General features: G+C 49.2%; 1 protein-coding gene across 5 annotated transcripts; it reads left to right on the forward strand.

The window, feature by feature from the left end:
- The first annotated feature begins 4970 nt into the window (after nt 1-4970).
- LOC144934667 (tektin-like protein 1) lies at nt 4971-60735 on the forward strand. Of its 5 annotated transcripts, XM_078860717.1 has the most exons (10): nt 14214-14255; nt 22646-22748; nt 26402-26521; nt 29239-29460; nt 32373-32477; nt 42069-42219; nt 45548-45714; nt 46598-46693; nt 54360-54473; nt 60261-60735. In XM_078860717.1, the coding sequence occupies exons 3-10, from the start codon at nt 26420-26422 to the stop codon at nt 60426-60428; spliced, it is 1125 nt and encodes a 374-aa protein (XP_078716843.1). In that variant the 5' UTR covers nt 14214-14255; nt 22646-22748; nt 26402-26419; the 3' UTR covers nt 60429-60735. The 5 variants fall into 5 exon arrangements, with proteins under 5 accessions (XP_078716845.1, XP_078716841.1, XP_078716843.1 ...); XM_078860719.1 differs by lacking the exons at nt 14214-14255; nt 22646-22748 and adding an exon at nt 4971-4999; XM_078860715.1 differs by lacking the exon at nt 22646-22748 and having other exon boundaries at nt 14200-14255.
- The last annotated feature ends 213 nt before the right edge of the window (nt 60736-60948 follow it).

Genomic DNA, 60948 nt, shown 5'->3' on the forward strand with positions numbered 1-60948 from the left:
TGAGGTGATGAGTGAGGAGGGGGACGAGGTGAGGCGATGAGTGAGGAGGGGGACGAGGTGAGGCGATGGGTGAGGAGGGGGACGAGGTGAGGCGATGAGTGAGGAAGGAGACGAGGTGAGGCGATGAGTGAGGAGGGGGACGAGGTGAGGCGATGGGTGAGGAGGGGGACGAGGTGAGGCGATGGGTGAGGATGGGGACGAGGTGAGGCGATGAGTGAGGAGGGGGACGAGGTGAGGCGATGGGTGAGGAGAGGGACGAGGTGAGGCGATGGGTGAGGAGGGGGACGAGGTGAGGTGATGGGTGAGGAGGAAGACGAGGTGAGGTGATGGGTGAGGAGGGGGACGAGGTGAGGCGATGGGTGAGGAGGGGGACGAGGTGAGGCGATGGGTGAGGAGGGGGACGAGGTGAGGCGATGGGTGAGGAGGGGGACGAGGTGAGGCGATGGGTGAGGAGGGGGACGAGGTGAGGCGATGAGTGAGGAGGGGGACGAGGTGAGGCAATGGGTGAGGAGGGGGACGAGGTGAGGTGATGAGTGAGGAGGGGGACGAGGTGAGGCGATGGGTGAGGAGGGGGACAAGGTGAGGTGATGAGTGAGGAGGGGGACGAGGTGAGGCGATGGGTGAGGAGGGGGACGAGGTGAGGTGATGAGTGAGGAGGGGGACGAGGTGAGGGGATGGGTGAGGAGGGGGACGAGGTGAGGCGATGGGTGAGGAGGGGGACGAGGTGAGGTGATGGGTGAGGAGGGGGACGAGGTGAGGTGATGGGTGAGGAGGGAGACGAGGTGAGGTGATGGGTGAGGAGGGGGACGAGGTGAGGCGATGGGTGAGGAGGGGGACGAGGTGAGGCGATGGGTGAGGAGGGGGACGAGGTGAGGTGATGGGTGAGGAGGGGGACGAGGTGAGGTGATGAGTGAGGAAGGAAACGAGGTGAGGTGATGGGTGAGGAGGGGACGAGGTGAGGCAATAGGTGAGGAGGGGGATGAGGTGAGGTGATGGGTGAGGAAGGGGACGAGGTGAGGTGATGGGTGAGGAGGGGGACGAGGTGAGGTGATGAGTGAGGAGGGAGACGAGGTGAGGTGATGGGTGAGGAGGGGGACGAGGTGAGGTGATGGGTGAGGAGGGGGACGAGGTGAGGTGATGGGTGAGGAGGGGGACGAGGTGAGGCGATGGGTGAGGAGGGGGACGAGGTGAGGCGATGAGTGAGGAGGGGGACGAGGTGAGGCGATGGGTGAGGAGGGGGACGAGGTGAGGTGATGAGTGAGGAGGGGGACGAGGTGAGGTGATGGGTGAGGAGGGGGACGAGGTGAGGTGATGGGTGAGGAGAGGGACGAGGTGAGGTGATGAGTGAGGAGGGGGACGAGGTGAGGCGATGGGTGAGGAGGGAGACGAGGTGAGGTGATGGGTGAGGAGGGGGACGAGGTGAGGTGATGAGTGAGGAGGGAGACGAGGTGAGGCGATGAGTGAGGAGGGGGACGAGGTGAGGTGATGGGTGAGGAGGGAGACGAGGTGAGGCAATAGGTGAGGAGGGGGACGAGGTGAGGTGATGGGTGAGGAGGGGGACGAGGTGAGGTGATGGGTGAGGAAGAGGACGAGGTGAGGTGATGAGTGAGGAGGGAGACGAGGTGAGGTGATGGGTGAGGAGGGGGACGAGGTGAGGTGATGGGTGAGGAGGGGGACGAGGTGAGGCGATGGGTGAGGAGGGGGACGAGGTGAGGCGATGGGTGAGGAGGGGGACGAGGTGAGGCGATGGGTGAGGAGGGGGACGAGGTGAGGCGATGGGTGAGGAGGGGGACGAGGTGAGGTGATGGGTGAGGAGGGGGACGAGGTGAGGTGATGGGTGAGGAGGGGGACGAGGTGAGGTGATGGGTGAGGAGGGGGACGAGGTGAGGTGATGGGTGAGGAGGGGGACGAGGTGAGGCGATGGGTGAGGAGGGGGACGAGGTGAGGCGATGGGTGAGGAGAGGGACGAGGTGAGGTGATGGGTGAGGAGGGGGACGAGGTGAGGCGATGAGTGAGGAGGGAGACGAGGTGAGGCAATGGGTGAGGAGGGGGACGAGGTGAGGCGATGGGTGAGGAGGGGGACGAGGTGAGGTGATGGGTGAGGAGGGGGACGAGGTGAGGTGATGGGTGAGGAGGGGGACGAGGTGAGGTGATGGGTGAGGAGGGAGACGAGGTGAGGCAATAGGTGAGGAGGGGGACGAGGTGAGGTGATGGGTGAGGAGGGGGACGAGGTGAGGTGATGGGTGAGGAAGAGGACGAGGTGAGGTGATGAGTGAGGAGGGAGACGAGGTGAGGTGATGGGTGAGGAGGGGGACGAGGTGAGGTGATGGGTGAGGAGGGGGACGAGGTGAGGTGATGAGTGAGGAGGGAGACGAGGTGAGGCGATGAGTGAGGAGGGGGACGAGGTGAGGTGATGGGTGAGGAGGGAGACGAGGTGAGGCAATAGGTGAGGAGGGGGACGAGGTGAGGTGATGGGTGAGGAGGGGGACGAGGTGAGGTGATGGGTGAGGAAGAGGACGAGGTGAGGTGATGAGTGAGGAGGGAGACGAGGTGAGGTGATGGGTGAGGAGGGGGACGAGGTGAGGTGATGGGTGAGGAGGGGGACGAGGTGAGGCGATGGGTGAGGAGGGGGACGAGGTGAGGCGATGGGTGAGGAGGGGGACGAGGTGAGGCGATGGGTGAGGAGGGGGACGAGGTGAGGCGATGGGTGAGGAGGGGGACGAGGTGAGGTGATGGGTGAGGAGGGGGACGAGGTGAGGTGATGGGTGAGGAGGGGGACGAGGTGAGGTGATGGGTGAGGAGGGGGACGAGGTGAGGTGATGGGTGAGGAGGGGGACGAGGTGAGGCGATGGGTGAGGAGGGGGACGAGGTGAGGCGATGGGTGAGGAGAGGGACGAGGTGAGGTGATGGGTGAGGAGGGGGACGAGGTGAGGCGATGAGTGAGGAGGGAGACGAGGTGAGGCAATGGGTGAGGAGGGGGACGAGGTGAGGCGATGGGTGAGGAGGGGGACGAGGTGAGGTGATGGGTGAGGAGGGGGACGAGGTGAGGTGATGGGTGAGGAGGGAGACGAGGTGAGGTGATGGGTGAGGAGGGGGACGAGGTGAGGTGATGGGTGAGGAGGGGGACGAGGTGAGGTGATGGGTGAGGAGGGGGACGAGGTGAGGCGATGGGTGAGGAGGGGGACGAGGTGAGGCGATGAGTGAGGAGGGGGACGAGGTGAGGCGATGGGTGAGGAGGGGGACGAGGTGAGGTGATGAGTGAGGAGGGGGACGAGGTGAGGTGATGGGTGAGGAGGGGGACGAGGTGAGGTGATGGGTGAGGAGAGGGACGAGGTGAGGTGATGAGTGAGGAGGGGGACGAGGTGAGGCGATGGGTGAGGAGGGAGACGAGGTGAGGTGATGGGTGAGGAGGGGGACGAGGTGAGGTGATGAGTGAGGAGGGAGACGAGGTGAGGCGATGAGTGAGGAGGGGGACGAGGTGAGGTGATGGGTGAGGAGGGAGACGAGGTGAGGCAATAGGTGAGGAGGGGGACGAGGTGAGGTGATGGGTGAGGAGGGGGACGAGGTGAGGTGATGGGTGAGGAAGAGGACGAGGTGAGGTGATGAGTGAGGAGGGAGACGAGGTGAGGTGATGGGTGAGGAGGGGGACGAGGTGAGGTGATGGGTGAGGAGGGGGACGAGGTGAGGCGATGGGTGAGGAGGGGGACGAGGTGAGGCGATGGGTGAGGAGGGGGACGAGGTGAGGCGATGGGTGAGGAGGGGGACGAGGTGAGGCGATGGGTGAGGAGGGGGACGAGGTGAGGTGATGGGTGAGGAGGGGGACGAGGTGAGGTGATGGGTGAGGAGGGGGACGAGGTGAGGTGATGGGTGAGGAGGGGGACGAGGTGAGGTGATGGGTGAGGAGGGGGACGAGGTGAGGCGATGGGTGAGGAGGGGGACGAGGTGAGGCGATGGGTGAGGAGAGGGACGAGGTGAGGCGATGGGTGAGGAGGGGGACGAGGTGAGGCGATGAGTGAGGAGGGAGACGAGGTGAGGCAATGGGTGAGGAGGGGGACGAGGTGAGGCGATGGGTGAGGAGGGGGACGAGGTGAGGTGATGGGTGAGGAGGGGGACGAGGTGAGGTGATGGGTGAGGAGGGGGACGAGGTGAGGCGATGGGTGAGGAGGGGGACGAGGTGAGGTGATGGGTGAGGAGGGGGACGAGGTGAGGCGATGGGTGAGGAGGGGGACGAGGTGAGGTGATGGGTGGAGAGACGAGTTGGTGATAGGTGAGGGAGACGAGGTGAGGTGATGAGTGAGGAGGGAGACGAGGTGAGGTGATGGTTTAGGTGAGGTGATGGGTGGCGAGGTGATGGGTGAGAAGGTGAGGTGATGGTTGAGGAGAGACGAGGTGATAAGGAGGTTAACGAGACGAGGTGATGGGTGAGGACAGACGAGGTGAGGGGATGGGTGAGGACGGGGTCGAAGTGAGGTGATGATTGAGAAGAGACGAGTTGGTTAGGTGATGGGTGACGAGGTGAGGTGATGGGTGAGGAGAGACGAGATGAGGTGATGGGTGAGGAGGCAGGTGAGGTGATGGGTGAGGAGGGGGACGAGGTGAGGTGATGGGGAGAGGTTGATGAGGTTGTGAGGATGGTGAGGAACGAGATGCACAGATTCCAACCTTACTGATGTCGATGGCGGTCCGCGGGGCCCCCGTGGTGCCCGAGGGCGGCATCGCCGAGGCGGCGCTTGGGCCTCCACGCGAGCGGTGGAGACCACGAGGACGACTCGGAGATAGCCGCCATCGCTGGGGTGGGGGGGTTTCCCGCGCTTTTAGAGACGTGTGACGTCACCCCCTTGCCCCCGTTCACCCCCTCCCCTCCCTTCGTCGCTAAGCGATGGTGACGTCACCCCCTTGCCCCCGTTCACCCCCTCCCCTCCCTTCGTCGCGAAGCGATGGTGACGTCACCACGGTGCCTGCTGTGCCAGGCGAGTTGCAGGATGAGGTCACGGGACAGGTGAGGCGATGCGTGAGGAGATGGGTGAGGCGATGGGTGAGGAGATGGGTGAGGCGATGGGTGAGGCGATGGGTGAGGAGATGGGTGAGGCGATGGGTGAGGAGATGGGTGAGGCGATGGGTGAGGAGATGGGTGAGGCGATGGGTGAGGAGATGGGTGAGGCGATGGGTGAGGAGATGGGTGAGGCGATGGGTGAGGAGATGGGTGAGGAGATGGGTGAGGCGATGGGTGAGGAGATGGGTGAGGAGATGGGTGAGGCGATGGTGAGGAGATGGGTGAGGCGATGGGTGAGGAGATGGGTGAGGCGATGGTGAGGAGATGGGTGAGGCGATGGGTGAGGAGATGGGTGAGGCGATGGGTGAGGAGATGGGTGAGGCGATGGGTGAGGAGATGGGTGAGGCGATGGGTGAGGAGATGGGTGAGGAGATGGGTGAGGCGATGGGTGAGGCGATGGGTGAGGAGATGGGTGAGGCGATGGGTGAGGAGATGGGTGAGGCGATGGGTGAGGAGATGGGTGAGGCGATGGGTGAGGTGAGGAGATGGGTGAGGCGATGGGTGAGGAGATGGGTGAGGCGATGGGTGAGGAGATGGGTGAGGCGATGGGTGAGGAGATGGGTGAGGAGATGGGTGAGGCGATGGGTGAGGAGATGGGTGAGGAGATGGGTGAGGCGATGGTGAGGAGATGGGTGAGGCGATGGGTGAGGAGATGGGTGAGGAGATGGGTGAGGCGATGGTGAGGAGATGGGTGAGGCGATGGGTGAGGAGATGGGTGAGGCGATGGGTGAGGAGATGGGTGAGGCGATGGGTGAGGAGATGGGTGAGGCGATGGGTGAGGAGATGGGTGAGGAGATGGGTGAGGCGATGGGTGAGGAGATGGGTGAGGCGATGGGTGAGGAGATGGGTGAGGCGATGGGTGAGGAGATGGGTGAGGCGATGGGTGAGGAGATGGGTGAGGCGATGGGTGAGGAGATGGGTGAGGCGATGGGTGAGGAGATGGGTGAGGCGATGGGTGAGGAGATGGGTGAGGCGATGGGTGAGGCGATGGGTGAGGAGATGGGTGAGGCGATGGGTGAGGAGATGGGTGAGGCGATGGGTGAGGCGATGGGTGAGGCGATGGGTGAGGAGATGGGTGAGGCGATGGGTGAGGAGATGGGTGAGGCGATGGGTGAGGAGATGGGTGAGGCGATGGGTGAGGAGAGACGAGTGGACGGCGGGGGACAAAGCCTGGCTTGATTGCCCCCAGGTGCCAGTGTCCACGTCAACCACACTTCTTAAACCATGGCGGGGTCCCGTCGAAATTGTTGAGGTTCGGCCCCACTGCATTAAAATCCGATGGGGAAAGCGTCGTTGGTTTGTCCACCCCTCCCGGTTGAAACCTTTCGTTGCGCCGCGCGTTCCCACGTCACACACATCATGGGGGCCGAGCGTGCGACGCATCCGACGAGCCGAGTGATGCCTCGTTGGTGCCTAACCCTCAGCGCAGACGTGTCATCCTTCCTGCAGGAGACGTGGGAGTAATGGGGCTGTGCAGGGCACAGTTGCCCGCTGTGGACCCTGAGTCCTCACGGCCCCCCCAGGCATGCCTGCTGACTCACCCGGCCCGCTTGTCAGACTCACCCGGCCCGCCTGTACCGCCAAGGAAACCGCCCGTCCCCTACGACGGGCCAGCAACACGCACTCGCGCTAAATCTCGGGTGTTTTCATGAGGGCCTCGTTCGTTCCCTCACACATACGCGGTCTGGTTGATTGATGCCTTGTGCCGCGTTTTGCTGCGTGTCTGTGGGGGGTACTTACCTTCCATAGCACGGAGATCCTGTTACAATTCGGTTTTCTTTCATTGCCCGTTGGCTTGTTGTTACCGCGTTATGCGTGTTTGCTCGGTGTTCTCGTGTTAATATGTATATATGGTGTGTCCTTGTTGGGGGGGTATTTATGTCGGCATCTTCTTGTTGTGTTTTTGCGAGGCACATGCGTTCTTGCAGTCATGTTTTTTTTAGAATGTTCATTCAATTATTACAGCCAGGGACGGCTGTGGTCTCTGAAGGGGGGGGGGGGGGTGATGTAGAGGTGATTGTCACTCACCATTTGGCAAGCCAGTACACTGTAAAAAATGTGACACATTGTTACTTAAAAAAATTATGGCAACAAAGTGACATGTAATATAATTGAGTAGATTTTAAGCACTACAACTTTGAATAAAAAGTGTTGAATAAATTAACTAAAAAATAATAATAAAAAATAAGTACATGGTAATAAATGCAACAGTTAAAATGTGTTGGATTTAGTAATATGATTCCAAATGATGAGTTATATAGCCTAAAAAAAATTGTGTAAATCCAAATAGATTTTACAAGGAAAAGTGATTTATATTTACTTAATATCTGAGCAATGGTAATTTAGATTTACTAAATATCTGGTGGAATCTGATTAATATTTATTAATAATCTGGGTGAAATTGATTTACATTTACTAATTGTCTGGGTGAAATTGATATAAGCTTACTAAATATCTGGATCAAAATGATTTGGATTTACTAAATAAAATACTTATATTGAATGTCTGTTGCCATAACTTTTCTATTTCTAATCCACCCAATATCATGCCTTCGTGGTGCCACAATTCACTTACGTTAAGTCAACCGATCACCATGAAAAAGATAAGAACCATGAAAAGGAACAGCAGGTTAACATTTATTCGTGCAATTTTGTCTCAACATGTTTATCCAACATATTACAAGTACAAAACAAAGACAGAAATCATGTATGTGTACAATCGGGATACAATACTGGAGGTATTTATAATTTGTGGGCATTACAGGCACACATTACTTTTTTGGATGTGATTCAAGGTTTTGTCTTTTTAGCACATTTAAATTACGACAATGTTTTAAAAAAAATCTGTAAAAAAACTTTCATATTATTTCTTTTTTATATGCGCAAATTGAAATCCTAAGGGCCAATATGTTTTTCAAACAGCTAAAAGAGATTAAAACATCACGTGAATTGACTTGCATTCCCTGTACTTATACTAGTAGCCATAATCCACAATCCGGGTGGACCTATCTTTTTTAACATGCATAATTACAGTACAAGCATGGCTTCCTAACAAGTAAACTAGCACAGCCTACAGATGTTCTATGCATCTTACATCTATTCCTTTAGAACAAACACTTGCAATGGCCTAGGTCAGCGTCACATCAGAAGAAAGCACAATGTTAGAACACCCAAGAAACATTAAACAAAAATAAAGATAGCTTTCAATAACAAATCAGTGCATTCTCTGATAGCCTATCAGATGTATAGGCCTATAACGCAGAACTTTGACAGTCAGACTCAGTTATTAACTCGTTAAGCTCAGTCAAACTGAAGTACTTCTTTTTGGTGAAAATCTGAAAACACAATGCTAGTTCCCTTGGGACTATGCCTTCCAAAAGGTCATGTAGTACATCTGGTGGGTACCCAGACTCAAAATGAAAGTGATTTAATTTATCAGTCAATGGACACGACCGCTTTACGCCAAAGCAATGAGTAACATTTGGATTTTCTCTCAGTTTGCACATGCAAACTATGTTCCTTCTTTGTCCGAGGTGGAAACACTCCGGTCCGCACTTCGTGTGTCTGGTACTCTGAAGAATGTCCAAGACAAAATCTACAGATGTACGGCCCCGTGAAACATTCAACTAGTCCACTGATAGAATGTGCATCGAGATTGTCAGCTACAACACAATGTACTGTCCCTTTAATGTTTTTTCCAACACTGGAAATGAAAATCCCTTCCTGTTCAAGAATGACAAGATCCTTCAAGAGTGGTTCCAAAACTGATCTTTATTCAAACTGTTTGACATCAACAGCTTTGCAAAGTAAAGCTAGGTGTATTGACGTTAATGCAGATTGCAACTTTGTTGGAACATTTGCCAAAACCCAATAAACAGCTGTTATTTTGTGTTTTTTTTCTCGAAGTTCCTAGTGGGTTACACACTTCAAAGTCGTCAACGTAAAGGATTATAGACAGTCTTGTTTCTTCCCCAGCATAAAATACATTTTGCTTGAAGGATTTTCCATCAAAAATTGACTTAATATATCCAGTACTATTTGATTTTCTGGATAAAATTATTTCTGCAACGTCTTTATTCTTCAAGACTTCCTGCAAAGTCTGGAGAATAGGCACATATTGAAAGGTCTTGTTCTTTTCAGTATCAATAATATATTCAATGCTATCAACACACTGGAAATGCACCTTAAATACTTTCTTCTCTTAAAAGCCGTACCAAGTGGACCACCTGCTCCAAGTGCTGTACTAATGGGATGGAAGTTGCACAACTGCTGACAATTCAGTTACGATGGCCTGGTCAACAATGCATTTATTCACCTTCAATGTTGAATCTAGTATGTTCCTAACAACTGCAACTGATACTGAAGATGAAATGAACTGAAGGTCTTCAACCAAGGCATCAATGCACTTCACTGAGGCATTATAGATGGTTTCTAGCTTCAGCAGAAGTAAGCCAATTCTTTGAAGAACTAAGTATGATGCACTTTCCTGATCACAATCTAAACTAGTGCCCTCACCATCATTGGCCTCTGGTAAATCAGAATGGTCAACAGTCTGATTATGGCGACTCTCATACACATCTTTCTTAAAATCACTCAAAGAATAGGATTTGTGTCTTTTGCTTTTGTGTTTTAGAAATGTATTGTATATATTTGTCTGAAAGCTGCATCCTTCAAATACACAAAAGACAGTTTTGTGGCTGTTCAGATGATTTCCAATATGCTGAAAGTAGTCCTCTATAGAACAACAAGCATTGCAAACTAAACACTTAAAAGCAGAGATGTTTCCTGACCGTAGACTTTTTTCATCTGAATGGTATCTGGACAAATGTGTGCGAAGGGCACTCTGCGTTTTAAATGTGCAAGGGCAACTGTCATATAGGCATGGCTGGGATTGGCCACGACCAAATATTGCTTGTTGTCTGTAATGCTTTAGTAGATTTCCCTTTGTGGCAGACAAAGACTTGCAGATCTTACACTTCCATTCCATAAGCAAAAACCTGAGGCAGAAAAAGGTCCATGTATCAGATGCAAGGCCACCAGGTCTCTAATCACATGAGGACAATAGAATCGCATTTACAAGATAATTCTTTATTATTTTTAATATTCAAATTTTCATGCTCAAATTTAGCACATCAACTTATTGTCACTCACATCATCTAGCTAGCTAGCAACTACATAACAAGCTAGCCACAACGTAAAGGTGACGCTAACTGACTGGTGGCAAGCTAGCTAACGTTAGCATACTGTACGTACATCAACACCAAGATATAATATACTGGAGGTGTAACGGCAGGTACAGGACTTTTGGTTCGGTACACGCTGTGATCCGAATGAATATAGTCTAGTTTTAATCACGCACGTTACTTTTTCGTGTGCGGAACAAAAATTATAGTCTCGTGCTTTTAGTCGAATCAGACTGACTTCCAAAGGCCTAACGTTGTGCTAGTTAATTCTGATATACGTTACAGCCAGTTAAATTGGCATGCTGGTAACATGCAGTAACATAAAACAATGTTCAACTGCTACCACACCTTTGTTAAAAAATTGTTCGCTAAAATAATAAAACATGTCTTACCTTTGGGAGAACGGCGGTCCCTGAAACGTGTCTGTTGAAGAAGATGGTTGACATGCACGTGGCGCGAAAAAATGCCTCGAGTTTGGGCGGGAGTGTAACGTTATTAAATTCAAAAACCTCCCGGTTAGTAAAATTTATCAATTTTTGGCATTTTTGACTTTCCTGATAAAATACAATTAAAGTCTACTCAGTTATTGATGGCTGATTTTATTTGAACAAAACTGAGTAAAATACAATTAATAACTAATAGAAAGGTGTTGAATTCAGCTCAATGTGATTCTAAACTACACATAGTCATTATTTTTATGTATAGGCTACTCCTATATATTTACTAAACATTAATTAACCCCAGTCTCGGTTTTTACAGTGTAGTTCCCCTTAAGGTCGATCGGGGGCAGAAGCAGTACCTCGCCAGAGCACATGTCCATGGTGCCAGAGAGGGGCCAATGGCGGATCCCAGTGAACGGATCCTGGCACACATTCCCTAGGCCCCCGGGTGGGGGGGACCGGGGGAATAATGTCATCCTCCAGGATGGTCCAGAGTGTTCCAGAAGGAAGGCGTGGCTCAGGCGGAGCAAGCTACGGACGAGTATATAAGCCAAAGCACTCAGAGCTCTGGCTCAGTTATCTACACGCCGAAGACTGAAGCCCGGGCTGGAGAAGAGGACACTGGACCCCAAGCTCCGATGTCCTTCTAAGGGCCGGAGCTCAGTGAGGCCAGTGGTCAGGGGAGAATAGGTCCCTGGCAGAGAGGACCCTGGACCCCAAGCTCCGATGTCCTTCTAAGGGCCGGAGCTCAGTGAGAAGGTCGGGTCAGATAGCCTCCCTTAGGTCCCAGCCGGAAAACGATAGGTTACGGGTTACCAGTGTTAGGTCCCGCAGAGTCCGGAGGCCATACTTCCCCAGGAATCGGGTAAGGGGACTGTTATACCCCTTGTGTGTTAGGGACCGTGTTGAGAAAAGACAATAAATATTGTGTTGCCTCGAAGTTTATTCGTCAATATATACAACACTACACAGGACTTGAGTGGAATTGTTGATGACCGGTACCAAAAGTGTCAGGATCGGCCTCTATAGAGGAGGCTCGTGAAGGACGCTACTGGGCGTTTGGAGGCAGTCTCCATCAACAGCGGATGGCAGAGGAGCAACGCTCACAACAGCAAGTGGAGCGCCGGGCGAATAAATGGCAGAAAGTTGGCAAAGCTGGTGCCTCTGCCAGTCATCTCAGTCAGCCCATGGCACCTGCTGGGTCTGTCCCATTACCTCCTGCCAGCGAGCCATCGAAAAAAGACGGTCACTGCATCGCTTTCAGATGCGTTTCTGTGACTGTCTATAGAACGCTCTTCCGATATTAGGAAACCCCTGGGAGCTATTCACTTTAAATAAACAGTTCGAAAACGGATTAGCTACGTATGGCGCGAAAGAAGTTAAACAGTACATGTAGCCTTTCGATTTAAAGCTTTCGTGACTGCAGGGATTCATCTTCTTGGTTCTTTCGGTAAAGTCACGTAGAATGGAAATAATAAAATAATAAAAATAAAACATAATAAAATAATTCTCACGACGTTTCGGCCACAACGCAAGCAGCCGTCCTCAGGTGAAGAACAGCTCTGTCAATGAATGACAACCCCAGGCTTGGAGCGTCTTTTTTAAGCTGGGATGGAGGGGGGGAGAGCGCCTTGACAACATTATTTGCATATCAAGAGGAATTTTTTGGTCCCGTCTGTAAAAGATGTGGTTCCAGACATACAGTACCCTGGCGTCTACAAACTAAGTTGCCTCTGTGGTAGCAGTTACATTGGAGAAACCAAACGACATGTCTCGGACCGCATCCGTGAACATAAAGCAAACTTAAAACACGGTAGGACAAACACCTCAGCCGTGGCAGATCACTGTTACAATTCAGTGGGCTCACATGATATTGACTTCTCCAAGACAGAGGTTCTCTGCAAGCCATCTGGCTACCATGAGAGATTCGTTCATGAGGCGATCCACATATACAAACAGAGACAATTTCAACCGAGAAGATGGATTCTGGCTTAGCAATCATTGGAAGGACGTAATAAACCATTTCGGATCTTAACTGATTGTGTTCACGTTTACGGTGACTTTCAGACCGCGTTCCACTCACTGGCATTGTATTCTCCGCAGGGAATGGATTCTTTGCTCCGCTGCAAGTTTCCCTACCCATACTCTCCCATTGACATATTTCGTTGCTTTCTCTTAGTATCTTTCACACGACGGTCAATGGTACAGTGTATAATAACAAATAGAAAAATGTATATGCTTAATACAATGTACAAAGCAATATATAGTATCGTAATTGTATAGTGAATATACAGCAGTATGATATACATTAGGGTGGGTAGAATAATACATAGTGTAATATTACAATGTATATGGTTTATAGCAATACAGTATATAATTTAATGTTGGGTTTGTCTATGGCAGTATATAGTACGGTGTAGACTCGTGTGATGTAAGAGAATAAAGTTTAGATGGAAGCATATTATATATTTTTTCAGCTTATTGTAGAGTATATTTAGCATACTGATGATACTATGTAGTTTACACTTTAGTTGTTTACGTGGTGGTTTTAGTTACTGCAGCTACATACTATTAACACTTCCCCTCCCTTTGATGCTGCTAATCCTGCATAATGCACGGGCATAAGTAGTACTAATCACATACCTGCATTTCCCAGATCCCCTCCCTTTGATGCAGCTAATCCTGCATAATGTATGGGCATAAGTAGTACTAATCACATACCTGCATTTCCCATAAATATGCTACATTCCTCTTGATATGCATATTATTTTGTCAAGGCGCCCTTTCCCCCCCTTCCAATCCAGCTTATATATAGTCTCCAAGCACGTGTGCTGTTTCATTCAGACGCTGTCGCCTCGACAGACCTGGTTTTCACCTGAGGACGGCTGCTTGCGTTGTGGCCGAAACGTCGTGAGAATTATTTTATTATGTTTTATTTTTATTATTTTATTACTTCCTTTCTACGTGACTTTACCGAAAGAACCAAGAAGATATCAAGAGGAATTTAGCATTTATGGGAAATGACAGTCCTGTTCTTCATTTGAGGACAGCTGCTTGCGTTGTGGCCGAAACGTCGTGAGAATTATTTTATTATGTTTTATTTTTATTATTTCCATTCTACGTGACTTTACCGAAAGAACCAAGAAGATGAGTACATGTAGGCGTAAGATGCACCTAGCCTGGCACAAGCGCTGTGGTGACGTCACCACTACTGAGTGGCGAACGGCAGCTCTCTTGGAAATCAATTGTCGTCCGCTTCGAATCGATTCAAGTGTTGTTAATCGATGTCTCCCCGGGACAAAAAATGAAGTGATCTTGTCATACGCTCAAATGTTTTTAAAGGACGTTCTCAGAGTTTGAAAATATTCAGTTGAGTCATATCGAATTACAATTTACGTTAACTCCAAAGTCGCATTCAATGTTACAAAAGTAGTGCGCGCAACCTGCTGGGGGGGTGGTGGCAAGGCGCTGTGTGAGACGCCGCTCGCCCATTGATCGGGACTCGGTGCGTGACGTCGCCGCGCGGTTGGTTGCCGGGGAGACGAGGGGACGCGCGTGGCGAGTGGAGAAAGCGGCGCAGGTAACAGTCAACTAAAACTATTCAAAACTATATTCAGTATTTTTATATTTTACCAGCTAAGGCTCCACACTGAGCTGTATTATAGCTCTTTTTCAGAATCGACCTGACTACCACATTATACCTCAACGGAAGTGGCGTATCATCGCGTGTAAATTTATAGCAGCCAAACGCGCGTTGATTCTTAATGTGGAGGGGAAAACCCGGAAAAAAATCCACGCGAACACGGGGGGAGAGAGAGACACGCAAACTCAAAATATACAGCCGAAGTCGGGGTTGGGATAGAACCGACGACCTCCTGTATACCAAGCGACGTAGCTACCATCTCGCCAGCGCGTCCACACACGCGGTGCGACACGAGATCACCACGGGCAGCGAGCGTCCCGCATCAGTCAGAGCCAGAATTGTGTGTGCGTGGGGAGGGGTAGCGTCGTGGTTAGCGGTCCTGGGCCTCTCCTAGGTCGACTCGGTTTCAATGTAAGAACCTGGTACGGTGTGTAGAAACATCGCCACTGGGAGACAAACGCGGTCGCGCGTGGTGTTGGCCGCCCGCCCGCCCCCTCGCCCGCCCCTCGCCCCCTCGTGTGGCCTTCGTGGGTGCTGCTCGCTACCAGCACTTGCCCCGACAGTCTGTTAAGACGACATGGAGGATCTTTTTTGCGTGCTACCAGATGTTGATTGGCGAATGGACGCTCTGTTCGAATCGGGTCAACCTCGACACCTGTAAATACGCGACACGCAAATGAGCACTCGTCGACAGTGGAAATTGCGACTAACCATTTAGAAAGTTTCAGCTGTGGTTTCTTCCAAATCGGACTGCTGATGGAGACACTGAATGTCAAAACAGGTCCAGAGTTTGCTTGCGTTGAACCCATGCTGTCTGAGATGCGCTCCCAAAAGGTCGATATACATAGTTGTTTTGTACGTAGAGGGACATATATATGTGCAGGAGGCGTAATGTCTTTTGTTACAGCAGAAATCCAATAATTCGCGATGTGGTAATCTACGAATCCCTGTAATTCGGGGATTGGTGATTCGCGATTTGCTTCCGTAATCCAGCAATGTCGTCTTTTGGGTTTGTATCAGTATAGACTAGCTGTGCTCACGCGATCCGGTAGGAAGTATTTAGCATGTATTTACTTGGATATCAAGTATCATAAATAATGTACGCATTGGCGATACAACACCGGTACAGCATAACATAACGGTGGTCACTCTTTGGTTCTTTCGGTAAAGTCACGTATAAAGATAAAATAATAAATTAAATAATAGCATACAGGTATAAATGAAATAGCAACAAAAATCTAACCAGAAAACTATAGACAGACATATAAGCAGACAGATATCACCAAGATACATAGAGTAACACAGGCACAGAGAGGGAGATCGTCTCTGTGGTGAGGCCTTAAATAGACAGAGGGGGGCGGGGGCGGAGAGAGGGAGGGGTTAGAGAAACGTCGTATGCTGTTATTTAATTTATTATTTTATCTTTATACGTGACTTTACCAAAAGAACCAAAGAGTAATTCCTGCAGTCACGAAAGCTCCAAATTAAGATTTAACCACTTCTACGGGGAAGTTTCAAGTTGATCTTTTTCTCTCTCTGGGTTTTTTGTTTTCTCTCTCTACCGGTGTATTTAGTGTACTTTTTCTGTCTCCACTCGTTTTTTGTCCTTCTTATGTTCTGCTCTGCCTGTGTGTCTCAGTTCCTCTTGTTTTATGTTTTGTCTCTCTTTGGATATTTCACACTTAAATTCTAACTTAGCAATCTTTGAAATACGTAATCGACCAGGCTATGTGGTAATTGTGTGTTGACCGACTCTCTGTGTTGTATTACATAACATTTCGATATTTTGCTAAGTTATTTAATTTAGTGTGTTCTTTCTCCCTCTCTCCTAATGTTCAAGCTTGCGTACTTTACCACGCATCGCCGTACTCATTGACATGTTAATTTTTTCTCTAACCCCTCCCTCTCTCCGCCCCCGCCCCCCTCTGTCTATTTAAGGCAGGGGTCCTCAAACTTTTTAAACAGGGGGCCAGTTCACTGTCCCTCAGACCGTTGGAGGGCCGGACTATAGTTAAAAAAAACTATGAACAAATTCCTATGCACACTGCATATATCTTATTTTGAAGTGAAGAAACAAAACGGGAACAAATACAATATTTAAAATGAAGAACAAGTAAAGTTAAATCAACAAACTTGCCAGTATTTCAATGGTGACTATGGGCCTGCTTTTGGCTAATGAGATGGTCAATGTCCGGTTCCATATTTGTCACTGCTAGTCGTAACAAGGGATGCAAGTGTGCATCCGTTAGTCTAGATCTGGTTGGAGATTTCAAATGTTTCATTCTGGAAAAAGTCTGTTCACAGACATAAGTGCTGCCAAAGATGGTTGCCATTTTGAGTGCATGGTTCCTGAGATGAGGATATGTCTCAGAGGGGAGAGATGCATAGAAATTATGAAGGCTGCTTGACTTGAATGCGTCTTTCAGAGAGTCACAATTCTGCAGTTCAGCCAGTTCCATTTGGTAAATTGTATCCACATTTTCAATGTCAATAGAAAATGGGTTACGGAAAAGCTGTATGTCCTGTTCATGGAGATGAAGCTCTTTAAATTTAAATTGGAACTCCTTTTGCAATTTTTCCAGTGAATCCACACATGTTTTGTTTGGGAATTGCAACCAATGGTTTTTCCGCTAACAGATTTTGAGTTGTGGGGAGATGGCAGAAGTTTTCCTCCTTAACTTGTTTGATGAGGAGGCCTAATTTTACTTCAATTGCTTTGACATGTGATTGCATATCACAGAGGAGCTTCCCCTTTCCTTGAAGTTGCACATTGAAACTGTTGAGTAGCTCTGTTACATCTGTCAGAAAGGCAAGGTGCCATTTCCATTCTGCATCATTGAGCTCTGGTACTTCTTTGTTTTTTGAAAGCAGAAAAGCTGTAATCTGTGGAAGTAAGTCATAGAAACGTTTCAAAACTCTCCCTCGACTCAGCCAACGGACTTCTGTGTGGTACAGAATATCTTCATAGTCAACATTTAGTTCAGACAGAAATTCCTGAAATTGTCTGTGGTTTAGTGCATGAGCTCTAATGAAGTTAACACAAGATACCACAATTTTCATAACAGAGTCCCACTTCAGTGATTTACTACACAGCGCTTATTGGTGGATGAGGCAGTGTATGGCTATTGGATGAAAATGGTTATGTTTGTCCATCTCTTGGTTAATGCGAGCAATTACTCCTTTCTTAGACCCCACCATGCTAGGAGCACCATCAGTTGTCACACTGGCTAGTTTAGCCCAATTCAGCTCCAAACCATTCACAGTTTGGCAAACCTTTTCATAGATATCCTCTCCTGTAGTTGTTCCTTTGATGCTTTGCAGTGGAGCAAGCTCTTCTGTGACTTCGAAATAGTCATTCGTCCCACGAATAAAAATTAGAAGTTGTGCAGAATCACGAACATCATTGCTTTCGTCGAGTGCCAAGGAAAAATAGGAAAGTTTTTTTGTGGAGTTTTGCAAATGTTGATGCAAATTGTTTCCCATTTCTTCAATCCTCCGTGTAATTGTAGGTCCTGAAAGACTCACTGTACTAAATAAATCGGCCTTCTCTGGACACATCTCTTTGGCAACAGAAAGAAGGCATTCTTTAACAAATTCTCCCTCCACGAATGGTCTGCCAGTGCACGCTATTAGCTTGGCAACTTGAAAACTTGCTCGCAGTGATGAAATATTTAGCTGCTTCTGCTTCACAAAAGTATTTTGCTGAGTTGTTAATGTATTTTTCAGTTTTAATATTTTATCTTTTCTCACTTCTCCGACCAAACAATCATATTTATCTTTATGTTGAGTTTCATAGTGTTGACGTAAATTGTATTCTTTGAACACAGACACTATATTCTGGCATATCAGACACACAGCTCTTTCCTTGTACTGCATGAAAAAGTAATCATAAGTCCACTGTTCTTTGAATATCCTACACTCCGAGTCAATTTTTTTTTTCTTGACATCATTGTTTCCTAGGGAGTCAAAATTGCTATTAGTAAAATACCAATATATATATACAGCGCTACAAAAACAATATACCAGCAATAACTTTGCCCACACAGAGACATACAGACTGCACTGCCCATCAATGCAGTCTGATTGGGGGAACTCCGCTTTTACCCCAGGCTCACACTGGTGCGGGTGCCATTAAAAAGTTAATTACACCTGCAGTTTTGTTCACAGATCGCAGTACATCCCCAGCACACAGGAATATCACTGGGAGTGGAGCCGAGGGGCAAGTGAGGGAGCTGAGGGAGGGAGAGCCAGTCAAGCGCAGCCAGGGGAGGGCTGGCAGCCTTAGGCCTGGGGGGCAAGTCCAGTCAATTGGCCCATTGAACCATTCACCAGCGCAGCCCAATGAGTGCCCACCGCCGCAGCTCAATCAGTGCCCACCGCCGCAGCTCAATCAGTACTCACCAGCGCAGCCAAATCAGTGCTCGCCACCGCAGCCCAATCAGTGCCCACCACCGCAGCCCAATGAGTGCTCACCAGCGCAGCCCAATTAGTGCTCACCAGCGCAGCCCAATTAGTGTTCACAAGCGCAGCCCAATTAGTGACCATGGGCCGGATAAATGTCCTCGGCGGGCCGCATGTGGCCCGCGGGCTGTAGTTTTAGGACCCCTGATTTAAGGCCTCGCCACAGAGACGATCTCCCTCTCTGTGCCTATGTGTTACTCTCTCTCTCTATGTATCTTGGTCATATCTGTCTGCTTATATGTCTGTCTATAGTTTTCTGGTTAGATTTTTGTTGCTATTTCATTTATACCTGTATGCTATTATTTAATTTATTATTTTATCTTTATACGTGACTTTACCGAAAGAACCAAAGAGTAATTCCTGCAGTCACGAAAGCTCCAAATTAAGATAACGGTGGTCCTCATGAAGTAGTCTGACGATGTCGCTGTTGCCCCTTGAGTGAGCTGCAGAACTCTCCATCACAAGTTGCACTTAGATTCAGTAGCTACTTTCCCCATTCGAACATGTGATGACACCCTGAGTCCTATAATATTTTAATACCACCGTCCAACGAGCAATGATTCCGGAAATTATTCGAAGAACCGTCCGACCAAGTCTAGGGCACGAGGAGTCAAATCTTGCCTTTGGAACACGGAGCCAGTCAATCGCAATCAGACTTGTGCTGCTATACGGCAACAGACTGTGAAGCTTTGTGTTCAGCTGCTCATAACATTGGTCTTCCGATTGATTTTGACGCACAGACGCAATATTTTCTGACCGGGGTTGTGAATTGCGGGAAAATAAAAATGTATTCCAAATTTTTGGTTATGATACTGTACCGCGCACCAGCGGTGTACCGCCAATACGGTGTAATGCAAGGACATCTTCTAATATAGACCCACATGAAACATTTAACACGTAGGCTTTCGCGACCAATATAATTCATAATATAGGTTTTTGGGAAACGTCGTACTCAGATTGTCAACGTTGTGGCTTGGCTCTCCAACAAACTGGTGTGATGTACTCGTGACGTATTGGTATGTTCTGTTTACGTGACAACCCTTACTACTTTGCTGTGTCGGGTGGTGGCGGGTTTAACGACACATTTATGTATTTACGCGATCTAACCCTTCTTCTTCTTCTTTAGTGCTGCCTAACGGCGTGTGCGACTTCACGATGATATTGGTCCCGGTCTAGCACGGCGTGTAGAGTTTGTGCTGTTGTTAATTGTAGCCATGTTTTGATGTTACTGAGCCATGTCGTTTTTGGCCGTCCTGGTCGTTTTTTCCCTTCGATTTTTCCTTCCAGGATTAGCTTTAATAGCTGGTATTTGTGGTCGTTTCGGGCAATGTGGCCTAGGTAGTAACACTTCCTGCTAATGATGGTCTTCAGCAGTTGCCTGTCAGTGCCCATATCTTGCAAAAAACCTCTATTATGCACATGGAAGATGTTGCACCATTTGGGTTTTAGAAAACGCGTAATAAAAAAAATTGTGATTTTATTTCATGTAATTAATGCATTTGTGCAGTTAATTCATCCCATAATCCATAGCATATACGTCAGCGCAAACATGTTTTCACGGGGATTGTTTAACGACTCTCCGCGGTGTACCGCAGGTTACAGGACCCACGATTTGATCCCCCACAGGAATGCGGATTATTGGATTATTATTGGACTTACATTTTTCACAATGACGATACAGTATTAATTATTTTATTTAGTATACTATATAATATTGTATATGTGTACAGCTAATTATCATACTCCACATGTACATTACTACTAATATAGCACTATATAGCACTTTATAAGTGGCTCTACATGTGGAGAATGTTATGCATACCAGACAAAATTATTTGTAGCATCGTTGTGCAGAATATAAGTACAGTAATAATAAATAAGCAATGTCTCCTTCAAATATCTGTCCCTCTACGTAATTTTATTTTTTATATTAACCAAGTTTACTGATGTACCAATGAGCTCAAACAACAATAATTAGCACGTTAAATGCTTGTGGACATGACAATTCACTTTTTTGGAGAGTCTTATGACATAATCTTGGCTAGTTTGTTATGTAGTCTAACCAAAATAACTATTGTAAATAACCACCCAGGAATGTCTGTCCTTAACGCTCGTGACCTCACTCCACATCGACCAGCCCGCCTCATTAATATTCATGAGCAGGTGACGTCCTCCAAATGGACCCCCCACCCCTCCTTACTGGCGGAGCTAGTGGGGGGTGGGGTGGCACGTGCCCGCCCCAATATTAGTAATAAATCGGCATTTTGCGACCCCCACTGCCACTGTGTAGCATACTATTACGTGCCAGGGACTCTATGAGATGATAGGACAATAGTCTGAGTCCATAATTGGCAATAAGTAACGTCAAAGCAGTTATAAGTGACTCACAGAATTGTGCGCAGTTGCGTATACAGTACACGACTTCCCTGAAGGCATATCTTAAGTGAGCGCGATGCCGATCACACACAGTTCGAATTCGACCCTCGATTGATGGCTGCACACATCGCCGCACATGCGTCGAATAAAAAGCAAGGGACAAGTCCTTACTTACTAACAACTATCATTTTTCATTGCTGGAGGAGTTGCCACCCCTACCTGAAAATCCTGGCTCCGCCATTTCCCCTCATTAATAATCAAAAATGGGTAACGTCACTCAATATGGAGTACTCCCCCTGCCCCTTACTAATAACACTGGAAGAAATATTGTCCCTGGGTCGTAAGTGTTATTTTCTAATTGCGTATGCCTCAAAAGTACAGAAAATGGCTATTCCCCCCAAAAACTTCGCTTTTGTGACCAGGACAGTGATATTTTTAAATGTACCTATTTTCATTGAGCATTCCAAATAGATTCAGTGCGGAGTAAACTTGGAGTAACTTCGAGAACTTTCTAGAACTTTCCAGTAATATAAATACTAGTATAAATACAGGGGCCTTAAGCCCACCATTTCAGTTTAGTTCCAGCTGCCGAAGTGGATACATATCTGCATTTTTCTGAGATGGCATTAAGCGGCTGCAAGCATCCGGCAGACGCATTTTGCTATGTCTGCGGCCAATTTATCAATACAAGAGCGAAAAAGTACTCTGTTGAAGCATCTGCTAAGATATGTGAGGCCCACAAGGCATATTTACGATATTTCGGCATGCCTGTCGGGGATCAAGACAAACCCTGGGCACCTCATTTCACCTGCCAGCAATGCAAAAAAACTATGGAATGTAAGATGGACAATTGTTGCTCGGAATTTTATATTATAAAATATAAAAAATTGTAAAACTTTTTTATTTTAAAATGTTTTACAATTTTCAATGCAAGTCAGAGAGCGAGGAAGACGTAGATCCAGATGACATTTTCAGAGGTGGAGCCGAGGAGAGAAACCAAAAAGACCTCAACGACTTGATCAGAGATCTTGGTCTCACCAAGTCCAATGCTGAGCTTTTGATGTCTCGGCTCAAGCAGTGAAACTGGTTGGATGCAAGTGTGCAAGTCGCAGATCAGAAGAAGCGTTACCACCCTTTTTGCAGCTTCTTCACCCGTCAAGATGGGCTCTGCTTCTGCCACAATGTGACCAGTCTGTTCGAGGCAATCGGAATCGCCTGTAACCAGAATAAGTGGCGCCTCTTCATTGATAGCTCATCCAGGAGCCTCAAAGCCTTGCTGCTCCGTAATGGTAATAAGTACCCGTCTCTTCCCCTGGCTCGCTCGGTGCACCTCAAAGAGGATTACAACAGCATCAAGACCTTGCTGGATGCCTTGAAGTATGATGAGTATGGCAGGGAGGTCATCGTAAACTTAAAAATGGTGGCATTCCTGAAAGGTCTCCAAGGCGGTTTTACCAAGTTCCCTGCTATTTTTGCCTTTGGGACAACAGGGACACCAAGGCGCACTACCACAGGCGGGACTGGCCACAGCGGACCGAGTTCTCTGTGGGGAGGAACAACGTCAAGTGGGAGCCACTGGTGGACCCCCGGAAGGTGCTGATGCCACCACGGTACATCAAAGTGGGCCTTATGGAACAATTTGTCAGAGCTGTAGATAAGGAGTCGGCAGCCTTCAAGTGCCTTCAAGACTACAGTGGAACCTCGGTATACGTCGTTAATTCGTTCCAGAAGGTAGGACTTATACCGAAAATGACGTATACCAAACGAATTTTTCCCATAAGAAATAAAGGGAAGGAAATAATCCGTTCCAGAGGAAAATAAATAATATTTTATATGGCATATTATACATTAATGGGGTTGTATAAAATAATTTAGACACTAATTACTAAAATGCATACAGAAGCCACGTGACTGCGCTGCTGCCAGCTGCGCTGGCCACGTGGCGTGCCTCAACCCCGCAAGTAGCACGCGCCTCGACCTGGGGCCCTCCATGGGGGCAGCCCCCCACGTCCCCCGCCCCTCTCTACATCCCCCCCCTCTCTACGTCCCCCGCCTCCCCCCGCTACCCCACCACTCTCGCTTTGTTTCAGTCGTGAACGGGGCATACGCGGGTACTGTACGCGGTGACTCATCCCGACCCACACAAGTTTTAGCAAAGGCGTCGTATCCCAAGCAAGACGTCGTATCCCAAGATATATATTTTTATACGTATACAACGTATACCAAATTCGACGTATTCCAAAGCGGTTGTATACCGAGGTTCCACTGTACTTCCCGAAGCTGTCTGAGGCAAAGGTCAAAGCCGGTGTTTTCGTCGAATCACAGATAAAGAAGATCCTGGAGTGCAATGAATTCCCCAAGAAGCTCACAAGTAAGGAGAAAGCGGCTTGGAACAGCTTTGTCGCAGTCGTTCGGGGCTTCCTGGGAAATCACAAGGCCGAAAACTATGTGGAGCTGGTTGAGACTCTGGTGAAGAACGATGGCACAATGGGCTGTAAGATATCCCTCAAAGTCCATTTCCTTGATGCTCATCTTGATAAATTCAAGGAGAATATGGCAGCGCACTCGGAGGAAATGGGCGAGCGCTTCCACCAGGATATACTGGACTTTTAACGCCGCTACCAAGGACAGTATAATTAGAACATGATGGGAGGCTACATTTGGGGGCTGATTCATGAAAGTAATTTACAGTATAATTGTAAATCTCGAAAAACTACTCACTTCTAAATCTTTTGTAATAATTTTTGTATTACTTTAGTATAAATACATGTTAATTTAGATTCATATGTTTTTTTTTCTGACTTTATGTGAACGAAAAGACACAAATTCTCCCGTTTTCTCATTGAAAATAGGTACATTTCTAAATATCACTGTCCTGGTCACAAAACCAAAGTTTGTGGGGAATAATAGCCATTTTCTATACTTTTTAGGCAGAAGCAATTAAAAAATAACACTTACTACCCAGGGACAAAAATTGTGTTACACATAGTGTAATCATGCGTAAGTGACGTCACTCCACATCGAACAGTCCCCCTCATTAATAATCATGAGCAGATGACATCCTTCCACATGGAGCACGCACCCCCCTAATTAATAATCATGAGCAGGTGACGTCACTCCACATCGAACAGCCCCCCTAATTAATAATCATAAGGTGACGTCCTCCAAATGGACACCTCCCCCCATTCATAATAATTAGCGGCTGACGTCACTCCACATGGGGGGCCGAGGTGCCTCCTCCCCCCTCCTCAGCGTTAACTTACAAACCTCACTACAAAGGCAAAACCCTCAAGTCAAGCAATCTCTGTAATGCTATTGAGACATCAAAGTAAAAATGACGTTATGATGAACAAGGGATTATAACCTTAAAATGAAATAGGTCTGTGTCACTGCGCCCTTACAAATTGCACACGCATTAATGCAATGAATATCACGTCGCGGTCTGCTTTTCACTTGCAAGTTTCAGATTAACTACAATACACCCGTCCTTGGACGGGCTAAAGGCTAGTTGTAAATAATTGAGCAGTTTTACATACTGTGAGGGAAAAAAGTATTTGATCCCCTGCTGATTTTGTACGTTTGCCCACTGACAAAGAAATGATCAGTCTATAATTTTTATGGTAGGTTTATTTGAACAGTGAGAGACAGAATAACAACAACAAAATCCATTAAAACGCATATCAAAAATTGTATAAATTGATTTGCATTTCAATGAGGGAAATAAGTATTTGACCCCTCTGAAAAACATGACTTAGTACTTGGTGGCGAAACCCTTGTTGGCAATCACAGAGGTCAGACGTTTCTTGTAGTTGACCACCAGATTTGCACACATCTCAGGAGGGATTTTGTCCCACTCCTCTTTGCAGATCTTCTCCAAGTCATTAAGGTTTCGAGGCTGACGTTTGGCAACTCGAACCTTCAGCTCCCTCCACAGATTTTCTATTGGATTAAGGTCTGGATACTGACTAGGCCACTCCAGGACCTGAATGTGTTTCTTCTTGAGCCACTCCTTTGTTGCCTTGGCCGTGTGTTTTGGGTCATTGTCTTGCTGGAATACCCATCCACGACCCATTTTCAATGCCCTGGCTGAGAGAAGGAGGTTCTCACCCATGATTTGATGGTACATGGCCCCGTCCATCGTCCCTTTGATGCGGTGAAGTTGTCCTGTCCCCTTAGCAGAAAAACACCCCCAAAGCATAATGTTTCCACCTCCATGTTTGACGGTGGGGATGGTGTTCTTGGGGTCATAGGCAGCATTCCTCCTCCAAACACGGGAGTTGAGTCGATGCCAAAGAGCTCCATTTTGGTCTCATCTGACCACAACACTTTCACCCAGTTGTCCTCTGAATCATTGACAAACTTCAGACGGGTATGTATATGTGCTTTCTTGAGCAGGGGGATCTTGCGGGCGCTGCAGGATTTCAGTCCTTTACGGCGTACTGTGTTACCAACTGTTTTCTTGGTGTCTATGGTCCCAGTTGCCTTGAGATCATTGACAAGATTCTCCCATGTATTTCTGGGCTGATTCCTCACCGTTCTCATGATCATTGCAACTCCACGAGGTGAGATCTTGCATGGAGCCCCAGGCCGAGGGAGATTGACAGTTCTTTTGTGTTTCTTCCATTTGCGAATAATCGCACCAACTGTTGTCACCTTCTCACCAAGCTGCTTGGCGATGGACTTGTAGCCCATTCCAGCCTTGTGTAGGTCTACAATCTTGTCCCTGACATTTTTGGAGAGCTTTTTGGTCTTGGCCATGGTGGAGAGTTTGGAATCTGATTGATTGATTTCTTCTGTGAACAGGTGTCTTTTATACAGGTAACAAGCTCAGATTAGGAGCACTCCCTTTAAGAGTTTGCTCCTAATCTCAGCTTGTTACCTGTATAAAAGACACCTGGGATCCAGAAATCGTTCTGATTGAGAGGGGGTCAAATACTTATCTCCCTCATTAAAATGCAATCAATTTATAACATTTTTGACATGGGTTTTTCTGGATTTCTTTGTTGTTATTCTATCTCTCACTGTTCAAATCAACCTACCATTAAAATTATAGACTGATCATTTCTTTGTCAGTGGGCAAACGTAAAAAATCAGCAGGGGATCAAATACTGTGTTCCCTCACTGTATATAAATTACATTGGCATATGTGGTCATTGACACGGTACAACTAGTCAAGATGGTGTGGTGGTGTTGCAGTGTCATGAAAAGTGCTTCATGGTGTCTTAAACTCTCTTCTCATTTGACAGCAATTGGAGAGTACAGCCATGTCTTTAGCTGCATGCAGTGAGGCATGGGGCGTCTGCGAGAATGCCGGCAATTCACGGAGCAAGACCAGAGGTCGAGCCATGCTGCCCACGTCTAGAGAGGTATTTGTGTGCTTGAATAATAATAGTGAAAATTATTGTACAGGCAGACCTCACTTAGCGCTCAAAATGTGTATGCTGGAGAAGTGGCCACTAATAAAATCGGCGCATAAAGGAGTTCATTAGACAATTGTATATATGGGGATGCATTCCCAACAGCTTTAATTCTTACATGTGTAATGCGAGCGTAGGCTTGGGCTTCGCCGCCCCAGCCGCCCCAGCCCCTAAGCCATCCAGGCGACACGAGCCATCGGGTAAAGGGTTCAAGGGTGGAGCCCGCGGGCGCTAGGGGGTGGTATCATCTGGAAAGTTCTCAAGGGGTGTGGTGAAGGGCAGAGTCTGGGTGACGTGGGAAGGGGATATAATGGAGAGCCGGAAGGGGCTCGAGGTCAGTTGGTGAGAGCTGGAAGCTGGACTACGTCGCGGGTCTCCGTGAGCCATCGGCCACGTGGCGACGCGGAGACGGCTCCCAGCGCGCCGTCTGCCAGCGGTGCGCGGGAGCGGGGAAGCGGGACGCCAGCTCACGCGACGCGCCGAGAGCGAGAGAACGGCGTGAGAGCGGGACGCCAGCTCACGCGACTTGCCGCGGAACGTCCGAGAGAGCGGAACGTGAGCTGTCCATATAACGAAGAAATAAACAGACGGAGACACAGTCGCTTCTTCTTGGTTCTTTCGGTAAAGTCACGTAGAAGGGAAATAATAAAATAATAAAAATAAAACATAATAAAATACAATTCTCACGACGTTTCGGCCACAACGCAAGCAGCCGTCCTCAGGTGAAGAACAGGTCTGTCGGAAAGACAGCGTCTGAATGAACACAGTCGCTTGTCGTCGACCTGTATTATTGCACATGTATGAGCAATATATGAGGGCTTCATTGAGGTATTGGTAACAGCACTAATAATACAGATGCTAAACCTTCTTTTGAATAAGTAATATTTTAAAATACTTTTTTTTAAACACGCTTTAATGAAATGTACAGTATGAGTAATGGCAGAACTCCACAACTCCAGGAAGTGGCCCCGAGGCTTGCCATAACGTAAGGGACCGTGGTCAATTACAGCCAACGTAAGTTGAGCGTTGACAATTAGACCCAAGCCGAAACATAACATATAAAAAAGATTGTTTCAAAATATATTTTTTATTTTTTTTGATAGAATATAGTATTGTCATTGATACGGCTATTTTAATACACACAATGGACTGGAAGGACAAGATAAAAGGGCTCGTATAATGCACATGCATAATGTACGTTGACTCATTAATCGCCCCCCCTGCATTTTGCGCAAGAGTGTGAAGTGTGGTCACCACATCTACGCCTCCATATAAGGAACAAAACAGGTGGACTTCTCCACAAATCTGTCTGTCGCCTGATGAAGCTAGTTGTAATTACTGGCAAAACATCGTACTCAGATTGTAAATTTTGTGGCTTGGCTCTCCAACACACCAGTGTGCTGTACTAGTGACAAATTGGCATGTTCTGTTTACATTACAACCCTTACTAGTTGGCTGTGTCGGGTGGTGGCGGATTTTAACGACACATATATTTACACGATCTAACTAAATAAACCTCTTATGGATGATATTTGTCGTGAAAGCCTACGTGTTAAACGGGATATTCGATGTCCCCTGTGAAGCCGATGGCGTTTATTTTACGGCTCGTACATCTCAGTATTAACCAGGACGGCCTGTCGGAATAGATCCGCAAACCTCTGCAACAAGTGGCAAATGCACTACCGCTGAGCCACGTCAATTATTTTATTCATAAACTTAGGTTTCCACGGCCAGCGTTATGATGCATAGTTGATTTGTGGGCTTAATTGAGGAGTCTATGTTCTCCACCTGCTGTACATGGACGACTCGTAGACTGAACTCTTAGTAAAGGCTTGCGCCGTTTTATTAACACGGGTAACAAAACACACCAGAGGTAGGTGTCCCTACACTCAGTCCTTGACGCGGACGTCAGGCTCTGGGCTATCTCTTGGCCTCTCACTCGAGTTGGGATGGGGGCTTATCCAACACCACCCGACCGAGGAGTGCAGCACCCCACGTAATCTTAACCGGCTCTTGCAGACTTCTCTGAGCCCTACCCCTGGCTGTATCTTCGGCTCTCCTACTCGTAGAACCCGGACGGGGGATCAGCCAACACCGTCCGGTCACGAGCAGGAGAGACCTTCTTAAGACGCTCACCAACCCGGGCTCCCACAACGACCCCGCTTTCGCCACGGGGTCCCCCTTAAGTATTTCCCGTGACATGACGTCATTGCGCCTCACAGCGCTCATGATGTCATGTCGTCATACTACTCTACACATGCGTAGTGAGTGACATTGGAGATGTCACTGTATGGTATGGTGCCGGACAGCATCGTGTGTGTTGCAGAGTGATGCCGGCTCTAGCAGAGCATGGCGTGCGATGCACTGCGTTGCATCTGAAGAAGAACTTCTGCAACTCAGTTGGACTCACTACACATGGATTTCCTCCCATAAAATAAAAAACCCCTTCCAATTGAACATGTATTGCTCATCCATCCCAATGCTGGAAATTACTTGCAAAATTGCTGAATTCGGATGACACATGCAATCATCATCCCCTCCTGCTGCCAAAAAAATGGCATGACCCTCGTTAAAATATTCTTGAGACTTAGGATTTTCTGGGTCAGGAAGTGTAACAATAATAAAAATGTCTTTGTCCCTAACTCTTGTTTCTGTCCTCCTGACAGGTGGAGGTGAATGTGAGTGTGCGCCACATGTACCTGTACAGCCGCGAGGTGCGTGGGGTGGTGGCACGTCTCCGCGCCGAGTGTGGGTCACTGTCCGTGCACGCAGTTGCCTTGGCCCACACTCAAGGTGATCTGAACAAGGCCTTGGGACACGTTCGTAATGAAAAACAGGCAAATGTGCAAGCTTCTAGCATGCGATCGCGACGACCTACACGTGAGGTGGTAAGTCTTGAATAATAATCATTTAGTTGACAGTAATACCCCGGTTTATGTCGGGGATGCTTTCCTTAAATGTGCGACAATGAATACCGAAACGACGTAAATCAACGCAATTTTGCCACGAGGACTAAACAATGCTGAAGCCGTGTTAATGCGTGCATCTTCATCCTAGACGTATCCGCAACATTACATTCAATTACTAAAAATACTACACTCAATACTAGTTTCGGCAGTAAACGTTAAAACATTATTATTAGCAGTACATTATGAAAATAAAATCACTAAAATATCATGCGTAATTAGTATATTGTACTCCACAGTACAGAACATTTCTTTATGCGCGATGCAAAGTAGTTTGTGTACAGGGTTAGGTGGAGGTGAAGGTTGAGAGGCGACGGTTACGAGAAAGGGCGGACGATGCTGTCAGCAACATGAGTGTGGGTTGAGGCAACGCTAGTCGGGTAGCGGTGGTGTTGATAATGAAGTGACAACATATTTTCTAAACGATATAAAAGGGGGAGGCGTAAAATCGCAAGGCTTACAGCGCAAGGCTATCACGAAGGCACAGTACAGCACATACAGTAGTCTGCAGTAGCTACATCTTGTGATGTTGCTTTGTGGAATGCCAATTGAGAAATTTGTCGGTCATTTGTGAATTTGGAAAATTTGAACCGTGACAGCAACACACATTGGCCTACTCTTATCAAACTAGCTTTTTTGCCCATCCTAGGACGGAAGCTGTAATATTTACAAAAAAAATTAGCAGAGTATAATTGTATCTTGTGTTAATTGAATGTCAGTGAATCTTGTACGAAATTATGTCATAAAGCACTTCACTGCATTTCACTGTAGCACTGTATATAACTGACCTTCAATTTGTTCTAATGCACTGCTCTGATACTTTATTATTTTCTGCTTTCGGTCACTGGGGTGCAAATAAATTGGATTGCAATACAATATCTGGAAAATCACCGAGAAATGTCTATTTAACCAAAATGTAGAAGCATAAATTAGACTTATCTTAGGAAAAAATATAGACCCCAAATCCAATTTGTTGCCGCGTAGAATTATTTATTTGATTCATTTTAAATAAAGAAACGTGAAACTTAAAGCGAATTTGCAACAAATAATAATTCTGCTCTACCTTAATGACGGGGGGTGCGGGATGTGGAGTGACGTCACGCGCGGGACACAAACTCCCTAATTAATAATCATGAGCGGATGACGTCACTGATGTGGACCACGCCACCCACCCCCTCATTAATAATCAAGAGCGGATGATGTCATTCCACATGGAGTTCCCCCCCCTGATCAATAATCATGAGCGGATTCCGTCACTCCACATGGAGCTCCCCCCTTCATCAATAATCATGGCATGATGACGTCACTCATGTGGACCCTGGCCCCACCCCCTCATTAATAATCATGAGCGGGTCTTTATTTTCGATTGAATATTTCAGATTAACTGCAATACACCCGTCCTTGGACGGGCTATAGGCTACTTTTATAATAATTTAGAAGCAAAAATTAGACTTACCTTTTGTTTCAAGTGCTGAAGAAATAAAAAAGACACCAAATACACTTTGTTGCTGCGTATAAATATTGATTTGATTACATTTCAATAAAGAAACGTCAAATTTAAAGTTAATTTGCGTAAAACAAATTATTTCCAATCAACCTGCGGGAATGTAAAAATCCATCCGCTCATGATTATGAATGAGGGGGGGGTGTCTCTTTTGCAGTGACGTCACGTACGGATTTAGCACTGCTGCGTATATTTATTTATTAGTTTCTGTAAAGAAACGTCATATTTGAAGCAACTTTGCGAAAAAAACTATCTTTCCACTCGGTCTTCCGCGTGAGTGTAAAAATCCACCCGCTCATGATTATTTTATTATTAATGACGAGGGAGGGGGTATGTGGAGTGACGTCACATGCATTACACACATTTCTGGGCTATTATAGTAGTAATGCCATCAGCGGGAATTGTAACGTCCACTGTGAAGCGTCACTTTCATGTAAATTGCATCATCAGAATCGCTGATTTAGATCTCTGTGTCGCGAGAAGAAAGCTCAAAGTGGTCCATGGGCGACCGGGATTTTGCTTCGGTGGCCATTGGACTTTGGAACTCTCTGTCAAAGTTGGTCAGGGAGTCTAGTTCAGTTTGGCCTTCAGGTCCCCCCTAAAAATATTTATCTTTTAAGAAAGCATCTCGAATTTTAACTTAGCCACTTCTTACCCCCCCCCCCCCCCCATTGTAAGGCACCTTGATGTTTTATGCATGGGGTCAGTAAAAGAGAAGAAGCAGAAAGAGAAGTGTTGTGAGCTGCGGTCCTGAGTGAATGTGTGTACAGGTGAGCGTGTAGCTCGGTGAGTGAGCGTGTGGGTGATTTGCCACAGTGTATTGGTTAGCACACTGGATTTGCGATGATCCTAAGGTCACCAGTTTGTTTCTATGGCAGTTGAAACAACGGTGCAAGTCTCTCGAATTCCCCCCCCCTACTGCCTCTGCCCAGCCAGTAATGTAAATGTTGTACAGCACAGTCCAAGGGCAGACTGCGTGTGGTGGGTAAAGTTTGGGTGCGCCCATCTCTTCATACCAATAACCCGACTGGAAACGATAACCACTCCCTGACTTTCAGAACTGATACTTTATTGATAATTGGTTTTTTACCCTTCTATCTGGCAACAAAACTGACACCTTTTTTGTTGCCAGGTAGAAGGGTAAAAAAACAATTATCATATTTTTACTGGCAAATGAGGTTCCCATAGTGGTACTTGATTCTGAAAATGGTTGCAGGCTTATTGGTTACTGTTTAACAACCCTACCATGTACACTGGTACTCAGAGTGCTGGGAGCTCACTGAATGCATGTACTGTATGAACTCTTCTCTTGGTCTGGCTGGAACTGTAGGGTCCAGATGAAGTGGACGTGCTGCTTGGTGTTGAGCGGAAGCAGCTGGCAGAGTTGGAGAGTGTCCTAGCAGAAACGCTGCTGCGCGCTGAAGCCTTACAGCAAGTATGTCAGCGCATCAAGCAGTACAGCGTAGCACACTGCAACACTGGTTTATTATTAATAGAGTGCCCCCTTCACACCGGGGTGACTCAGAGCGCTTTACAAGCAGTAAGCAACTTGCATCATATCTATGGGACCTTTTTGCCCAGTATCAAAAATAATGAAAAATAATCATAGGTTTTACCCTTTCTGGCAATACACCAGGAGGTTTTTAGATATTCCAACACCAAATAGATACCTTTTGCAAGGGATCAAGTCTATATTAACCACAAATACTTGTGGCAAAACATGCAAACAAACATGCTCTGATAATATATTCTTTGTCCTTGAAACTGATTGGCCTTGTCTGAGCAGTTTTAGACCAGAGAACACCAAAAGGTACACAGTACAAGGACAATGCAAGTATCAGAACACGTATATCTCTGGTCGAGCATTAATATCTACAGGACATTTTTGCCAGGATCAACAATGATGAAACATAAGAATAGGTTTTACCCTTTCTGGCAATAAAACAGATGTTAAGATATTCAAACATCAAATAGATACCTTTTGGAAGGCACAAGTCCTTTTTTATCAATTTGCATCACATCTCAGCAAATTGAAAAAGGCATCACCAGCAGCAGCTGTCCCCGTGTGGCACAAGAGGACTCCGCACCGACCAGCAAGAAGATATTGGTCTGCCGGTAGAGGGCGATGTTCCTATGGGTATCTCAATTGAGTAATTTGTGGGTCATTTCCCAAATTTGAACCATGACTTGCCAGCACACAATGACCTCATTTCAAATTGTTTGAGGGGATATTTAACGTCCACTGTGAAGCAGATAGCGTATACAGTCTATTTTCCTATAACGTGGTAGTTGCGTTCCTGCAGAACACCGTGTTATGGAAAAATGGCATTATAATAGATAATATAACATAGGATAAAGCACAGTCAGCGATAACACGTGAGATGCGTACGCAGGCCGAACAAACACTGAGGTGCGTGGATAGCATCTAGAAGCATCCAGCAGCATTCCGCCTTGTGCGATAATGCTTCGCCGAGGTAGCTGTACAACCACTTATTCCTACTCGTGCAAAGTAGTTCCATTCACTCAATCGCGTTATCTCCAATTCGCTTCCGCATTGTAAAAATGTGTTCTCTAATATATTCATTGCATTACATAAAATTCGCGTTATGAAAACTATGCGTTATCGGAGATCAGACTATTTATATGATTAATAAACTCAAATGAGTAACCAGGGCGGCCTGCCAGATTCAAACCGCAAACCTTTTGAAACAAGCAGCGGACACGCTCCTGTTGGGCCATGTCACCACCCCGTTGTGTTCATGCACACAACTCACTCGTCTTATACATGTGAAGTATTGGAAAATGACGGCAGGAAACTCCTTGACGGGAACACACTTCTTTTATTAAATCTTGACTTGTAACAATACAACGCGTGGCCTCTCTTCTTCACAATGCGCTTCTCTTGACTCTGGATTCTGTGCTGCCGGCTCTCTGTGCCTCGTGTAGACTCCGCGCCTCGGCTACACTCCTCTCTCGCCTCGTGTAGACTCTGCGCCTCTGCTACACTCTCCACTCGCCTCGTGTAGACTTTGCATCTCTCTCTCTGGCTACACCGTATGCATACTCGGCTCGTGTAGACCTTCCTCTCTCGCTGGCTACACCGTATGCATACTCGGCTCGTGTAGACCGTTCTCTCTCGCTGGCTACACACTATACATCACTCAGCTCGTGTAGACCGTTCTCTCTCGCTGGCTACACACTATACATTACTCAGCTCGTGTAGACCGTTCTCTCTCGCTGGCTACACACTATACATTACTCAGCTCGTGTAGACCGTTCTCTCTCGCTGGCTACACACTATACATTACTCAGCTCGTGTAGACCGTTCCCTCTCGCTGGCTACACACTTATACCTTACTCTCCTCTACTCTCCATTACTCTCCATTACTCTCCATTACTCTCCATTACTCTCCTCTCCGGGCTCTATCTCTGCACCCTCGTCTTCATTCTTAGATGGTTCCACTTCTGCCCCTGCTCCTCTGTGCATCACCTTATATACCCCTTCTTCCCGGGAGACGGAGCGGATGCGGACCTCAACGTCGGCACCGCTCCTCAGTTACCCAATCCCCACGCGCTATCCCTACGATCCGGTTCCGCTCAGCGCGTGTTTCCACTCCCCGACCAATCACACCGCGCTGCTACCCGATCACTCCCTCTGGGCGCGTCACCGGCACACAGCCAATCAGCAGCACTACCCCCACCCGCGCACTGACGCCTGCTCCTCCCCGTCAGCGCGCGTCACCACACACACACCCGTACATACGCGCTGGCACACGACATATACACCCAGCGCGTATCACCACTACATCACCCCCTCCCACATAGCTCGCAGCCGGCCCGGCTGCTAACAACAACCAACCGCGACGATAAAACGACAACCAACAAAAAAAACCCCGTAACCCCCCGAGTGTGCCCCGTAACATAACACAACAACAACAACAACAAGAATAACTATGTACAGATTGACAATGAACCCGAAAAGTCAACAATAACACGATACGAGCAAATTCGAAACGAACGCGCCCCACGTCCCTGCGACTACACGCAGTGACGAGGCGCTCCAACTGCCCCGACTCCTCACGAGGCAGGTCATGCAAAGTAGCACGACCTGGCGCGAGTCCGTCTGGCTGGTCCATCGTATGGGGCGGGACACTGACGACCGTCCGGCGGTTCCGGCTGCTCCAGACGGCGCGGAACGGGCCTGAAAGGGCCGGCCCCGCCGCGGGGATCCGGCCGCCGGTGATCGGCAGCTGTCAGTTCCGAGACACCTGGGAGCAGATCAGGCGAAAATACGTGTGGATCAGGCAGAGACATTTCCCCCTCTGGGTCGCCGGTCACGTCACACGCCCGGCCATCACGACACAAGGGGAGGCCATATGGAGGCGAGAACGGTTTCAGTCGGGAGGGGTGAACGTACCACCGGCGCTTTCCCCACTTTATCTGAACGCACTGGGGCCGTGCAACGCGCACGACCTCCACGGGTCCCCTCCACGGTCTCAACAATTTAGGCGACGTAGCCAAGGGTGCCTGAGGGCAATGCAGCCAGGCCCTGTCACCTGGTTTCCATTCGTGCATGGACACCTTCCGTGCCCGCAACCGTTCATTAGCAATTTGGCGAGCCCGCGAATTAAGCCGCGCGGCCTCCCTCGCCTCTGTCAGCTTGTGAATATTAAACTTAATATGTTCTGCCAAATTAGAATTAGTTCGTGGAGCGGACAGGCCAAGTTGCGTTTCTATTGGCGGGTCAGCTTCCCGACCGTACATCAAATAGAATGGGGAAAACCCCGTAGCTGCATGGGGGGCCATTCTATACGCAGCAAGGACTCCCGGGACCTGCAGGTCCCAATCTACATGTGCCTCGCACACCTGCTGGCACAGCATGGAAGTCAAGGTTTTGTGGAGTCTCTCCACCATCCCGTCAGTCTGCGGGTGGTACGGGGAGGTACGCACCTTCTTGGTACCCAACAGATCGCACACCTCTTGCAACAATTTACTCGAAAAATTTTTACCTTGGTCGGTCAGCAGGCGTTCGGGAGCCCCCTTGTCCAGGACATAGCCCTGGACGAAGGCATCCGTCACAGCCGCTGCCGACTGGTTAGCGAGAGGCCACGCCATAGGCCATCGGGTAAAGTATTCGACCCCCACTAACAAATATTTATTCCCTCTCGGTGTGACTGGGAAGGGCCCCAAAATATCGAGTGCAACGAGCTCGTTGGTACGCGAGACCTGAATAGATTGCAGCGGTGGATTAGCTGCCACGGCCGGTGGTTTACGCCTGGCGCACTCAACGCACCCCTTCAGAATATGCACCACATCACTTCCCATTCCCGGCCAGTAATAGTCACGCTGAAGCAGGGCAAGCGTCTTGTTAACTCCCAAGTGCAAGAGGCGTTCGTGTGCCGCCAAGACAACCCTCCACCTCACAGCGGAAGGCACCACGAGTGCGTTCCGCCGGGACAAACTGTCCCATTTCAATAACACGCCCCGCTCAAGTACATAGGAGCCGGTACGCTCCTGGTCCCCCTCGGGACCCCCAACCTTGCGGCGCAATGCTAGCAGCGAGCTGTCCGCCATCTGGAGGCGGCCCCATTCGCTGAGCGACAGCGAGAGCAGCGAGTCCCGACCCTGAGAGGCAGTGGAATCATCCCCGATCGGTGCGCCCGCTGTCGCAGCCAGTGCCCCCATCTCCCCCGCAAGCGTCGGTTTACAGCGCGCCGATCCCGACAAACACGCGCATTCATCACAAGGCAACAACCGCGACAAGCAATCGGCATTCGTGTGTCGCAACCCCTTACGGTACGTAGTCGTAAACTGATAGTCCTGGAGGACTTCCAACCAACGCGACAACTGGCCCGAGGGCTGGGCGACCCTCAATGAATACTGTAGCGCCGCGTGGTCCGTTCGGACTGTAAAGTGACGACCATAAAGATATGGCCTAAACTGCTGCACAAAAAAAACAATGGCAAGCAGCTCGCGACGGGTGACACAGTAGCGCTGCTCCGCCGGAGACAACACCCTACTACCGTAGGCGACAACTCTTTCGACACCCCCAACGACTTGGGATAGCACCCCCCCAATGCCCGTGTTGCTAGCATCCGTGTCCAGCAAAAAGGGACTGGCAAAATCGGGATAACACAAGGGTGGGGCACCCACCAAGGCGTCCCGGAGGGAGCGAAACGCGGCCTCCTCCTCCGGTCCCCATTTGAACTTCACTCCCTTCGCCGTTAGAGCGTGCAAGGGTTTTGCAATAGTGGCGAAGTGCTCAACGAACCGCCGATAATAAGAAGCAAACCCGATGAAACTACGCACGTCGGAAACGGACGTAGGTGTCGGCCACGAACCGACACAATCCGTCTTCGCGGGATCGGTGGAGATCCCCGAAGAATCGACAATGTGACCCAAGTATCTAACGGACCTACGAAGGAGGTGACATTTGGCCGGTTTAAATTTCAACTTAGCCGATCGCATTCGCAAGAACACCCCTCTCAATCGCCGGAGGTGTTCCTCAAACGTTTTACTGAAAACAATGACATCGTCCATATAAATCAAGCATGTATCCCACTGCAAGCCCGACAAAACCAGCTCCATAAGTCGCTGAAACGTCGCTGGAGAGGAGTGAAGTCCCATGGGTAACCGGTTAAACTGGAACAGCCCCCCTGGAGTCCGAAATGCTGTCTTAGGTTTCGACTCTTCGTCGAGCGGCAACTGCCAAAACCCCGATAACAAATCAAGAGTCGAAAAATATCGCGCACCAGACAATGCATCGAGGGACTCATCCATCCTGGGGAGCGGATACGCGTCAGCCACAGAGATCTTATTCAGGCGACGGAAATCAACGCAGAATCGCAGGGACCCGTCCTGCTTCTTAACCAGCACAATAGGCGCTCCCCACGGGCTAGAGGAGGGCGAAATAATATCGGCTTCTAGCATATCGTTAACAGCCGACTGAACATGTTCCTTCTCCACGGGACTCAGTCGGAAGGGATTTAGCCTGACCGGCGCCGCATCGCCCGTTTCAATGTGATGGTGCAACAAATCCGTGCACCCAATGTCATACTTATGTTTACTGAATACATCAGAGAATTCAATGAGCAACTCGCGCAGCGCACCCAACTGCGCCGCCGACAAATCGTCCGAGGCGGCACATAACGAATGGACCCACTCAAGGTCTTCCCTTGGCTCAACGTTCCGCGCGGGGCTCGAGCCCACCTGCGCAACCAACCCATCATCCCCAGGGACCTGCGCCGCGTGAGCCAGCACGGTGCCCTGCGGAATGACAGCTGGTCGCGACCCCGCGTTCAAAACCATCACAAACGGATCCCTGTCAGCCCGCACCAAAGTGTGAGCCACCGATAAATCAAGACCCCCGACAGCCTTGTTAGAAGGACCCAAAAGCATACTCTGTCCCGAAGCCTCCCTCACCCATGGTTTCCGCAACCGGAGGGGAATCAACATCTGTGAACCCGGGGGCACTTGCACTGTCTGCGTCGCCACCGCTTGTATCGTAGCGCACGCCGTCCGAATGTCAGTAGGGCCCGTCAAAAATGAAATCCGGCGACCCGATGGCAGTTCAATGCATCGTTGATCGATAAGAATTTTAATGGGCATTTTAGCCAAAAAGTCAGTGCCCAAAAGACACGGAACTGCCAAAGAAGACGAAACGAAAACGGGCCCCGACAATTTGATATCTCCAATGCAAATGGACGCCCTAACCTGACCGATAATGCCCAACGATCCCCCATTAGTGGCGTAAAATGGCACATCCACTGGAAGCAGCGGACGACATTGGACTGGAAGAATATTATAAATGAGGTCCGATATAATAGTTGCCGATGCCCCCGTGTCCACTAACACCCTAATCTCAACCCCATCAATAGATCCCGTAACAACGGACGAACCCGCCGAAGCAGCCACAATTCTATGCCCCAATTCCGCCCATTCAATGTCTCCCTGGTCCCGGCCGAACCCCCCTCGCCGAACCGAATCCCCGAACCTTAACCGGCCCTCCTCCGCCGCAACGCGGCGTCCCATGTGTGCCGAATAAACAGGCCGAGCGTGTGAGGTGCCGCGACTTGCCGGGGATTGTAGAGATGACTTGGGCTCTCGGTCGTCGTCCAGCCGAGCTCCCATGGCGCGCTGCCGCGGAGCGCGGCACCCGGACGCCACGTGGCCCCGGAGGCCGCAGTTATAGCACGTGACGAGGGTCGGAGTAGATCTTGGTTGCTCCGACTTTCGGCCCGATCGCAGAGGCGACCGGGCCCCCGGCCTCCAGTCCCCTGGTCGTCCCGTGGCGAACGCCTCCTCTCGTGGGCTGACGACTTGGGGTTCGGCGACCACCAAACCCGGGGCTGCGACGACAGCAGCGTTGCAACCAACGCCTTGCTTCCGTTGTAGGGCCTCGTGCGCTTGAATACTCGTGGCGACTCTCAAAGAAGAAATATCAATCTCGTCAGCTGTGTTGATAGGGACCCCCAGGTCCTGCGCCAACTTGAGCAGCTGCTCCAAAACCATCGCGTCTTGGCCCTCCTCGTCCATCCGAGGGAACGCAGCATCAGCAAGAGCCAGCAATGCCGTGCGATAGGCCAGCGCGGTCTCCGTGGCCGCTTTCCGTCTTGCGTAGAACTGATGGCGGCATGTAGAGGGAGGCCCGTAGACCCTGGCCAACAAACCCAGCGCATCCTTCAGCGTGGAGCGGTCCGACTTCCGTGCAGCCCTGAAGGCCGCGAGCGCATCGTCGTCCAGCATGGCGGGCAATGCCCGCAGCGCCGTAGCATCGGACCACGCTGACATCTCTTGATGCGCCAAAAACCTTCGCTGAAATTGGCCCCAGTCTCCGCCTTCCGCCTTGAAGGCTGACAACGTGGGCAGGCGCTGCTGAAAAATGAAGTCATCCGCCTCGTGGTTCCTCTCCGCCTGTCCGTCGGTGTCTAAGATGGCGGCTCCAGCAGCAGACGTAAGATGGCGGACCCCCTCGCGCGCTGATGACGTCGATGCGCGCGCTTGGGAACCCACCACCACGTGGCGCTCGCCGTTCCCGCCAAAAGTAGGCCCAGGCGCAATGGCGGGAATCCCCCATTCGTTTTGGCGGGAATCTGCGGGGCGACCTTGTAAAATGTCCCCCACCCTCCCCGCTCCTCCCGACGAGCTGATCTCCGCCAAGATGGACGCGGCGGCGAGCAGCAGCTCCGCCAGTCGGGAGTGCGCCTCACGAAGCCCGGCGTCTGTCCCCGGTCGCTCGGCCGGCGCCGTCGACGGACCCTGCAGCGTGGGCAAGTCCTCTTCCTCACCCCCCGCCACCAGCGGCCCCGAGTCGTCCAGGTCTTCCTCGCGGTCAATCCCGTGGGTCCTACGGGTCTTCCTCGTCTCCATACTCGGAAGCACGTTTCACTTCTGACGCCAGATGAAGTATTGGAAAATGACGGCAGGAAACTCCTTGACGGGAACACACTTCTTTTATTAAATCTTGACTTGTAACAATACAACGCGTGGCCTCTCTTCTTCACAATGCGCTTCTCTTGACTCTGGATTCTGTGCTGCCGGCTCTCTGTGCCTCGTGTAGACTCCGCGCCTCGGCTACACTCCTCTCTCGCCTCGTGTAGACTCTGCGCCTCTGCTACACTCTCCACTCGCCTCGTGTAGACTTTGCATCTCTCTCTCTGGCTACACCGTATGCATACTCGGCTCGTGTAGACCTTCCTCTCTCGCTGGCTACACCGTATGCATACTCGGCTCGTGTAGACCGTTCTCTCTCGCTGGCTACACACTATACATCACTCAGCTCGTGTAGACCGTTCTCTCTCGCTGGCTACACACTATACATTACTCAGCTCGTGTAGACCGTTCTCTCTCGCTGGCTACACACTATACATTACTCAGCTCGTGTAGACCGTTCTCTCTCGCTGGCTACACACTATACATTACTCAGCTCGTGTAGACCGTTCCCTCTCGCTGGCTACACACTTATACCTTACTCTCCTCTACTCTCCATTACTCTCCATTACTCTCCATTACTCTCCATTACTCTCCTCTCCGGGCTCTATCTCTGCACCCTCGTCTTCATTCTTAGATGGTTCCACTTCTGCCCCTGCTCCTCTGTGCATCACCTTATATACCCCTTCTTCCCGGGAGACGGAGCGGATGCGGACCTCAACGTCGGCACCGCTCCTCAGTTACCCAATCCCCACGCGCTATCCCTACGATCCGGTTCCGCTCAGCGCGTGTTTCCACTCCCCGACCAATCACACCGCGCTGCTACCCGATCACTCCCTCTGGGCGCGTCACCGGCACACAGCCAATCAGCAGCACTACCCCCACCCGCGCACTGACGCCTGCTCCTCCCCGTCAGCGCGCGTCACCACACACACACCCGTACATACGCGCTGGCACACGACATATACACCCAGCGCGTATCACCACTACACATGCACTGCTCTTGTTGAGGAAAAGCCTAGTTACTGCTGCCTGAATGGATTGCCAGATATTCAATGGTGTTTTTTTGCAATTGAGCACAGAACTTTGCATTCCTTCCAGTCGTAATTTTTTTAAATTCGTTTAACAGTTTTAACTAACATCAAAACTAGTAAGAAAAGTGTTATTTTAAAAAGTAATTGGGCTCGGGCAGGATATAATCCTGACGAGAAGGGGTAGTGAGCGATGGTTAAGAATCACAATGGAGTTGCACTGAAGGAATGGAATGCGATCAAGGAGATGGAGTGATATAATCAGTTCGCGTGCTGGTGCTGGATGGATTCCTGCATCGCAGGATCCTGAGAGGTGGCAGTGGCATGGGGAGGTATTCATCCGGCAGTGGATTGGGCATGGCTGATAATGGTGATGAGCAGGTTTACTAAGATAGTACCTATTCGACTTGAAGGCACTACATTATTTGTAAATGTATATATTGCATGGTTGCACCTCCAATTAGCACGGTTGGCTACGTACGGTGCGAAAGAAGTTAGACATACATATGGACATTGCATTTATAACTACAGTGTTAATCTTTGAACTTGTTTTTCTCTCCATGCAGAACTTGGCCCTTTGCCGTAAGCGGTTGCTGGCGTGCATCTCTGAGAGGTCTTGTGTGCTAGACTTGATCGGTCACGCAACACCCAGTCGTCTAAGTCATACGACTCCTTCTGCCAAATGGAGCCCAGATCCTATTGGCCCACTGTCCCCAGGTATACACGTGGTATGGAACATGCAGATGTTTATGCACAAGTAGTAATAATAATTTGCTTTAGAGTAGCTTTCTTTATGCCGGGGTGTCTCACAGCTTTTAATACGTGAGAAGCACCTTACATCTCATCTCAAATACTTTAAGGGTACCCCCAGTGGCAGCAGTCTCTGGAGCACAAGGTGACTCAGCACCTCGCCTGCAAGAAGGCATTCGTATTGTCAGTCGGGGAGATTCTTGATATGTGTTTTCCAATGGAGTAATTCACTCCGTAATTTTGGGAATTTATAAATATATGTTTTACTATGATGCCAGCGCACATGGCCTACTCATTTCGAGTTACATTAGAGGATTTTTAACGTCCACTGTAAATTAAGCAGATGGTGTGTGGTAATATACCATGAAGGCACACCGCAGTATCAACCAGGGTGGCCTGCTAGGTTCAAACCATGAACCTCTGCAACAAGCACCAAACGTCCTGCTGGGCCATGTCACTACCAAATAGTACAGTACCATGTATTGGGAGTAATAATGTTACAGGACACACATGCCATGCCTTAATGTCATACGTCAAGAGTACTTACAACATCACACAGTGATTCAAGGGAGTACACAGTCCTGTGAGTCCAAAGAGTTGAGCGAGACCGGAGCCATATAATACAGCACAATATGACCAATAAGGGCCAATTACTTCTACATATATATAATTTACATTTGTATATCCGTTCATTTATCTATCATGCTCTTGAATTCCCAAACGCTGTGTGGGAGAACAAAATCCATAAAATATAAACAATTTCCCTTGCCGAGGACATTCCCAGGAAATTGTATAAAAGGTCTGTGAAGATGGATTATAAATGAATGTGACATTCCTTTATTATTGTTAACGAATGTGCTGAAACAGGTAAAACATTTATTAGTCAATGCCTGTGTCCTCTCCATTTGCGCTTAGGTTGAGTTGGGATTGTCCAGATTTGGCATGGAAATTCGTCAGTGCTTCTTCCACCACACACGCCATGGTTCTGGTTATGGCTGTGATTATAATATGGTTATGGTTGTGGTTAGAATATGGTTATGGTCGTGATTATAATGTGCTCATTATTGTGGTTATAATGTGGTAGTTGTGGTTATGGTTGTGCTTAAAATATGTTTACGTTTTTGGTTACGTGTTTGTGGTTATAATTTAGTTATGGTTGTGTTTTGAATAAGCTTATGGTTGTGGATAGCATGTGTCTGGTTGTGATTATTTAACGTGGTGATGGTTATAATGTGATGGTTGTGTTTATAATTTGTTAGTGATTATAATGTGGTTATTATGGTTGTGGTTAAAATGTAGTTTTGGTTGGGATTATATGCTCCTATTGTTGTTAGAATATGGTTATGGTTTTGGTTAGGTTATCATGGTTATGGTTATAATGTGGTTGTGGTTATGGTTATTTGGGTTGTGGTTATGTTGTGGATATTTTGTTCTGGATATATTGTAGTTCTGGTGGTAATGTGGTAGTTATAGTTGGTTATGTTTTGATTTTGGTAATGTAACTGTTGTTGTAATGTTGAAGTTATGTGGTTGTGCTTAGAAAGTTGTGGTTATGTTGTGGTCTCAATGGGGTTATAATGTGTTGTGGTTATAATGTGCCTGGTGTGGTTGTGCTTAAATTGTGGTTGTGGTTATATTTTGGCTGCTGTGGTTGTGATTCTGTGGTTGTTATGCTTGTGGTTGCAATGTGGTTATAGTTTTTAAGATGCAGGTTGTGGATATAGTTGTGGTTATATTGCAGCTATTGTGGTTATGTCTCTGTAGTTGTGGTTGATGGTTGTAGTTATAGTGTGGCTTTATTTGTGGTTGTAAAATAGTTGTACAACTGTTACTACTATTTATACACGTTGTGATAATATTAACAATATTTGTTTTAATTTGTTGTTGATGTTGATATATTATTGCTGTTGATGTTGATATGAACATTATTACTGTTGATAATGTCACAACATTGTTGATGTTGTTATGATATTGTTGTTGATTTAGAATTGACTAGTGAGTGTCATCAAGGAATCCATATAATTTGCAGTCACTTAAGTAATATCCTGCACAAATGCGTGGTAAGTGCTAGTACATAATAAATACATACAGGCAGACCTCGCTTGTCGCTGAACATGCGTTCCTGAAAAAGTGAGCACTCATCGAATAAGCGGTAAATGGGGTCATAATACCATTCTATATATGCAGATGCGTTCCCGACAGCGTTATTTCTTTTGTATGAGTAATATAAGAATAATTTATTATAACATCAGTAAGTATGATGTACTGTACTCATGAGTGCATTCTACTGCACCCCTACAAGACAGCGGTGAGAGGCGAGGTTGTTGGAGCTGCTGCTGCACTCCCAATCGCGGTCATTCTCAGTGAGGTTTATTTTAGGTGGAGCCTGAGAGACTTTATCCTGTTTTTGTGAGTTCTTATCTCACTAACATTGACATTTAAAAAATAAAAATAGATTTAAAAAAATGTAATTGTGACTACAAATCATGATAAAACTAAGCTCAACTATTTTTATTTTACCAGGCAAGGCCCACTGAGCTATATATCTCTTTTTTAGAAGCGACCTAGCCACAAATTGTAGCCTAATGAAGTGGCTTATCACGTGGAATTTTGTAGGAGCCAATCGAATCTCTGGGGGTGGGGTCTGGTTGGCTGAGAGCCATGCATCAGAGAATGATGGGGGTGGGTACATTTCCTCGACCAGCACTGCTGCGTATTCTCACAAAAATGTGTAGGTGCTTTACAGTATAGATGTTTTGATCTTACATTTTTTCGTAAACATTTTCTCCAGGACAAGGAGTGCTATAAAGAATCAGCATTCTACGGGGTCGCACTAGTGAGGTTTCCCTGTTAGTACATTTGGTTATTGTGACATTTTGTATTATACACAAAGGCACTATGGGTATGCTGTGTAAACCCAGCAAGGACCTGGGTTTGATTCCCAACTTTGATGCCTTTATGTGTGAAGTTATGATCAACCCCTGTCCTGTGTGGGTTTTCTCCAGGTTATCTGGTTTCATCCCATAAGCTAACAAAGCAATGTAAGAAGGGGTGTTAACTAAACATCCCAATGCTGAATTATTACCTGAAAATTAGTCAATTGGGATTATACATAGCAACATTACCCCCGACTCCACAGTCTTGGTCGGACCATCCAGACAAAGTATCTTGAGACTGACTGAGGCTACGCTGGGTAAGCAAACAATAATAATACAATACCACATTATAAATTATGTTCTCTGCATAATCTCCGATATGCACCTGTGGATAAAATCCTTGTGCCCACGTATGTCAGAGTGCGCCCGCGTGCTGGAAGAAGCTGCACAAGGTCAGAAGGAGGTGATGGCAATCCGCTCTGAGATTAGTCACGTGATCAAGAAGGTGGCTCACCTGCAGAGCAGAGCACGCCAGCGTGTGACACAAGGTTTGGGCCAGAAGCTAGTGGAGACCAACTGCCTCGCGGTAATCAGCGCAGCACATACCACACACAGAAACGTGCACAGCTCTCACACAGATAGTCATAATGACAATGATATGTCTTTGCCCTTTTTTTTGGGGTTGCCACAGTGACTCAGAGATGTTATTTCCCTCGCCTGGTATGCAGGAGGTCGAGGGTTCGATCCCGACCCTGCCGCCTGTATATTTGGAGTTTGCATGTTCTCTCTCCCTGTGGTCGCATGGATTTTCTCTGAGTCCTCCTGTTTTTTCTTCCACATTTAGAATTAACATCACACGTTTAGAGTATTTCACTGCTATTAATTTCTGCATGATAAGCCACTTCGTTAAGCTATAATTTGTGGCCAGGTCGCTTCTGGAAAAGAGCTATATAGCTCAGTGTGCCTTACCTGGTAAAAGAAAAATAGTTTAGTGTTAGCATCTCATAGTTCTTTACACACAAAATAAGCAAATTGCATCTCATCTGATCTCAAATATTGAAAGAGCTCCCCCAGTGGCAGCTGTCCCTGAGGCACAAGGTGACTCAGAATCTGGCCCTGTTGTAAGGCATTCTTGTGCTAGTGGGAGTGATATTGCTATACCTTATCCCAGTTGAATAATTTTTGGATCATTTTTCGAATTGGACAAAATCGGACCTTGACGCTGGCACACAATGGCCTCTTTTCAAATGACGTCATGAGATCTTTAACGTTCGTTGTGAAGCAAACTGCATAGTATGAATAATTCACACCAAAGAAATAACCAGGATTCGTTGACCACACGGAACGCACACACCTCTCAAGTGGATGGTGACTTACACTCTGTTAGTAGCTTGAATCCAGTTGTGCATTAAAAACATTGCAAAAAAGTAGAAATCATGAAACAATGATGGATGTCTTGTTTTTTCCAGCGAGCGCTGCAAGTGAGCGCAGGCCACACACGCATGGCAATCCACCAAGCACAGAGGTGGCATGCGGCGATCTCAACAGCACAGGGGTACATAGAGGTGAGCGTGTTCCCAGTCACGCACAAAGATACAAAAATCCCCCATGCAGCCTTTTGCAAGTGCTATTAGCAAGCACCTATTAAGGCTGGCATTACACACAGGGGGGGGGGGGGGGGCACCATGCTGGCTGCCTTTGTCTCCCAAATGCTATTTTACACACTGCAATAGGTACTCATGTCGGTGTGAGTCGTCCTAGGGTAGGCCCAGGACTAGTTCAGATCTTTATCACCGATGTTGCTGTGAGTCAGAATCAAACTTGGACCACCGGGTCTGTAAAGCAGTGCCCTGACCACTGCACTACAGCTTCCCACTAGACACCCACGCAGTCACGTACACACACACATAGATGGACTAATTCACGTGATGAAGTTAGAAATGGCATTTGTACTGTAAATTCAGGCACAAAAATTACGAAAACAAACGTTTTAAGTCTTGGCTTTACACACTTATACTCTAAGCTGTTCTCATTCTAACTCCACTCAAAATATGTTCATTTATAATGAAAATTATTACTCTATCTACAGACCAGCAGAAGAATAATAGTGTAGTGTCAGAAGTCTCTTCTTCCTTCTCCTCGAGGCTTGTGTGTGTGTGTGCGGGTGGCGTGTGTCGCGCACACACTCAGTCGAAGACGAGGTGGTCGCAGAAGGCACGGTCCTTCCCTTTTATTGTGTTCACGCCACCAACTCCAGCCCCCTATCTCACGACCACGTTACCATACGACCCGGCCCAGACACGACCCTGTCTGCGTTGCACCAACGGCGTCGACCGAGACAACCAACTACTGTCCGGCCGCGTAAAGATTGGGCGAAGGCGGCAGCGAGGACAGCGACGACGAGTTCACTCCCAGAACCGGCATCCTGGAGCTTTTGTAATTTTCTTTGAGGTGCACCGAGTGAGCCAGGGGAAGAGACGGGTACTTGTTACCATTATGGAGCAGCACGGCTTTGAGGCTCCTGGATGAGCTATCAATGAAGAGGCGCCACTCACTTTGGTTACAGGTGATTCCGATTGCCTCAAACAGACTGGTCACATTGTGGCCGAAGCAGAGCCCATCTTGACGGGTGAAGAAGCTGCAAAAAGGTTTGTGATGCTTCCTCTGATCTGCGACTTGCACAAAAGCTCGGAATTGGACTTGGTGAGACCAAGATCTCTGATCAAGTCGTTGAGGTTTTTTTGGTTGGGGTAGTGTAATGCAAGCAAGGAATGAGGGGGCGGAGTCTGGGTCACGTGAGGAGAAGGAGGAGTCAGGGTCACGTGAGAGAGAGGATTTAGGGGGAGAACCGGAAGGGATCTGGGAGTTGAGAAGGAGTGGAAACAGGAGGAGGCCACGCTGGGCAGTGGCGAGAGGGTGGCGCGATTGCCACGTGGTGGAAGGCCACGGCACCGTCGGCCAGCGGTGTACGTGGGGCACAGCAGAGCTAGTGGAGTGTGGGAAGCCAGCCGGGCGTGAAGAGCTGGCAGAGTGTGCGGGGCACACAGAGCGGCAGTGGGGCTGCAGAGCGGAGCAGCGGTGTGGCTGCAGACGGAGCAGCGGTGTAGCTGCAGAGCAGAGCAGCAGTGTGGCTGCAGGGTGTACGGTGGAGGAGGTGCAGGTCTGAGCGAGGACGCCGTAGGGGCGAGAGAGAGACGAGAACCCGAATAAAGGACAACGGAGATCTACACTGGTGAAGAGTCCTTTTATTACATTGGTGTCGGAAGTGAAACGGCATGTCAAAACAGCTCAGAAGAAAGAACGTCCCTGCACTATCTTCTGTACCATCTTTTGATGACGATCTTCCTCCGGCGGTGGCGCTAACGACGATGGAGGGAGGAGGCGACGCAGGGACGAGCGACGCGACGGGGGTGCAGGACGTTGCCGGCTCAGGAGGTCCGTCCGCGTTGGTGGACGCCGACGGAGGATGGCGACACGTGGCGGCCCAACTTGAGTCGCTGAAGGCTGTTTTAACGCAGTTATGCACCCTTGTGACGCCCACGACGAGTTCGGGGAGGCCAAGCGGGGACCATCCGACTGGGGCCTTGCCGACGCAGTCGGCCCTCTCCGACACGCGGCACGAAACCGCCATCTTGGGCGTGGCTGGGGAGGAACGGCGGGAAGCCGCCATCTTGCGCCCTCCACCGCGGGGAGCCGCCATTTTGAACACGTTGCGGAGTGACGCCATCTTGTCGCTGCCGCTCGAATCATCATCGACGGAAGACGGCGGAGCAGGGACCCGCAGCCATCGTCTAACAACTATGAAAGAGTTCTCCATCGGCGGAGATTGGAGCGCATTCGCCTGCCGTTTTAAAGCGGCTGTACGATCCGCGAAATGGACGGACGCGGAAGCATTGGAGGTTCTGCCAACTCTTCTTGACGACGAGTCCGTCAGGTTCTTCCGCTCCATCAAGGCCGAAAAGAAGAGGACGCTACAGGGGGTGTTTGAAGAAATGGCGGAGGCGTATGAACCCCCGGACGATGCTCATCATAGGTTCGTGCAGCGACAACGGGCACCTGAAGAATCGCCGGTGGCTTTCCGGGGAGCCGTGCTGGAGCTGGCTATGGCCGCGTATCCGGAGACGGAGCCCGATTTGTTGGAACCCCTGATATTGGGGAAGATGTTGGAGTTATCCAGGGACTTGGGCATCCCCATGCCGGTGTGCGGGCACGATAAGTTAACGTCCCGTGCGGCGGCTAAGTGCCTGGATGCCCAATTTAGCCTTCGACGGTGGAAACAGGTGTCAGCTTGGACGGGGGGCCCCTCGGTCGAAGGCGGTGCGACAGGATGGGACCTGAAGAAGGCTGTCTACGTTCGGGACGACAGGGGACCTGAGGAGTTGACGGCAGCATCCACCCAGTGGCCTGCTCGAGGGGGAGCGGGGTTGCGCTCCGGGCCGCCGGCGCGGGAGCGCCAAGACAGAGGGGGTGCTGCACGGCGAACCGACTTGGCGTGTTTCCGCTGCGGCCGTAAAGGCCACTTCGCCAGAGATTGTTGGGCTCGCATTCTGCTGCTGCCCCAGCAGGAGGCCTCGATCACGGACGCGACGCGGCAGGACCATCCAGGACAGACGAACCGGCCGTGAAACTGGCGGATGCAGCCAATCCTGCTCCGGGTGGGCCTACCACGGCGACGGGGACACTTGACCCCGCTGCCCCTCCAACCCCACCACGGACGCGATTGCGGGAGACCCCGGCGACGGGTCTCTCTGGGGAACGGGACTTTGGTGTTGACGGGCCTCCAACAGCGGCGGGCGGTTCCGATCCCGTCGCTCTTAAAACCCTGTCGCGGTCATGGTCTGTGGGGGGGCCGCCTCCCGTTCGGGACGGGCCGGCGACCCGCACGCGTTCCAAGTCTTTTTCCTTTCGTTAATTATTGTTCTTGTTGTTGTTGTTCGTTAATTGTTGTTCTTGTTGTTGTGTTGTTATAATCTCCGTTGTCTGGTGATGCCCGATGGTTGTGAATTGCTCGCATTATTTTGTTCTCTTGCAGCCGGGACGGCTGGGTTTTTCATCAGGAGGGGGGTCATGTAATGCGAGCAAGGAATGAGGGGGCGGAGTCTGGGTCACGTGAGGAGAAGGAGGAGTCAGGGTCACGTGAGAGAGAGGATTTAGGGGGAGAACCGGAAGGGATCTGGGAGTTGAGAAGGAGTGGAAACAGGAGGAGGCCACGCTGGGCAGTGGCGAGAGGGTGGCGCGATTGCCACGTGGTGGGAGGCCACGGCACCGTCGGCCAGCGGTGTACGTGGGGCACAGCAGAGCTAGTGGAGTGTGGGAAACCAGCCGGGCGTGAAGAGCTGGCAGAGTGTGCGGGGCACACAGAACGGCAGTGGGGCTGCAGAGCGGAGCAGCGGTGTGGCTGCAGACGGAGCAGCGGTGTAGCTGCAGAGCGGAGCAGCAGTGTGGCTGCAGGGTGTACGGTGGAGGAGGTGCGGGTCTGAGTGAGGACGCCGTAGGGGCGAGAGAGAGACGAGAACCCGAATAAAGGACAACGGAGATCTACACTGGTGAAGAGTCCTTTTATTACAGTAGTATGGGTTTCTCTCCTCAGCTCCACCTCTGAAATTGTCATCTGGATCTACAACATCTTCCTCACACTCTGACTTGCTGCTCTCTTCTAAAGACGGCTGCTCTCTCTCCAGAAGAGTGGGTACGGGGAGCTTATGGCAGTGTGGCACCGGGGCGATAGATGAAGGAAGGTCCAGATATGTGATAGCAGGTGCATTCTTTCCAGTCCTACGTTTGGAAGGGTCGACCATGCAGAAGCAGCAGTTGCTTGAGTGGTCAGTGGGTTTCTGTCAAATTCTTGGGATAGCGAACTTCATGGCTCTCTTTTCCCCTCTGTACCATCCTACAAAAATACATGTATTTCACCCATGACTAATGTGTAAGAGATTCTCACAACATTTTGCATATAAGATATATTTTTTTCAATAACATTTAAAATTGTAAAATTATTTTAAAATTAAAAACTTGTACAATTTAATTTTTTTAAACAAATTTTATAACAAAATTCCGAGCAACAATTGTCCATCTTACCCTCCAGAGTTTTATTGCATTGCTCGCATGGGAAATGAGGTGCCCAGGGTTTGTCTCGATCCCCGACAAGCATGCCGTAATATCCTAAATATGCCTTGTGGGCCTCACACATCTTAGCAGATGCTGCCAAAGAGTACTTTTTCGCTCTTGTCTTGATAAATTGGCCACAGACATAGCAAAATGCGTCTTTCGGATGCTTGCAGCCACTTGATGCCATTTCAGAAAAATGCAAATATGTATTCACTTAGGCAGCTGAAACTAAACTGACTTCTATTTATATTACTGGAAAGTTCTAGAATGTTCTAGAAGTTACTCCAAGTTTACTCACCACTGAATCTATCTGGAATGTTCTGGAAGATAGGTCAATTTCAAAATATCACTGTCCTGGTCACAAAGCAAAGTTTGTGGGGAATATTAGCCATTTTCTGTACTTTTGAGCAATTGCAGAGCTAGGATTTTCAGGTAGGGGGGGCAACCCCTCCAGCAATGAAATATGTTAGGAGTTGTTAGTAAGTAGGGACTTGTCCCTTGCTTTTTATTCGACGCGTGTGCGGCGATGGCGCAGCCATCGATCGAGGGTCGAATTGGAACCGTGTGTGATCGGCATCGCGCTCGCTGAAGGTATGCCTTCAGGGAAGTCGTGTACTGTATACGCAACTGCGCACACTTCTGTGAGTCACTTATAACTGCTTTGCCGTTACTTATTGCTAATTATGGACACAGACTATTGTCCTATCATCTCATAGAGTCCCTGGCACGTAATAATATGCTACACAGTGGCGGTGGGGGTCACAAAATGCCGATTTATTACTAACTAGCTTTACTACCCAGCTTCGCCCAGGACTTGGATTCACCACGCCCGGCCGCCTTTGTCTCCCCAGTGGCGATGTTCACACACCACACTAATGACTCGTTTGAGGCTGAGTCGACCTAGGGGAGGCCCAGGACCGGTTCAAATAATCGTCACCAGTGGTGGCTGAGAGCGGGAATCGACCTCGGGTCGTCGGGTTCATAACGCAGCGCGCTTCCACATGTGCAGGTCACATGACATGTGACATTACAGCTCACTTGCCGTGCAAAAAAATATGCATTATTGAGCCCCCCTCCCCAAAAAAATATACAAAAGTATATTTTTGCATTGTCTACAGTCTGGAAAGTACCCACATGGCAAATTTCAAGTTTGTTGCATGTCGGGAAGTACGCTAAACATTTTGAACAGACACACATAATCACAAATTTCCCCTATATATAGATAAACCCCAATGATCTGATCGAAATTAGGGATTTTGATCGGATCACTGGCTCCGCCACTGCTTTTGGGGCATAAGCAATTGGGAAATAACACTACCCAGGAGCAATTCTTTTAAAAAAAAAATTGTTACACAGTGTAATATATGCATTGTCTTTGAAACTGATTGGTCCACACCAGAGACAGGATTGATCGTAGACAGACCAGCCTAAATGTTTAAAGCTGACCCGTATGCTCCTTCAAATTTGTCTGCATTTTGCATGCATAGAGAAGGTTGGGCATAACTGTGGCTGAAATGAACTTTAGCATCATATGGAGTGATAGCTCAGGTAGTTTCCACAGTGCCTCAGCTGCTAATCCGGAGCTGGTCAGAAGCACACTGCCCAGATACAGAAACTTATCCAGTCTCTCCACATCTGCCTCATCACCAATGGGCAGGCGCGGTTCGTCCACTAGGGGCGTTGGGGTGCCACCCCACCAAGCAGCTGGAAATGAGAAATTATTTTTCTAATAAAAATTACTTTTCTTTAAATTGTTTTGTTGTGTTTAAAAAAATATATACATATAATAATTATTTCAACGTGAATTACCTAATGTCCATATTAGAAACTGCTGCAACACAGTCTGATTGTGTCCCGGTGAGGTCTCGGGGTGGCTGTGAAGGCGTCCGAGTGAGAGATATCCTTTCATTCATTGCGATTAGTTTAGCATTTTAGCCACGCCTTTTGAGACCCATTCAGGGCGGTGAAAAAGGCGCCCATGGCTGTAATTGCTATGTCACAACGCGAGATTGCACTGTGCAAATATAGCAGGTCATGGCCTACATGCTATAGGCTTTTGGCATGTCAAAGGAGTTGTGTAGTGTGGACTTTATGGTCATGGGGACAGCATTTGAGTACTTTGTTTTGTATTATTTATAAATGCCTATTGTAGGTAGATAAGTCAGTCATACTCTTTGGTTCTTTCGGTAAAGTCACGTAGGTATAAAATAAATCACGACGTTTCGATCGCAACACAAGCGGTCGTCCTCAGGCAGAAACTATAATCCAGTAGTGGAACAGCTGAACTAGCGAGAGAGCAGCTACAACAAGGCTATATATGTGGCGATGGGCAAGCAAGCAGGGTCTGAGTTGGAAAGGAATTCCACCCCCGGACACAAGCACCTCAGTTGTGTTAATGGGGGATTAGGGAGAGGGATTAGGGAGGGAGATTAGCATGAATGAGGCTTTGTTTGCATCCCTCTACTGCTGTTTATCTTTGGTGGGGCATGAGCTACCACCACCATTCCTCGCATCCTGTTGATGGGGAGGCGAGTCCACAGTAGCCTGGGACTCAGCTTCCCACACCTTGCCTCCACGCTCCCACACCCTCTTAAAAATTTTTGTTCAAAATCAAAACCACTCCCTGTTGTTTGGCAGTTTTCTGCCGCATGGTGACTGGACCCAGAACCCGTCCACTCGAACGCCTGTATACCACTCATACACTCACCCATTCACCACACTGCAGGTCAAAACACATCTCTTCATGCTTCCTCCCTCTCACTTTTGGTCTTTGGGATGCTTTTCCATCGTTTTTCTTCCAGAGGACTTATAGCCTTGTTCAATTCAAGAAATATGTTAACTCTTATCTGTTACATCTTTGATAATGATGTTTACTGCTGGCCACTTGACATTTTGAATCTCTGGGCATTTGCTCAGCAAATGCCATACAGTGCAAAACTATAGGGATTGTATCTCGATGTCTCAGAGCGTGGGACAAGCATATCAGCGCGTAATGACAACCGGCACTGGAAAGAATTGGCACTTTGCACATATCAGCCAGGTAAGAGCATGCAGATAAGTATTAACATGAGTATACGAGCGTGCATAGCTTTAGCGTGACATCTTCTATTTACTGTGGTTTAGGGTCCCAAGAGATACGGTGACATTCCACTGAGAGAGCGTTTGGATCGACCCATGGTCAAAGTTTACCAGAGGCACCCGGGAACTCAGCTGCCTGAAGCAACTGGAATCTTACAGGTGAGTGCGTCTGTGCAGTGAAGCCTAGTTATTTCAATAAATGAAGCCTAGTTATTTCAAGAAAATTACAATAAAATCCATTCAAAATAATATCTTCCAAGAACAAAACTGCAAAGGTGTCTCAACGTCGAGCAATCTGGGTGTTTTATGATCCAGCACTAGCTGATTCCCTTCAGTCACTTGCTCACTCACGGTGAATAGTCGTCTCCTTATCACTCTTATATTGCTACGACCATGGTTACTGTTATTGTCAACTTAACTCACTGATTCCTCCACCCATGTTGACTGTTTCATCATGTCTGTACTGTCTTCAAACACCACACTGCAGTTCACAACAAGTTCATTTGTTAACTTAATCATGTATCCACTACTCTTTGGTTCTTTCGGTAAAGTCACGTAGGTATAAAATAAAATAAAATTAATCACATTTATCCACTCATTCACTCACTAATCCAATGCTCACTCACACACATAATCATATACGCATCGATCAACTCACGCACCCACTCACTAACTCACCACACTGCAGGCCACCATAATTATCTTTCTGCTTCTCTCCCACACGAAAACTTCAAATCTAGATTAGATCTCTCCCACTCCTCCACTTTGAAATTCCCTCCCATTGTCTCTTTTCCAAGCTCTTATAACCTTGTTCGATTCAATAAATGTGTTGAATCTTATGTTAGACCTTTTATTGTACTATTTGTTGCTGGCCTTGTTACATTCCGAGCTTTTCGATCTGTGCTCAGCAATTGTGTTTGAACTAAGTTTTGTTCTGATAAAATGTTTTTAACCCTCTATGGCATGAATACAAATCGACACACCTATCACAAGGCATCAAGTCTGCACGAACCCATGCATGCTTGTGGTGAAACGTGCAAACAAATATGCTTTGATAACGCATGCATTGAACGTGAAACACCAGACAGCCTCTTTTATGGCTTTTGTTGGGGCCGCTGGTCCCCGAAGTCCCTCCCTGCTCCGTGCCTATGGCAGGGGCTCTGCCGTGCGCCGACCCCTCGCTGCTCTGCGAGCAGCTGCTGCCGTCGCTGGGCTCATCGCCCGACGGCTCCCCTCCCTGGTCCGTCCCTCCGCGAGCTCGTGTGAGAGGCATAGCTCGCCGCACGCCCTCGTTCACCTGCAGGCGCTGCGTTGTCTCTCCACGGATCACGCGCTATTAAACGGGGGTCAGGGGTCGGAGGGCGAACGACGCTGCCCTCACACTGCGCGAGTCCCGGCGGCGACAGACGGAGCGGGGGCCTGCGGACGCACCGACCCCTTCCCCCACACTACGAGCGCACACACCTGCACACACGCGACACCCACTTGTGCGCCGCTCTACGCAGCGCTCACTCACGTGGCGAACCACTGTGTACACACGCGCACCCACACGTTCCCACTGCTCGACAAGATCACGCGAGACCACGCTTCGCTATTAATGATTTATTATTCGCTACCTGGTAACTAATGTTGAATCAGTGAGTCGACGAGGCTGGCCTATTCCACTAAACCTGTACCTATTCCTTATCTACCGGCTATTATCCTACTTCACCTTCTTACTCCCTGTTAGATGCCCACGGCGGTTCGTTGATCCCGTACTCGCAGCGTGCCTCGATGCGTCTCACGGACGTTCGGGTCGCTGGACTGGAGAGCGTCCTGTCGCCTGGCGCTGGAGAGAAGAGAGCCCGATTTCCCCTTTGCGCCCACTATTTATCCTCCCTACCTCAAAGGGATGCGGCTCTGAACAATGGGCTCGCGCCCCTCTGGCACGCGCACCGCGGTTCCGGGCGCCTGTGATATGCTAATCAGTGTGCGGCGTTGCGCGGCGTAAATTCTAATTAATCCCTTTCCCTCCCTAACAATGGTGCCTGCGCGCTCAAGCGTAATTATCCCAACCATCCGTGACTATGCGCAAGAGCCCCTGCGGTCCCGCTACTCATGCTGTCCCGTCCCTCCCCTGCTTGCCCCGTCGACACGTGGGTGGTGTGTGTGGGGGATGCGCTTCAACCGCGGTGGCCGAATGCCCCTCGCCGCGGCCATACCATCTTAAGGCAGGTCGCAGCGCCGCGGTGCAACGTAGCGTCGGGGGAGGCCGTCCAATTCCCTGATCGCCAGAAACCGTGAGAGTTAATCCCGATAAGGGTTTCTCGGATAAAAACCGGTCGATCAGGTGACCTTCCCTTCCAGCTCTATGGGGGGGGGGGGGGAAATGCGTGCGGGTGTGTTCATGTGAGGTGAGGTGAGGGGGACGAGGGGTTGGCTCCGTTGCTTGGTGGTGGCGAGGTCGGGGATAGGGCGCCTGCCGAACGGCTTCGTGGCAGCGGCATCACACTTTGTCTCACCAGTGCTAGACCAAAGGCTGCAAAAAGATGAACAGTACAGAAGTTCATAATATAAGTTTTTTGGGTTAGATTGCGTAAATGTAAATGTGGCGTTCAACCCGTCCACCTCACAACATTTACATTTGGGGTTTATTTACATATCAGTTTACCCTCCAATCCACCAGTGTACTGAACTAGTAACTATTGGGCATGTTTTGTTTCCTTGACAAGCTTTACTAATTGGCTGTGTTGGGTAGTAGCGGGTTAAACAACACATTTATATTTATGCGATCTAATTCAACAAAACCTCTAGTATGTGTAATAAAGGACTCTCTCTCAGATGTCGATCTCCGTTGTCCTTTATTGGGTTCGTAGAATCTCGATACCACGGCGTCCTCGCTCAGGCCCGCGTCCCTCTCGACGACCTCTCCACAGCCCCTCGGCTGCTCCGATATGCAGTCTCCCTGCTGCTCTGATATGCAGTCTCCCTGCTGCTCTGTTAGGCAGTCTCCCTGCTGCTCCGCCTTGCAGCCCCACCGCTGCTCCGCTCTCTAGCTTCACTGCTGCCCCGTATACAGCTAGCCTCCCACAGCCGCTAGCTCTCTGCGTCTGACACCGATGGCTGACGGTGTCGACGTCTCCCACCGCGTGGCGACCGTGCCACGCTCTCCGTCCTGCCCAGCGTGGCCTCCTCGTGTTTCACTCCGTCTCAACTCCCCCTTCCCCTTCCGGTTCTCTCCCTAAATCCTCTCCCCCCACGTGACCCTAACTCCACCCACTCCCCACGTGACCCAGACTCCGCCCTCTCTCAATCCTTGCTCGCATTACACGACCCCCCCCTAATGAAAACCCAGCCGTCCCCGGCTGCAATAATTACAATAAAATAATGCGAGCAATATTGTAACCATCTGACATCACTGGACAATGGAGAATATAAGAACGATAACAAGAACAACAAGAACAATAACAATCAACGAAAGGAAAGGGATTTGGAACGCGTGCGGGTCGCCGGCCTGTCCCGAACGGGCGGCGGTCCCCCCACAGACCGAGAACGCGACGGGGTTTTGAGATTGACGGGAGTAGAACCGCCCGCCGCTGTTGGAGGCCCGTCAACGCCAAGGTCCCGTTCCCCAGGGAGACCCAAGTCCAGGGTCTCCGGCAACCGTGTCTGTGGTGGGGTTGGAGGGGCAGCGGGGTCAAGTGGCCCCATCGCCGTGGTAGGCCCACCCAGAGCAGGATTCGCCACATCCACCTGCGTAACGGCTGGCTCATCTGTCCTGGTGGGTCTTTTCGCGCGATGTCCGTGGTCGAGGCCTCCTGCTGGGGCGGCCCCGGGATGCGAGCCCAACAGTCCCTGGCGAAGTGGCCCTTACGGCCGCAGCGGAAACACTCCACGTCGTTCCGGCGCATGGCACCCTCTCTGTCCCGACGCTCCCGCGCCAGCGGGCCAGACCTCGGCCCCGTCCCTCCCCGAGCAGGCCACTGGACGGAGGCGGCCGTCAACTCCTGTGGACCCTTGTCGTCAGGAACGTAGACCGCCTTCGTAGGATCCCACCCCGTAGCACAGCCTTCAACGATGGGTCCCCCCGTCCAAGCTGACACCTGCTTCCAGCGTCGGAGATTAAATTGAGCGTCCAATCACTTAGCCACAGCACGGGACGTCAATTTATCATGGCTGCACACCGGCATGGGGATCCCCAGGTCTCTAGATAATTCGAGCATCTTGCCCAACACGAGGGGCTCCAACAGATCAGGCTCCGTCTCGGGGTATGCCGCCATCGCCAGTTCCAGAACTGCGCCTCTGAAAGCCACCGGCGATTCATCAGGCGCCCGTTGGCACTGAACAAATCTCCGATGGGCGTCGTCCAGAGGCTCATACGCATCCGCCATCTCCTCGAAGACACCCTGCAGCGTCTTCTTTTTGTCGGCCTTGATGGAGCGGAAGAACCGGACGGACTCGTCGTCGAGAAGTGTTGGTAGGACTTCCAGGGCCTCCGCGTCCGTCCATTTGGCGGAGCGTACAGCCGCTTGAAAACGGCAGGCGAATGCGCTCCAATCGCCGCCGATTGAGAATTCTTTGACCGTTGTTAAATGACGGCTGCGGGTTCTTGCTCCTCCGTCCTCCTCCGATGGTGACACGCGCGGCAGCGACAAGATGGCGTCACTCCGCAACGTGTGCAAGATGGTGGCTTCCCGCGGCGGAGGGCGCAAGATGGCGGCTTCCCACCGTTCCTCCTCGGCCACGCCCAAGATGGCGTCTTTGTGCCGCTTGGTCGAGAGGGCTGATGGCGACGGCAAGGCCCCGGCCCGTTGTTCCCCGCCGGGCCTCCCCGAAGTCATCGCCGGCGTCACAAGGACGCACAATTGCGCCAACACCGTCTTCATCGCCTCCAGTTGTGCCGCCACCTGTCGCCATCCATCCTCAGCGTCCAGTCGCGCGGATGGGCCCACCGAGGCGGCCACGTCCTGCACGGCTGGAACCCCGCTCGTCCCTGCTCCGCTTTCCTCCTCCATCGTGGGTAGCGCCACCGCTGGAGGGAGGTCGTCGTCGGAAGATGTTGCCGAAGATGGTGCAGGGACGGTCTTCCTCCTGAGCTGTTTTGACATGCCGTTTCACTTCTGACACCAATGTAATAAAGGACTCTCTCTCAGATGTCGATCTCCGTTGTCCTTTATTGGGTTCGTAGAATCTCGATACCACGGCGTACTCGCTCAGGCCCGCGTCCCTCTCGATGACCTCTCCACAGCCCCTCGGCTGCTCCGATATGCAGTCTCCCTGCTGCTCTGATATGCAGTCTCCATGCTGCTCTGTTCGGCAGTCTCCCTGCTGCTCCGCCTTGCAGCCCCACTGCTGCTCCGCTCTCTAGCTTCACTGCTGCCCCGTATACAGCTAGCCTCCCACAGCCGCTAGCTCTCTGCGTCTGACACTGATGGCTGACGGTGTCGACGTCTCTCACCGCGTGGCGACCGTGCCACGCTCTCCGTCCTGCCCAGCGTGGCCTCCTCGTGTTTCACTCCGTCTCAACTCCCCCTTCCCCTTCCGGTTCTCTCCCTAAATCCTCTCCCCCCACGTGACCCTAACTCCACCCACTCCTCACGTGACCCAGACTCCGCCCTCTCTCAATCCTTGCTCGCATTACATATGGATAATATTGGTCGCGAAAGCCTACGTGTTAAACTGAGTACAGCAGTTATATACATATCACAACATTTCTCTTTCTGCTTCTTCCCTCCCTCCCAGTTATATTTTTATAGTGATATATATATATAACTTCTTAACCCGAGCTATTCATGCTTTGGCGTTTGCATCAACCTTGTGCTGTTAGAACATCTTAACACCTGTTTTTATGCCAGAAAGGGTAAAGCCTCTTATTTGTTATCATCTTCATACTGGCAAATGATCCCACAGGTAGGTTTTTATCCATTTGCTGTCCATGACCGTAAACGTGTCTGTGCGTGTGTCCAGGCAGGGGAAGGGCTGTCCCATTCTCTTGCTGCATGCAAAGGGGACCTGGAACAACTCGTGAGCGCTCAGCACATGTTAGCTGCCGACTTACGCGACAAGGTGGCTGCCACTCGGGTAGATGCAGAAGCTGCTCGTTTTAGAAGGCGGTGTGCCACTTTCCGCTACTAGCAGAGTAAAACATTCACCGGCACACGTTTACCTTCTCAAGAATGTCAACAATCTGAGCATTTGTTGATTGTGTGTAATTTAAAGTGTTTAATTGTTCTGACAATTCCCTCATATTGTTAAATTATCTTGATGTCAGATACAAATTAGAGAGCGGCACGCTTAGATTTTTGCCTTTAAACATAAATCAATGCTATTGGCGTGATGTGCAGAGTGTTATTTTCTTCAATATCATAACATACAGTACACATCCAGTCCTGTTTCATTGTTTTAAAGTAATTGTACATTTCAGTATTGCAAAATACTTTCAAATATCTTCATTGTTACTAAATGTTGTCATTGCAGTATAGAAAATAAAGAATTGCTTCAACAGTAGCTCTTGATTGTGTCATTCATGATTCATTAACTGCTGGATGAAGGCCTCCCCAAGTTGTCATCGCCTCTCAATGTATCAATCCACCCAGCCCCTGCCCACAAACTGAAGTTATCACTCCATCTACATAGTGGATGTGCTCTCTGGCGC

This window comes from Lampetra fluviatilis, chromosome 11 (genome assembly GCF_964198595.1).
Source record: "Lampetra fluviatilis chromosome 11, kcLamFluv1.1, whole genome shotgun sequence".
In the NCBI taxonomy this organism is placed as follows: domain Eukaryota; kingdom Metazoa; phylum Chordata; class Hyperoartia; order Petromyzontiformes; family Petromyzontidae; genus Lampetra; species Lampetra fluviatilis.

What these genes read in the sequence shown, in the direction of transcription:
- LOC144934667 (XM_078860719.1), top strand. Translation starts at nt 26,420, where the DNA reads ATGTCTTTAGCTGCATGCAGTGAGGCATGGGGCGTCTGCGAGAATGCC. An exon ending in TGCTGCCCACGTCTAGAGAG is followed by an intron (nt 26,522 to 29,238) that starts GTATTTGTGTGC and finishes TCCTCCTGACAG; the next exon opens with GTGGAGGTGAATGTGAGTGT. An exon ending in GCGCTGAAGCCTTACAGCAA is followed by an intron (nt 32,478 to 42,068) that starts GTATGTCAGCGC and finishes CTCTCCATGCAG; the next exon opens with AACTTGGCCCTTTGCCGTAA.